Source organism: Biomphalaria glabrata, chromosome 13, assembly GCF_947242115.1.
Source record: "Biomphalaria glabrata chromosome 13, xgBioGlab47.1, whole genome shotgun sequence".
NCBI lineage: Eukaryota > Metazoa > Mollusca > Gastropoda > Planorbidae > Biomphalaria > Biomphalaria glabrata.
In genome coordinates, this window is record NC_074723.1 from 31,271,829 (window position 1) to 31,343,917 (window position 72,089).

At 35.4% G+C, this 72,089-nt stretch overlaps 2 protein-coding genes across 2 annotated transcripts; both read right to left on the reverse strand.

The window, feature by feature from the left end:
* Window positions 1–37,036: 37,036 nt before the first annotated feature.
* Window positions 37,037–52,657, reverse strand: LOC106071720 (fibrinogen C domain-containing protein 1-B). The gene is made up of 6 exons (XM_056009039.1): window positions 52,486–52,657; window positions 50,828–51,298; window positions 50,306–50,385; window positions 46,998–47,055; window positions 43,928–44,419; window positions 37,037–39,080 (listed from the first exon to the last, which is right to left on the reverse strand). Exons 1-6 carry the CDS (start codon window positions 52,541–52,543, stop codon window positions 38,389–38,391), a joined length of 1,851 nt encoding a protein of 616 aa, XP_055865014.1. The 5' UTR covers window positions 52,544–52,657; the 3' UTR covers window positions 37,037–38,388.
* Window positions 52,658–61,239: 8,582 nt separating this feature from the next.
* LOC106068098 (uncharacterized) lies at window positions 61,240–71,755 on the reverse strand. The gene is made up of 6 exons (XM_056009037.1): window positions 71,654–71,755; window positions 69,243–69,704; window positions 67,974–68,053; window positions 66,344–66,401; window positions 63,124–63,795; window positions 61,240–62,134 (listed from the first exon to the last, which is right to left on the reverse strand). Exons 1-6 carry the CDS (start codon window positions 71,712–71,714, stop codon window positions 61,500–61,502), a joined length of 1,968 nt encoding a protein of 655 aa, XP_055865012.1. The 5' UTR covers window positions 71,715–71,755; the 3' UTR covers window positions 61,240–61,499.
* Window positions 71,756–72,089: the final 334 nt, after the last annotated feature.

Below are 72,089 nucleotides of genomic sequence, written 5' to 3' on the forward strand. Positions count from 1 at the left end.
CCATTAATTACACGTTTCCCCTTCAAACCCTGCCTTATATGGGGCAGATGATGTTAAGGTTATCTGATTAATGAGCATGGTGTCATGTGGCCAGATCAACGACCAACCGCCTTTACTTTCCCTAATGTCAAATACCCGTTAGAGTTGGGTGGAATCAGGGGCGTCCAAAAAAAAAAACTTAAATAAAGTAAAAGTAAAATATGATAGCATCCGAGACCTGCTATTAGCAGACGACAACAAAGTGGACCTTCAAAAGAACATGTCTTTCTTCACCCAAACAAGAGGCAGAAGTGTTGCACCAACCTCCTCCAAAACAACCAGTCACAGAACCAGGCATTCTCTTCAATTCTCATACTAGAAAATATTTCAAAGTTTGTAAATTCGGAAAGTGCCGTATCAGCAAATACCAACATAGATGACAAGGTAGACAACTGCACGTTCCATACTTCAAGAACAAGTGCCGTCATGGAGAGGAATCAGCATATCCACAAAACTGAAAGTCCACAGTGCACCCTTCACTCGTATAGGTATCAGAATTCTGAACCTTAAACTCCCCCCAGATTAGAAAGCTAAACTCCTTCCAACTAAGCTGTCTAAGAAAAAATTCATTAGATGTACTGTTTTGACCGCATATCAGACGTTTAAATCCTGCAGTTATCAAATATGAACAGTATCCACACAACAGCAAACATATTATAATTCCGAAGGGTGGGACATGTAGTTCGTATGTTAGAAAATCTCCTTCTTAAACGACTTCTTTAGGGGGAGCTGTGTGCAAGAGGCTCTCTAAGAAGGGTAAACGCACGCGTTACACAGACACTCTTAAGAGTTCTTTCTCTCAAGGAGTTTTTTATTGACATTCACAGCTGGAAAACACAAGCTCTCGATTGCCCCTCAAACATTGCATTCTACCCAGAAGAAATTAAGAAACTTATTGTAAATAAAATAGATGACAAACGGACAAGCTCTCATCCGAATCACAAGAAAGATGATGCCTATTATAAGCTATCCCGACAAGACCAACGTCTAATCTTTCGACTCAGGAAAGGGCACAACAGAATGAGACAACATATGTACCGGAAGCTCAAAATTGGAACCAGTGAAATCTTCCCATGTGGAGTATCACAAGGGAATGCTGACCATGTCCTTCAAAACTGTTCTCTTTAGCAAGAGGCCAGTACAAAACACTGGCCCCAAAACATCCCAATAGAAAGAAAACTATATGGAGAGCTCCCTGATTTGGAAACCACTGCGCAGTTTATCTCATATATTGGTCTAGTCATATGAACACTCCAACATAAACATGATAATGAGGAAGAAGAAAATGATTGCTTCTCATAGCGTGAAGCTGTCATTGCCGGAGTCTCAAGATACGAGGCAAGGAGAGCGACCAGCATGAAAGAAGGTAGACCTAACAGAGGACTGAGACTAAGAAGGCTTATCTGCAGTAGACTCAACAAACCTATGCATTGTACTCAGCCGGCTTTTTAAAGAGATGATTGGACTTTATAGCCATTAACGAGTTCATAGGAATTGAGAAATAGGCTCATCTAGGACCACGAAAGAGGAGATATATACACAACACAATATAGAACATCTGTATCAACAATTTTCAAAGCATAATAAATCTGTTCAAAACAAAAACACACTTCATACAATGTGGGTCCATTTTCTTTTGTTCGCAATTCGAATATTGCTTGGTCTCAAAATTATTGGTGAAAATTAAAATATATTTGATTGATACATTCAACAGAATAGTGAAATTCTATATTATTGTAGCAAAAACCATTTTACTTAGTTGACGATTGAAAGATAAATCCATAAGTTATCGATTGCTCTTTCTTACAACGTAATTTCAACTGGCTTAACTCTTTCTCTCCTAATTAACGATACCAACGTTGATTTTGACCTCATTAAATTAAATTAATGTTTAATTCTATAAACTTTATTTTGTCTTATATAAAAAGAGTATGTACTCCCCTTCATTTCGATACCAATTACAACATTTTTTTATAACAAACAACAAAGCTATTGAAGCTTAATCATAACAGGGGAGTGAAATAGTAATGAGCAAAATGAACAATTCCATAGAAACTTGGACAAATAATTACGGAGAGAAAGAGTTAATTATTTTCCTTGTGAATGCTCACTTACCAGGCTCTTCATTTCTACTCATTCATCTTTCCTTACTTAAAATTATTTGACTAATCGATCTACTAAGTTACAATGTTAAATAAATCAGAGTGTTTTGACTCTAAACATAGACGATACACATAGGCGTTTGTGCTAACAGTAATAACTGTTGATAAAGTACGAGTGTATTTAAAAAGAGCTGATACTAACAAAACTACATATAATTACATACATAAATTTTACCGCAGCGATTCAAAAACCTGGTTCTCGAAAAAGGCTCTAACAATTTTTCTAGAAATTTTACAGTTTATGTGTGTCATTGGTAATAACCTAATTTCCCAAATAGGAAAAAAAAACTCTTTGTTTGACCGTTACAAATTTTAAAGTAGAAAAATTTAACAATGAAATTTGGTCTGGAGGTCTAGACAATCTATATCTTGAACACACCTACATCAGCGGGTATTCCCGTATTTATTCATTAAAGAGTGAACAAATGAAATAGACGTTAATGAATGAGCACCGTTCTTTAAGTCTGGGTGTATAAGCCTGTCATTATAATTGTATATAATTATATTATACCAGGTCCTAATTTGGAAAGGGGGGGGGGTTGAGGCGGGGTAAAAACAATCAATCTCTTACAAATCTATTATTCCTATGATTTTACGAGCAAGTAATCGATTTTACAAAGGATGGTCGGCTGTACATAATGGAATTAATCTTTGAAAACAGAGGACTGCTTTTATATTAGTTATTTCTAGTTAGAAATACGTGTTTATATATAATGTGTTAGAACAACATATGTTGAAAAAGAATTATTGATCTAAATAAATAAATAAAGAAATAATTGTTTACACAAATGAGTTTATATAGACTAAATATAAATGTAAAATAAGTGTTACATAAAAAAAAGGATGTTCTACAAATTAATGCTTTTAAACAGCTACAATCTATCACAGTAGAGAAAGAAAGAGATGATAAATTAACATAAATATTTATATTTTTTTACTCTTTCATGTTGAGGTTCGTTTATCTTTAACTTAATGCTGTTATAGTGTATGTGTAGGTGTTACTATGGTGACGGTTAAAAGAGGTTAGCGTATGATTTCGAATGATGCAACATAGGTGGCATTGTTGTCATTTTGGTCTTAGGAGAGACGACTCCAGAACGTAAGACTGAAAGGTTGTGTTATTGTAGTGAGTTAGATTTTGTTAAGAAATATTTTTATTAAAGTGTAGTACATTTATTTTATTTCATATCAACTTGATTTTGTTCATATTGTAAATAAAGTTATATCTATTAGTTGAGATATAATACGCCTATAGCGGTTTAGTTGTCTACCAGCAGTTTGGTTCTACAGGTCAACGAATGGTAAAAACAAATACTTAAATAAGTGCCAAAAAAAAAAAAAAAGAAATACGAATTCATTGTTCTTTTGTGATAAAGCCAAAAGATATCATAGTCATTGATGTTGATTAATAGTGTTTGTAGTTAACATATTTTATTATTTTAGTTTTATTAGCTGTCATATTCAGATACTTTGACATTGTGTGGGTTTTGTGTTGCATACGTTTAAAATCAAGTTATTGCGTACGTTTAAAATTAAAGTTACTCTAAGTCACATATTCACAGATGTAGATCTTTGAACCCGAGCAGCCGACATCATCCAAACCGAGGTATATCCTTGACAGGGCAATGCAGACTGAGTTGTAAAGGTTGTCCGGCTGACCAGCTAAAAATAACATCTCTGATTTTGTTGCTACAGTGCCGTCTGACCAGACATACGTTCCCTCAGTCTGGCCATCGTCCAAACCCACCCATACCCAGTCTATGCTCATGTCCTGAATTATCCTCAGCAACGAATCATAGGTGGCGTTTGTTTTTGTTATCACCAGACGGCCGTGTCTGCTTCTGCAAGACGAATTAGCTGCCGAGAAGTTCAGTGCTGGCTTAGAAATAGACAAACACAGGCCGTAAGTCCTCATGATGGTCGAGTTATAGCCCAGTGACACGTCGCAGTACTTAGTGCTTTGCGAGTACAGGCGTTGACCGGTCAAAGGTTTAATGCCAGCTGACCCCAGGTCAGATCCCCCTAGACAAAGTTTCTTCACGTTATTATATAAGACATTCTGACAAGACTTAGAATGTGTAAGACACAGAGCGGAGCACTGCAGCCTGGAACGTGATAAAGAGTTATTGTACGTAGGAAGTATCCCCAAAGTATTTAATGTCACTTGGTAAAAACTGACATTGGCTACAGAGAAAGCTTCTATCCAGTGAAGTAAATTAGTCATTGCCAGGAAAGTCCAAAACATTGTTTCAAACAGTAGTGCGAATCAGCACGTAGAATAGATGCATAAAGTAGCAACCAATTTTAAAACCAGATTTAAAATAATTTATTACTGTCCTCCGATCAGTTACATATACTCCAGAGTCGAAGTAGCATATAGTATAACCTTATTGTTAAGAAACCGACCACTTATAATGCACGAATAACTATAAACAACGTTTAAATCAATGGCACAATCTAGGCATTGTCGAGATATATCCAGAGTCATGTCTCTTAAAATATAGATAAAATAAAATGTGGTAACTTACAATACATTGCTAACCCATGCCAACGTTGTCTATGGCGTTCCTTTGAAAATTTCTAGTTGTTCGATGTTGTTGACACACCTTGTTTCATTTTCATAAAGTTCATATTTTAAAACTTAATAAAAAAAAAACTATTAGTAGCCCTTTATCTCATCTTAAATACACACACGCAACAACACGTAAATTGAAAATAAAGAAAACTTTAAAGGAAGGAAGAAGTGGTTTCTTTTTGGTTGGCTAAACAAATGTTTATTGTTTAAAGAACCTCTAATGCAGTTCAATACTTTGTAGCTCGTACTGAAAGAAAATCAAAACATACAATGATATCGTTTGCTTTGTGGAGCAGCTTCCATTCAATTCAGTTCCTGCCTGGGGGGCTGCCTGATCCTGCGGTATGCGCGCTAGACTGACGTTCTGTTGTCTCGTTGGTCCCGGGCTGATATCCGCCGCCATTCCCCCGTCGTCCTGTGGGAGGTTTGGACTAGGAAATAGATTATCCTCAACTCTGAAGAGGTATCCGTACCATGTAAAGCTTTCTTTTACAGAATTTACTATTACCTTTAATATTACTCCACCTGGGTTTCAAAAAAATTACATATATATGTGTGTGTGTACATAATTTATTACATTCTGACCCTTTCGGAAGACGTTTATTGTTTATTGTAGACTCCCCGCCCTTGCCAGCAAGGGGGTCTGGGGGAGCTCGCAGCGCTCCCCCAGCGCGGGGCGAGCGAGCGAGCACTATTTCTGGTATTGAAAGCCAACAAAATGCATATTCTGAGGTATCTACAGTGCATTATCTTGCTATTCAAAAGTTTTATTTCAAAAACCTAATGTGCTATTCTTACTGACTTAGACCCTCTCGCGCCGTTCGGCGCATTTTCCGGCAAGCTGTTTCCGCAACTCTTATTTTACGTAATTCATTTTGTCGGAGAACATGTCCCGCAAAACCTCATGCGACGCTCTGTCACAACCTTACTAAGGATTCGACTCACAGTTCGGCATATGATTTCTTTGATTTAGACCCGATCTCTATAACTGACTTCTAAAATCTGTCTTTGTTGAGCCACATTTAATGTTTTTCAATTTCGGCAGAAGACTATTCACACTTTAGGCCTATTAATGGAGCCCAAGCCACTGGTAGAAATTTGTAACCTTTCTTGACTACGCTCTTGGAATTACATGCCTGTATTTCGCTTTAGATTTTATATCGAAAAGGAAAGTTTTTTTGTCAAATCATCTGTTGAGGGGTTTTAAAATAAAAAATCTTGGAGTTTTTTTGTTGTTTTTTTAAATTCAAAACCCCATTTAGCTACGATCATAGAATTTGGTGACTGTAGTTTGCTTTAAAATAATATTGAAGAGAGAGGTTTTCAACTCTAAACGCTCTGTAGGGGAATTTTAAACTCAAAACCATCTGGAGGGGTTTTAAACTTTAAAGAAAAAACCATCAACTCAAAACCCCTTTGGCTACGCTCATAGATTTTATAGTGTGTAATTTGCTTTTTTTTTTTATATTGAAGAGGTACTTTTTAGCTTCAAACCTCAACTGGAGGGGGGGGGGGTTAAACTCAAAACCCCTTTGGCTACGCTCATAGAATTTTAAATGTGTAATTTGCTATTTTTATATTGAAGAGGGGGTTTATCGTAAATTTTGGAGGGGGTTTTAAAATCAAAATCTTCCTTAACTGTGCTGTTGGAATTTGGGGATTGTTGTTTGCATTTTTTTGGTTTTGTTTTATAGAAGAGGGGGATTTAACTGCAAAAACCTCTGGTAGGGGGTTTAAAACTCAAAACACCCTGTAGGGGGTTTTAAACTCAAAGCCCCTGGTAGGGGGTTTTAAACTCAAAACCCCCTGGTAGAGGGATTTGTATCTCAAAACCCCCTGATAGTTTTTTTTTTAAATTTCAAAACCCCCTGGTAGGGGGGGGGTTTAAACTCAAAACCCCCTGGTAGAGGGTTTTTAACTCAAAACCCCCTCGGCTGTGCTGTGGTAAGTGATGATTTAGTATTAAAATCTCACCTAAAATAAACAAAATGAAAGCAAAAATCAGTCACTTAATTCCGTCCCCCCCTGATTTCATTTCGGGGGGGGGGGGGGGTTGAACCCCAAGAACCCCCCCCTGGCTACGCCCATATATAAATCAGACACTTACTACGCCTCAAGTGCTGATTAGCCAGAATCGTCTAATGATTAGAAGTGATGCATGAGGGTACCCCGGTACATACTAGTACAGAGTAAAGAGATACTTAAATCTTTCTCTCCGTAATTATTTGCCACATTCTACTGGAATCAACGTTGTTATCGTCGGTTAGGAGAGAGAGAGTTAAGTTGAACTCAGAATGGGAACAGAACAGTCATAAGTTATCCTCCCATCAGAGGCGAGCAAAACGTGCGCACGGGGCGAGGCAAGTTATTGGCGCACCCCCCCCCCCCCCACACACACACCAATTTTCCATGAACATCACATAGAAAAATATGCTGTGTTTGGTGCCACCCCACCGAGAGTGGGGCATCATTCCCCCTTACCCCCCTCACTACGCTCCTGCCTCCCATATTTCTCTGGCAAGAAACTGGGCCATCTGGTCTCCATACAATAAATGCATCTGGCTTTTTAAAATCTCTTAAGTCACAGTTCTATATTCTCCTCTCAATATTCCCGCACCCGATTTGTATTATTTATAATGAAAGAGGTCCGTTTAAAGTCTTGCTTGCTTTGGTCTTCTCATCGGGCTGACCACAACCTGATCATTTCGTTTAATCAATATGCAATTGTAAGTTTTCTTTTTCTTAGCAGCCCACGAAAAGAAAAAAAGCGGCTATTACTTTTCTTTAACATGCTGCCCCCCTCCCCCCATCAGATCTTTCGTCAGTCAGTCCGTCTCGCCACTCATATGGGCTTCATAAAAGCTACATTTTGTGAAATTCTCACAAATTGTAAGAAAATAATACAAATTGAAAATAACAAAAACAAAAGAAAAAATAACGTTATATTTTATACTAATCGACCTGCTGCAACCCATGTGACCGCAGTGGGCCCCGCACTTTCGTAGGACCCGCACTTTCATAGAACCCGTGCTAATTCAAGGTGTATAAATTATTAAATTAAACCAGAAATAAGAGATTGATATTTCCTTTACTTCTTCTTCTCGTTCAAACGCTTGAGCAAAGAAGAGAATTATATATATAGATAATAGCAAGTGAATACTCATAAATGTTGCTCATAAAACAATCATAATAGAAAGCTTTATCTAATTTTAAATATGGCAACAACAACAAAAAATGTGCGCATTAAATTATAAATTACTAGCCGGACATTACCCGCGGCATGCGGGTCTTAGTTTGTATTTTTCAAATGGCATAGTTTCTTTACGCTGTCGTATAAGAAACTTTGATAAGAATTTAATTGCGAGAGACACATAATCGAACACTGCAGACTGGAACGTGATAAAGAATTATTGCAAGTAGCAAGTATCCCCAAAGTTTGACTTGTTACTTGGTAATAACTGAAATTAACGACAGAAAATGTTTCTATCCACTGCAATAAGTTTACACTTCTAGTGAGGATGTCAGAACACGAACAACTTTGTTATCCTGCGATAAGTAAAATAAATTCATTTAAAAAAAGGTGGTAGCCTTTAGGAATGCTTTTCAGACTGAAATACTGACTACATCTCTTAGATTTTGAGTATCATTCAAGTAGCAGTGCTTATAAAAATCTCTTTTGTTCCCAGAAGCTTCATGCCAATGCTGCGTCTCTATATTTCCTGAATCTTAATACTGAAGTAGACTCCTTTAAAAACTCTTTTTACAAAACTTATATCAACTCACTATGTTTTTCTGTCTGTGTGTCTGTCGGGTCAAAATTTTGTACACGTTATTTCTCCCAGACCCAATCTCGGATCAAGCTAAAATCTGCACAATCATTTGTTTTACCTGACAACACAAAATCAATTTTAAAAAAAAATATTCAGTAAATTAAAAAACTATTGATAATAAATTATTTTGTATGGTGTGTCAAACAAGAAAGGGAAAGAAATATACTTGACTGAAAAGGTGGTATAGATTGTCGTCTGAGGCTTATTACAAATTTGATTGCGTGAGTGATTCAAATGAATTGATACACTTAATATAAGCTTTTTTTAAAACAAAAGTATTTCTTTGTATTTACTTTAAGCTCTGAAAAGTAAGTTCATGTTTCTGACAAGAAGTGATTCCGACTAAAGGAACATCCTGTTTGTGACAAAAGATCCCGAGTACAACCGTTTGTAAAGAAGAAAATCAATCGTTACTTCCTTCGAAACATTTCATTCAATAATCTCGCTCTTGCTAACTGGATTTCAACGGCAAGAATAGAATGCTTCTTTTTTGCAAATAAGAAAAAAATGTTTTAAAAAAAGTTTCAGAATTTGAAAAGTCTTTTTTTCGGACTACTGTTAACGCAAAAAAATAATTACGATCTCAAAGCTGAATAAGATTACAAAAAGAGTTTATGTTATTACACCAACTCAAAGGCGGCCCCCGTCAAAGTCTGATCCCTGTCGGATCCGCCTATTCGCAAGGAATATTCAAGACGTGATTTAATTTAGATGGTCAAAAGAAATAATGTTTCAAAGAGTCCTTTGCTGTTGTAAAAAAATGTTGTAGTTTTTTTCATCTGTTTTACGTGTTTCGGGTGTTCCCTCTAAGTTAAAAATAATTAACTTCTCCCTGGACAACGGAGGATGGCAGCGAGCAATGTATGAACCCTGCCTGGTCGTGCAGTTTGCTGGACTATCTTTAGGATTTATTGATGGTCCCTGGTTCAAACCCTGTCCGCTCCCATCCCCCGTCGTCCTGCGGGAGGTGTAGATTAGGAAGTAAACTATCTTCAACTCTGTGACCTGTCATTTCATCCCCGGTCACTTTATCCCCGATCACTTCATCCCCGGTCACTTCATCCCCGGTCATTTCATCCCCAGTCATTTCATTCCCGGTCATTTCATCCCCTGGTCACTTCATCCCCCGGTCATTTCATCCCCAATTAAATATTTTATATATAAATATGATTATGTAGAATGCTTTTTGACATTTTATGACTTGTTACTAATGCGTTTATAGTGTTTCCTCTTCCACTTTGTTTTCTTAATGAGAAATCGTATATTATATTGTAAATATGGGTGCGTACTTAGCTATAGCGCACTATTGGATGTGGGGAATGTAATATTATAATATTATCCAGATCGAAGGCCAAGGTTTGGTGGAAATAGTGGAAATCCTTTGAGAGATAGAAATGCGATTAGAATAATAATGATCATGCCGCTGATAACTTATCATCAGAGGCCAAGGTGTGATGATAGTACGACCATGTTTCACTTTATTTTATTTTTCAATCGCTCTTTCTTGACAATGGTCGCGTCATTTTTAGCCTTGAAATAAGGTTTTATTTTTTTCTAATAAAGGCGGAGTTCACCCATCCTCGGGATATCATGTCGCCTGAATAAGTTTTGCTTTAATTCCTTTTAAACATTAACGTGTTACAATTTTGTCATTTAAATAAAAAATGAATACATGAAATATTGCTCATTTCATGTTTTTTTTAAATTACAATTTGTTAGATAAAAATGATCAGATGATGAAAATATCAGCGGATGAAATGACCGGGGATGAAGTGACCAGGAGATGAAGTGACCGGGGATGAAATGACCGGGGATGAAAGGGGAATGAAGTGACCAGGGATGAAGTGACCAGGGGATGCAATGACCGAGGATGAAGTGACCGGGGGATGAAGTGACCAGGGGATGAAGTGACCAGGGGATGAAATGACCGGGGATGAAGTGACCGGGGATGAAGTGACCGGGGATGAAATGACCGGGAACCCTTCAACTCTGTCCGAAAAAATTAAAACAAAAAACAAACAACCCGGGACCGTCGAGATAATCAGTTCAGCACGCTAACCGCACGACCAGGCATTGATCTTAACTTAATAACAAACTGGTTACAAACTAATAGCATATTATTGATAAAGAGATATATAACATATTACGGCATCGCATCTACCGGATATGTGCAATATGTCAGACGAGCGATTTTAGATAATCTTTCAGCATTGATTTGTAAATGAAAAAAAAAAAGAACAGATATATCGTGATTGTACTTCCGTGTCTCACCATAGTTATCAACAGAGGTAGCGGCATTTTCATTTAAACTGAACTAGAATAAGGATGTAGATCTACATAAACTAAATTTCTGATTTAGCACTCTTCAGATCTATATCTACTAGATCTAGTTCTATAATATAAGTTTGGAATAATTAAGATGTTATTTAGATTAGACTTATGCAAAAAAAAAATCCTAGATAATCTATCAATAGACTGAATGCAACATTAAATTTAAAAATAGTAGATAGGTTTTAGTATATTATAACATTTCAAGATTGATCTAGACATTTGGAAATCAAAATCTACACCTTTAAGTCTAGAAGTTGAGATTCTACATCTTTATCTAGTCTATATTAGTCTAAACCAGACCTAGCAACTCTAGAACTAGACTCTACAACGATTTCAATTAGAATATAAATTCAGATCTAGTTTTAAAAAATCTAGATATACTATAAAAAAATCTAGATCTAGTTTTAAAAATCTAGATTAGATCTAAATCTAGCTATTTCGCCTTTTTAACAAATACGAGTCAGATTACGAGGTTTAATACAAATTACTACACCGAGTTGCTTTAGCATTTCAATTAATTAAAGAATTGATTCCATAGGACGTCAAAGGAAAAAAAATCCACTTTGTCATACGTCCTAGTTAGACTACAAAATGGAATCATCATTACGAGCCAAATATCGAGGGTTCATAGAAATTGGTGAACCGATTTATTTTTAGCATTACATTTAAAAAATTCATTCATATAACGTCCAAGGAAAAAAATAGTCCATTACGTCACAATGGGCTAATAGCAAAAAAATGTTTTTATTAACACAAGAGATTTAACCAGGGTTCATAATCTACAGTACATAAAGTTCTAATATAATTCATTTAAAGATTATATATATATATATATATATATATATATATATATATATATATATATATTGTTATGACATGATTAGGAAGTAGTTAGGAAGTAGTTATTTGTTTCGGGAATAGGGTAAAGTTTTAATTAGCGACAAGTGACGTGACAGATCTTTTAAAAAGAAGAACGCTCTAAACGACGCTAGAAGGAGGACGCTTATTGTAAAGTAGTAGACTTGAGTACGACATTATTGACATCGGACGATTCCCTTTTGAGTATTAAACATATTGTTAGAACAACATATCAGCGTCGACTACATATTTGATTGTTTCGGCCTTTCGCCGGTGTTACTGAAGTGTTGAATTCAGCGTTACCTACAGTCAGATCTACACTAGACAGATTGTCAAGAATCAACACCGCGCAGAGGTCTTAACAACGTGGCGACCCCTGACTCGGAGCTCACTGGCATCAACGTTCAGAAGGATAGAAGCCCTCTGTTAGGAGGAGGCAGAAGCTAACGTCATCGGCCTAGTCTGCAGCTAGACCCTGATTATACAGCCACGTCGGCGAAGGAAAGCCAGTGAGACCCTGGACTCGTAGACCTAGGAGGTAACGAAATATAGATCTAGATCTACATTTGTAATTTGTAAACGCCCATACGTTGGGGCAGCGTACTGAAGCCTGTAGTTCGGTATTGAGAGGGCTACAGTTTGTCGAAGGGAAGAAAACCGTCCTGTCGAAGCCGTACTGAATAGATATCGCCTGCCCGGCATCTTGAGAACGAACGTGAAGGTCACCTCTGCAAGGCCAAGATCGACCGTTGAGGTCACGCCAAAGAACTTGTGACGTAGGAACCATCTTACTGCCTACGGCACTTAAGTACAGTAGTGCTAATTTGATCTACGGCTCGGCTGAATCTGTGCTACACGGTAGATAGCCAGATAGCCGGTATTTTAGCACTGGACTTTGACTTTGTCGCTGGGTCAACTGTTGGACCGTTCCAGTTTCACTTTGGACAGACGACCACCCGGAACCACCGTACCTGCCTTGGAACCAGCAACCGGAACCAGACTCTACGTCACCGACGAACCGGAGCCAGACGACAGATCACCGGGAACCAGAACCAGACGCCGTACCACCGAAGAACCGGAGCCGTTGCAGACCAGTACCAAAGGACCTTGGAGAGCCGAAACGTTCGCTGTCTTTATCTCACCGCTAGGGAAGACATCGCCGTGAGCCTTGCCGCCGGGACAGACATTAGCGTAGGAAGAGTGGACCCGAGACTGACTGTGGAGTTATCGCCGCTTCTTAGACAGATAAGTCAAGTGTTATTTAACTACTTTCTCCTTAGAATAATTAGAGTCTGTAGGGAAGTGACCACTCGCTAGATTATCACTACCAGGTTAAATCGTGGTGGATTGGGGATATCCTTAAAATTAGGTGTAATCTAGCAAGAGGTCCAGATATACGTTTAGCTGTTAATTCGTCCTGTGTGTGAATGTGAATCGTTTAGTTAATCATTTTTAGTAACGTCATGTATTAATTGTTTGCAATACTCCTGTCTTAAGTCTTACTGTCAGACGAAAGTCTCATTCATTAGAACTAGATCTATAGTTTGGTGTTTAACGTATTTAGGTTTAATTTCATAGTTTATTTGTATGAGTAAGTTATATACACTCCTGGCTGTGAAAGCAGGTAAGAAGTAACTAAGATCTAGCGTAATCTAGACTAGATCTGGGGAACAATCGAGGTGAAGCCTGATTGCCCATTTGTAATTTTAGTAGTTGTAAATAGACAGGTTGGTCTATTTACCGGCGACTCGTGTGAGTAACACGTAGTCGGTTGAGTGTGCGTGTGTCGCACAGCGTATTCAGTCGGGTCAAAGGGTAGCCTACACACTGGTACCAAGGATACTAAGTGTATCTTGGAAAGTACAGAAGTTATTATAAGTCGGAGTTGGCACTGTAGACGCCAAGGGTAGAGTGACGAATTTAATTTATTTGAATCAAGAGGTATTAGGTAGCCGCGGAGCGAGGTTACGCTCAAAAGGTAATTTGATTTATAGAACATAGGTAATAGACGCTATTAGGCCTGTGTGTAAGATAATTTAAATAAAAAAGCGAGGTAAAGTAACAAAGGTAATATGGCAGCTACTTCAGGTTACGACCTGGAAGAATTTAGGAAAAAGCTAATTCATGAAGCTAAGACAGAACTAGAACTGCGCGGCAAAGAACTAACTGCTTATGTACAGCAGATGGTGGCGGCAGAAGCAGAGCGCTTGGAGAAGGAAAGAATTAGAGAAGCAGAGCGCTTGGAGAAGGAAAGAATTAGAGAAGCGGAACGCTTGGAGAGAGAGAAAGCTAGAGGCAGAGAAAAAGAAAAAGAAGAAGCAGAACGCTTGGAGAGAGAGAAAGCTAGAGGCAGAGAAAAAGAAAAAGAAGAAGCAGATCACATAGAGCGGGAAAAGGTTAGAGAGGCAGAAAAGTTAGAGAGGGAAAAGGTTAGAGAGGCGGAACGCATCGAGAGGGAGAAAAAAGAAGAGGCGGACAGAAAAGTGAGAATTCAAGTAGAACAGATGAGGATAGAGGCTGGTATAAGCGTGCCCACAGAAGGAAACAGCAACAATAGTGCCAACATAGAAAGCCATAGTAGCGCCGCATGGATGAAGAAGAAGATCCAACCTTTTGCGGAAGACAAGGACGACATCGGCGACTATCTGAAACGCTTTGAAATTAAACTTGCAAAGTTTAATGTTCAGGAGAAGGAGTGGTCCGAAATCCTGTTGGACTTCGTACATGGGAAAGCCCTCACGATTTGCCAAAACCATGACCACTCCATGCAAAACAGCTATCAGGTGCTAAAGAAGGAACTGCTAAACGCATACGGGCACAACGCGGAAACATTCCGAAAGAAGTATTATGAAAACACTCCATCCAGCCAAGTTGATCCCCAAACAACTATCAACTCAGAGAAAGACTTCTTCACTAAATGGCTCGCATTCGAGAATGTAGAGAACACCTACGAGGGGTTGAAGAACTTCATTCTGATTGATAACTTTATCAATAAGTGCGACCCTCAGCTACAGTCCTTTGTAAAAGAAAGAAACCCGAAGGTAATTGAAGACTTGGTAGAAATCATTAGGATCTTTAAGAATGCTTACCCAAACAACCCACTTTCAGTTAGCGACCACAAAAAAGTAAATTATGTAAAGAGAAATGATGGTAATGATAGGGATTATGGTAGGAGAAATAGGTCCAGGGAACGTGGGAACAATGGTCGGGATAGTTATGATGGCATAAAGGATAGATCCTGGGAAAATGAAAACAATGGCAGGGAAAGTTATGATAGGAGAATAGATAGACCTAAAGCGGGTGATAGAAACCTTAGGGATGTTACATGTTTTAACTGTCAGGAAAAGGGACACATGGCATACCAGTGTAGGAAACATAGAGGGAATGGAGCTGGCAATAGGAATACACAGGATAATAGTGGCACTAGTGATAGGAGAGGTAATCAAGGAAACCGTAGACAAGAGAGGGATAATCGGCCACCAGATAGGGTTAATTTTGTAAGGAGCATCCAAGACAGGGATCGTGATAGTGGACATAGTGAACCAGATGAAGAAATTAATTACGTTGATTGTGGGAAAGATAGATTTAAATTATATCCAGGCATGATAAATAATAAACAGGTAAATGTGATCCGGGACACAGCTAGCAGTACACTCGCAGTTCGAGGGGGATTAGTGAAATCTAAGGATTATTTAGGATATACCAAATCGGTCAGATTGGCAGACGGCGCAGTTAAGAGGTTCGAAGCCTGCAAAGTGTTTCTTCGATCTCCATTATACACAGGGTATTGCGAAGGGGTAGCCATGCCGAGGTTATCTAGAGATGTTTTACTTGGAAATGTAGCAGGTGTCAGCGCCGCTTCTGACAAACAGGTTAGAAGTTGGAAAAGCAGGTATGGCAACATGAGGCGAAATAAACCTAGAAATGACAGAATTTGTTTTAACTGCCATAAACATGGACACATCGCTAAAGACTGTTGGAGTAGGGCAGAACAGTCTGAGCAGAAGATTGCGAGTTCGGATAGGAGGCGCAGGTCTGTATCCGATAGTGATGATAGAAGAGATGACTGTGGTAGCGGTAATCGCAAGTCATACCGAGGTAGAAGGCCACAAGCGGGCTATAGTGGTGTAAGAAGAGATGTTAACTCCAGTTGGAGAGAACAAATGTACGAGTCGTGTAGATAGCCTGTGAAACATAGCACTATGAGACTGTAGTGTGTAAATAAGTTGGATTTTATTTAAATTGTTTATTCTTAATTAATTGACTTAACTAGTAGTCATAACTAGACGGGTATTAGGTTGTTTAATGTATCTTTGAATAGTATATTTATGTTATAATATACATGTAATTTGGTTATCATTAGATTGACTCATGTTAATTATGTAATTTCGGGTAGTATGTATGCATTGCATGTATGTGTGTATGAAGAGAAAGGGCATTTATAAGGCGACGATGTAGTGATATCAAGGAAAAGTAAGTTTTATAATTTATTCTTTGTATTTGAGCATTATCATACATCAGTCAAGAGTTAGGTCGTGTGGGGACAAGTAAGTGGAGAGAGGAAATAAAATACACTTGTAGATGCCCGAAAGAACGTTAGGTGTATAGTGGGAGAACGAGTATTGATAAATGTCAATTTGTCATATTAGGTAAATTGTCTGTCCTGACGTGTGAGGGAAAGCGGTGTAACCTCCGGAACGTGATGTGATGATGTATAGATAGACACACCTATAGTGTCAGCGCAAACGAACTATGTCGGCGGTCACCTATGGCACATCACATTGGACAGTATCAGTTAGTGACACTTGAGGGAAATAGATGTTCAGAGGAACTTGATTGTGGACACAGAAAGAGAAGTTGAAATCGCAATCAAGACTCAAGTTGTGTTGTCTTTTATGTTTCCCTACATTTTGGCCCTTGCACATTGTAAGACTAAGACAGTAGATTAAAAAATTGACAGGCAATTTTTTTTAGCGGGAGGGGGAGGAGTTGTTATGACATGATTAGGAAGTAGTTAGGAAGTAGTTATTTGTTTCGGGAATAGGGTAAAGTTTTAATTAGCGACAAGTGACGTGACAGATCTTTTAAAAAGAAGAACGCTCTAAACGACGCTAGAAGGAGGACGCTTATTGTAAAGTAGTAGACTTGAGTACGACATTATTGACATCGGACGATTCCCTTTTGAGTATTAAACATATTGTTTGAACAACATATCAGCGTCGACTACATATTTGATTGTTTCGGCCTTTCGCCGGTGTTACTGAAGTGTTGAATTCAGCGTTACCTACAGTCAGATCTACACTAGACAGATTGTCAAGAATCAACACCGCGCAGAGGTCTTAACAATATATATATATATATGTATATATATATATATATATATTAGGATTAAAGCCGTCAGTCTGTCTGTCCGTCAAGTTGATATCGGAAAAAGACAATCAAATAAAAACTAATGAAAATTAGATTAACTTTTAATTTTCATTTCTAAACATCGCAATAGTTTTAAGTATCTATAATAGATTGTTCCGGATGTTTGTATATAAAGTGAGAGAAAAAAAAGAAAATCAAATACCGTTAAATTAATTTTTGGAATGGTCTCGTATGACAATTAGATGTACCACAACATTGTGGAGAGATTTTTATACCATAGTTTTGTGTTAGGAAGTTATTTTCCTTAACAATCTGAACATAATATTAACGATAATTAGATTTTAAAACGTTTACCTAGAAAATTAAATTTAATGTACGACAGAAGTGCGATTTTACATAAATAGAGTTAGAATAGTTTTCATAAAAATCCGCAACAACCGAGATTCTTAAATGAGAAGAAGATTATTTGTTTTATTTATTAGAAGAGGGATTTTAAACAGTCATTTGTGTTAGTGGATTTTTCAAATAAAATTCGGAACAGTTTTTGTGACGATTTCTAAGAAAATTTAAGTAATGTAGGTTGATTTCTTTTTCAAAACCAAAACCGGAACACTCTTTTCAAATAAAAAATAAAACTCTGTAATGTTTCAGCAATAAAAATCAATGTAAAATAAGTCTATTAAGTGTTTTTCAATAATCATCTCTGGTAAATTACTTTCGTATTTAAAATCCTGAACAACATATTGTCGATATTTTTGAAAAAAAAAGGCATTCGATATAAATTTCTTTTAGGTTGTAAATATGGAACAATTGGATATCGATAATTAAACTACAGTGACTTATTGTCCAAGAATATAAGGGTAATGTAAGTCAATGATGCTATTTCAAATAATCGTTTGACACATTTTTTTATAAAACAATATCGGAACAACTTCATAGTTCTTCTTAGTTCATAGCACGGACATTACATGTAATATAAGTTAGAAGAGCAAACAGACATTCGTTGGTATTGATTTGTTTTTCACAAAAAACATCCGGAACAATCTATTATAGATACTTAAAACTATTGCGATGTTTTGGAAAGAACATTAAAGGTTAAATCAAATTTTCAATAGCGTTTAGTGTTGTTGTTTTTTTATACAGACCAACCAACAGACAAAACGCACACAAATAAGCGGCTTTTATCCTGATGGAGGCACTAAACAAAAATAAATAAAATCTCATTATTTTAAACATTTGAAGGGATTACTTTGTCATTGTATCTTGCCGCGGTGTTACTCTACTGCACGAATGAAAAGTTCAATTTAAAAAATGTGCACGATATTTACATACATAGTGCATTCTTAGTCCTTATAAACAAACATAAATGCTTCCTTTTAACTTAAGCGGCTAGTTGACCAGAAAAAAACACCTTTAACTAGTATTTATAATTGTTGTGAACATTTTTTTGTACATTTTATAAATATATTTGACTTAATGATACTGAAAATACACACAAAATTGTCTTTATTTGTTAACATATTGTTACGATTCCCTCCTACTCAGGCCTTCTGTAAACACTTCTAAACGCAACACAACACATCAACACATCAAGAACTTGACAACAAGGCTCCATATAATCTTTTTCTTTAATAATGGTCAAATCAAACAGCCAATACGACATAATTGGCAACACAATCAACTGCTACAACGTTAGACCGTATATCACTGTACTAAACTCATCAACTCTACTGTCTCTTCCTGGACTCGTACGTTTCACTGGAGGACTGCACCAGGACCGACTTCATGGCTGACTAACAATCCCGGTCTCAACGCTCTCCGGTCTTGAACTGCCGCTTTCCTACACACTGTGTCTGGTCTGCGCAGGCTTATCATCAGATGACCGTAACACGGGCGCTATTCACGTGCAAAGTTCATGCCAGTACTGTCCCTTGCCTTTCAATATAGCACGCTAAACTGTATTACTGACCTGTGTCACATGTCAGCTGATCACACACAGTTAACCCTTTTGCGTCGCGAATAGGGTTATAAAATATTGTAACATTGCCTCCCTTACATTTACGTAATTGTTTTAGAATTGGTGTATTTTTATGAAAAAATCGCTTGTATAATTAATTTTATAAATTAAACGGTTTGCTTTTAGAAAACCAAAAGTTCCCGTTGCACCTAAACTTTTTCAAGCCGCATAGCTTGGTGAAATAATATTTTTCATTTCTCTTCTTGTTTACGAGATCTGAGTGTGACAGACTGAGAGACTGACATTTTCCACAAACCTATTAGCGGCTTTTCCACTTACGGGGGCCGCTAAAAAATAAATACACACAAAGTCAAACACACATTGTTTTACGTAGCTCAGACCCACAGCATGACGTTAGGAGTCGATCTTGAGTTTTATATATTGTGATTAATTTGTAGATATAGCCTCAAATGATTTCCAGGTAGTATATTTTAACCCTGATGTTCTGCATCCTGGGATACTCCCGAATGTTACGTATTTTTCTAGCCTTGTCTCTGATGTATTCAAATTTGTTTTGGATGATCAGATAGGCTTCCCCGAACGGATGACTATAAGTGGGTTTCCATGAAGCTTATTTGCTTACCTGAAGCTTATAGTTTATCAAGACATTATTTAGGCTAAAAGTGGCTGTGTTAGCCTGAAGCCTGAGACCCAAGTGTTGCCAAAATTGGTCGTGTGTTGACCTGAGGCCTGTGACTTTCGTTTTTTTTTCTTGTGTCTTACTTATTTCCACAATGTGACGATAGATTGTGTATTTATTTGTAATAAATGACTAAAGCGGTTTGCCATACTATTTTTGAACGTGTAACTTTAGTTTCTATTTTTTGAGACGGCCTGTGAGTTCTTAGCCAGTTATTTATAATCTGATGTAACTCTTCATGTAAATCAGCGGTTCTCAACCTTTTAAACTCGGCGACCCCTTTTTACAATCCCCCACTCTGCCGCGACCCCCACCCCCGCTCACACACAGCAATAGAAGAATAGACAAAACAATCCATTTTTTCGATGGTCTTTGGCGACCCCTGGCAAATCGTCAATCGACCCCCAAGGGGGTCGCGATCCACAGGTTGAGAACCCCTGATGTAAATAAACCATTGGTATACATTTATACTTGAGACTTTGTTAAGTCTTGTTTTGCATTAATTGCTTTAATTGAATACCTTGAGGTTATACTTAATAACCTAGGAAATACAAGTTGATAGAAGCTCTAACTTCGTTCTGATAAGATCTGCAGCCGTTTTAATATGTCTCTTACTTTCCAACAATGCCAAGCAGTGAGATAATTCTGTAATTATTTCAATAAGAGTGGTCACCCTTGTTTGTTTTATGTCATAAATTGGAAAAATGTTTGCATCTTTTAAATCCAGGGGGACCCAACACGGGGCTTGGCAGTTTGTGAAAGTGATTCAGCAAGTCATGCTTTTCCGCATGAATGGTTTCTGCAGGAATTCCTACTTTTCCGGTTGCGTACCAACATGTAAGCTTGTCAATGGCTGCTTTCAATTCCTTTACGGAGGACTTTTCATTTAATTTATATAAAAAAATTGTAAAGTGTAAAGAACTTAGACAAAGTAGCTAGCCAGATAGCATATACGATCTAGAAGAGTTTACATAATCCACCTTATAGCTCCTATGGCAGTGCACGTTCACTGATAATCATGCCATCTTTTGACTCGAGTGGTACACACTTCCTGATCTGAGGTTCAATAGCTTTATTTCATTATTCTGATGTTGCTTGCTTTATCTCTGCAGTCGTTAATTTTTGTACTTTGTTAAAATCAGACTAAATAAAATCTGAAAGGTTTTTTAAATGGCTTTCCACACCAAGCAACTGATAGAATAATAAATAAAATAGAGAATGATCCATGAATGGGAAGTGGTTGAAAAAAACTGTCAAAACGTAATTAGGGGACTAAATCCATATATATATATATATATATGTCTCATTAAGTAGCATTTATTCCCCTTATATCGAAAACAACCAAAATAATTATTCACCAACAATTAATTCGTTTAATGTATGTTTGTATGTTTGTTTTTGATTGATTCATCTCATGTTTGGTTCAATAAATAAATGTGCAAAAGTTTTCACTTGATCCGACAATGGGAAAAAGGGAGAAAAAATTTTCAATCTTTTTACCAAACAGACAGACAGACAGAGTAAGTGGATATAAGCTGTGCAAAAATATTATTAGTTCTTCTTGGTAACATCACTATTAATTTAAACTGATGTAGATTCAGACACAAACTTGAAGCAAAGATACAAACATCAGCCTTGAAGTGATTTGCTGGTCGAGTTCAAATAGCTGATATCATGCCTGATCAAGAAGTTCATTGGTCTTCCAGGATATATTACCATGAAAGTAATTCAACCATATTTATAAAATAAGATAAATAGTATTCCGCAAAATATGCTAAGTGTCCAGTGTGACAAGTCAAAAACTCGCTGTCAGAGTCACTCAAAATTATCACAGCATTAATTATTATTTTTCATTATTTATTTATTTTATTTTGATTATTTCACCATCCTACCCCTAAATTCTCCACCCGCCCCACCTTTTCCTCTCTACCAGGCTAGACTTAGTCCACCACCTTGGAGAAAATTAGGCCAGTCCTTTCATTTATCTGCCCTTGACCGGGGCAAAGATAGACACGTTCTCTTTAGTCTTATCCGCGGATGTCCGCCGCGATTGACCCCCCCCCCCCCTTGGGTGGAATGTAGGTCACTCTTTCCCCCCACGTCTCTCTTTGATCTAAGAGATTACACGGGTCAATACACCGCGTGATACTCCAAGGTGCGGCTCAAGTCTACTTCACCCACGTGTAAGATAATTCTTAGCCTAGGACGTTTCCGGTGCCCGCCCACACTTTTCAGGCATATATATATAGTAAACCAACTCAAATCACCCTCTCTTTCTCATTCGAGCTGAGCTATCGAGTCTGGACTATATCACTTATTCTTTCTCCTAGAGGAATACCTGGTGCCTCCCTCAGGTGTCTGCCTATTTGTTTGATATCAAGAATCACCTACTATTTATGTGCTGAGTGCTATCCAGCACTGCACTGTCCTACTGAGACCTGCCTATTTATCGGATTACTTACCTGCCTATTTGCCTACTGGCCTATCTATGTGCTTAGTGCTATTCAGCACTGCACTTTCCTATTGAGTATCACCTACCGCCCACGGAGATCTACTCAATTCTACTACTTGGCGCTATCGGCATTGCCCGCCTATTCGACAGCCCACCTGTCAAGCTATTAGGCGCGACGTCCCTATAGAGTCAGATCTGTGCGAGACGTCATAGCTACGCCAACCCTCGGCAACTCACTGGACATATCCTGTCAACTACGCTGCCCACGGCAGATCAGCTCTGCCCGCAGTATCCTTGTGCCCACGGTAGACGGCCACCCGCCCTACTGTGCCCACTACAGATATTAGATTTTGGGGACTGAGACTCCACAAGAACTATATCGCCGGCGTCCCTCTATCCGCTAGAGCGCCACCTCCAGCTGCAGAACCTCAAGCCAGGACCCAGCCAGCTGCGACATCAACAGGACAACCAGCTAAGTCAGAGGACAAAGTGACATACTCTCTTATTATGTGCAAGAGTGATGATTAAACATAGAATATACTAGAGATAGATGCAAACCCTCCCCCTTTTTATTATTATATGTATATTTATGTAAATAAATATCCTTTATTTTAACTTTTGTATCTATCTTTCATTGCTTGTCTCGTTGCGTGTCTGCTCCCGATTCATATGCTGATAAGTGGGGGTGTGATAGCTTTAAAAATAATCATCCCCTAGACATAAAACGTGCCAAACACACGTCACATTTCCCCACCTGTCACATCCAGTTATGACAAAAGTTTGGAAAACATTGCAATAGAGCCCATAAAATAATAGAATATTGTATCATAAAACGAAAAACGAAAAAAAAATCACTGGTTCTACTTTAAAATCTTATACAATTATAAAAATAAGTGTTACACTTTCTTTGCTATTTTAATTCGAATTTTAAAAAAAAGAGAATCTATTTTTCAAATGAGCAATACAAAGTATATATAAAGTTTTCGTAAATCGTACATACCCATATCTTTAAACTATAATGCTAGTCCTAATTACATACAAGGAAAACGCGAAATAATATTGATATAAAAGACGGAAGCCAGAGAGATGTCCCAAATTCATCAATGTAATTGTACTTTGTAGAAAAAAAAGTTTCCGCTACGATGTTTTTTTCTTTATTTTATCTAAGCTAATGTTTGCAAGCTCTTTGTAGATTACTTAATGGATTGGACGCTATAAGATTTGGTTTATTTTGCAAAGCTTCTATCAACTCTTGTCTGTCTAGTACATATTCTGTACACCTTATTTCTCCCACTTCCCATTCTCTGATCACATTGAATTTGGCAAAATATATTTTCTTATATTTCTTATGGATCAATCAAACAATGTACTTATTTAATTGATTAGTGGTAATTAATTTAAATTGAAATTAATGAAGGAAAATACATCTAATATTATTCATAGAAGTAAAATAAAATGTACAGTTATTTCCCTTTTATATTGTTATTCTTACAGTGTTTATATTTGTTTAAACGTTTAAATGTGTAAGCGAAAAAATTGCGTGTAATGAAATATAACGTTGCAATGGTATTTAAAGAAAGATTTTCATTTAAAAAATTATTAACAGTAATCTTCTTGTTATTGACAAATCTATTTCACTATCCGTTTATGTTACAAATAACTAATCAAACAATGAGTAATACAATATATGAACTCTTTCTCTCCTAACTGACGATACCAACGTCAATCCAACCCCATTAAATTATATTAATTTTTTGGTTTTATCAACATTAATTTGCATTATGTAAGAAGAGCATGCAATTCTCTTTAATTCTATACCAAATAAAACATTTTCTCAGAACAAACAAACAAGTTATTGAAGTTTAATCAAAACAGGATAGACCGATAGAGAAATACAAATGATCAAAATGAGTAATTCGATTGGAACATTGAAACTAATGATGGCGAGACAGAGGTAAAGGAGAATAACGAAGATAAATAGATTTAAAGTAATTGGCTACTGATATAATAGAAAGAAATGAGAAACAATAAATGAGATAATTAAACAGACAATCTATTTAAAGATTTTTGGTGTGAAATACACACAAAAAAACAAACAACTTTGTGCTACAAGTTTGAAAGTTAAGAATTTCTATTAAAAGTAAACAAATACTTAAGTTATTATGTCCGTCTGGTACAACAACAAAAAATCAACGTATGAAATCGTCTGCCAACCATAGTATCGTCCAAATTTAAGTCACATATTCACAGAAATAAAACTCTTTATTTGAGCACCAGACATCGTCCAGACCGGCATAATTCTGCAAGATGATGACACAGTCCGAATCTCCTGCGTTATCAGGCTGTTTATATATGAACAACTTCATGTCTGTTGGTGAAGCCAATGAACCGTCTGACCAGACGTACGTTCCCTCTGTCAGTCTATCGTTTAAACCCACCCAAGCTCTGACTACGTTAAGCTCTTGCATTATTTTCAGCATCGTAATATTTTTCGCGCTAGTTTTTATCATCACCAGTTGGCCTTGCATGCTAGCACAAGAGCTGTTAGCTGAAGAAAATGTTGTTTTGGATGTTGAGATGAACAGACAGAGGCCGTGAGTTCTCATGATGGTCGAGTTGTATCCCAGGGACACATCGCAGTACTGGGTACTCTGCGAGTACAGTCTATCTCGGGATGAAGGTTTGATCCCAGCCGACCCTAGGTCAGCTCCACCTAGGCAGAATTTCTTTACGCTGTCGTATAAGAAATTCTGATAAGACTTTGAACGTGATACGCACATTATAGAACACTGCAGACTGGAACGTGATAAAGAATTATTGTACGTAGCAAGTATCCCCAAAGTTTGACTTGTTACTTGGTAATAACTGAAATTAACGACAGAAAATGTTTCTATCCATTGAAATAGAGAAGGTAGAACTAGTAAAGTCGAAATCATTGTTTTAAATCATCCACGTCTAATAAGGATTCAGAAATTCTCTGTGAGAAAACAATCCACTTGAGGACAATATATGAAATACCAGTCTAGTATTCTTTAATTTGATACATTTATTAGATTTCTTTAAAAATCAATATTACTTCTGTATTGTACTCAGGCGTTCACATAATTTTGTTCATGTAATAACTATCGGAGTATAAGACACAGAACAGTTATAAACAACCTAACCGAAGAATACGTTCGAAATGCCTGTGGAAGTTTTAAAGAACCCTAGTTCTATGCCTTCTATATTTTTTTACTAAAAAAATAATTTTAAACTTGGGGGACGGGGAGGGGGGAATGTGATCGCTGTCTATTCCATCGAGATTCACGGATGTTTGACATTGTTGACAAACTTTTTAAAAGTTTCATTTAAAAAAAAAAAAAAACAGGTGTAAACATTTGTATAATGCTATTTACGTGCGCTCTCTCTCTCTCTCTCTCTCTCTCTCTATATATATATATATATATATATATATCTTTGTCTCCCAAATAAAGTAGTTTGTTTTTTTTAAACTTCAGATAATAAATAAAAGAAAAGAAACAACATTATTTCAAAGTAATAGAATATCTGTGCGTTTATGTTGTACCTTGGATTTTATTGTTTTGCTATTCACATGTATTTTTATTGTTCTCTTTTCTGGTAAGAATTTCAAATCATTTTCTTTGTATTTTAAGGAGTTTTGAAAAAACTATGATACAAAACAATGAAACTACCTGCTTTGTAAAAGCATTTTGTTTACATTAAAAAAAAATCTTTCTTTCTTGAGGATCTTAAAATCTTATTTCACTTACCTGCACTGATTGAAACCAGTTCTTTATCAAACTCAGACGTGTCTTGGAAATGTAGATAATTGCAAGGTAAACATTTCATTTTAAAAATGTTCACGACACTTATAATGGAATGATACTTTCAATAAACAAACTTTTTTCAACCAATATTTCAACACTAAAAACTTCATTATTTTGCGACACTGTAGCATTACAATTAATGCGCGCATTATAAATTATTTAGAAAAAAAAATTGTTTCATTTAAAAAATAATGATTCCTTTACGAATGCTTTTCAAACTGAAATACCTTTCTAACTAAAATACTGACTACATCTCTTAGATTTTGAGTATCATTCCAGACACAGTGCTAATAGAATCCCCTTTGTTCTTAAAATCTTCATGCTAATGCTCATGCGTCTCTATATTTCCTAAATCTTAAAACTGAAGTAGACTCCTTTGTAAACAGTTTTTTTTCATCTCTGGAAAATTAGTTCATAATTTTTAGCGCCCCCGAAAGGGGAAAATACGCTATTAGTTTTGTGTGGCCTTTCTGTCCGTTCGTTCCGCAGAAACTAGAACAGAAAATGAAAGTCGGACATGATATTTTAGATCATTCAAAGTTCTGTTGCAACGGCTACTTTTTTCTTCTCCCAAAGTGAACCATCTAATTTTTAAAATTATATATGTAAACAGATTTTTCAAAAAATTACATCACTTTTAAAGGAAAACTTCAGGGGTAGTAAGTCTTATTAAAGAGTTTACAAGCTTCTTCACAATACATCAAGCTCCATTCATAGATTCCCACATTGAAGACACAAAAATTACATCTAAGGTCACAATTGAAAAAGTATGAATAGATCATTATAACATAGATTTTCCTTGTTATTAACTAACTCAAGGAATAGAATACTGATTCAAATGTTGTTTTTAAAAAGAAATTTTCAATTGTAAGTTTAAAAAAAAACACTACATTTATACCGCGCAGTTTTCACACATCCTCATTAGGCTATACACTTGACAACAGTCTAAATTACAATAAATAGAGGCCAGACATAGATCTATATTTAGATTTAATTGTATTAAAAAATTTGAACAAATCTTACATTTATAATCCTTTAAGAAAATAGTTTATCTTCTACCAGCTTAGGGGTGTAGATTTATTTATTATGTAAGTAGTAGTATCACTTCAAGAAGTGAATCTGATGCGAACAGCATAAGTGCACTATAACCCAGTAGTAGGCCTACTAATCCTGATCATAATATTGACCTAGACCTGGCTCTAGTAGATCTAGATTCTATTTATAGATTTCTAGATCTAGTCTAGATTAGGATATAGATTAGGATATAGATTTAGTTCTGAATCTTTATCTACAGTCTATTTAGTCTAGACCTAAACCTAGAGTCGTGCGGTTTGTGCGCTGGACTGTCGTTTGCATTTATCGATGGTTCCGGGTTCAAACCCTGCCCGTTTCCATCCACCGTCGTCCTGCGGGAGATTTGGACTCTGAAGGGATATTCGAAACATGTAAAACATAAAATAATAATATGCCTTGACATATTTCGATGGTACTTTAAGTGTAAATGATACAGCACAACGTTATATTATTTAAAATACAACAAAAGAAACCATTTTATATGATGTTAAGTCTATTTATAATTTTAATTAAATATTATTGTAAAATGTGCAATAACATTTGAATATATGTAATTAACATTGAGATTTTACATTTGAGTAAAAATCAATAAAAGTAGGTAATCAGCTCACTGTATTGGTTCAACAAAAGAAATAACAAGCAATAGTGTTCATTGGAACATATTTCAAGAAAGTTTATGTGGATGAATAACACCCTGAGCTAACTCAATAGGTGCCACCGACACTGTATCGGGAGGTTTCCATGCTGATCTTAGATGATCACTTAACGCTACTCTACTAATTCCAGAAGAGTTAGAAGAGTCTTAAGACGAGGTGTTGCACTGTTTGCTTTTATTTGAAACAAAGCCGTTCTAGTAGTACTACTCTTGCTTTTCCAACAATTCTTAGCATTGAGATACCTCTGTAATTATTACAATAAGAGTGGCCACCCTTGTTTTGTTTTATTTCATAAATCGTAGAAATTTTTGCATCTTTTAAATCCAGGGAGGACCCACCAGGCTCAGCAGTTCGCGGAGTGGCTTGTAAGTAGGTCATGCTTTCCAAATGAATGGTTTCAGCAGGAATTTCAACTTTTCCAGCTGCTTTCCAACGTGTAAGCTTGTCAATGGCTGCTGTCAGTTCCTTTACAAAGGACTTTTCATTTAACTTATCAAGAATTTCAAGTGTTGAGCAGTTAGACAAAGTGGTTAGCGAGATAGCACTTACGATCTGGAAGAGTTTGCATAATCCTCTATCATAAACTCGAATTGCATTGCACAATCATTGATGATCTTTTGACTTGAGTGGTACACACTTGCTGGTCTGAGGTTCAATGGCTTTATTTCATTATTCGGATGTTGCTTGCTTTACAGTGAAAATCTCTAATTTCTGTACTTTGTTTAAATAAGATTAACTAATTTAAAGTTTTTTTGTTTTTTTTTTTAAATAGCTATCCACGCCAAAAAACAGATAGAAAGATAAATAAATAGAGAATTTTTTTTTCATTTTAGAGGCCCCCAAAAGATTGAAAAGACGCTGTTAGTTTTGCGTGGTCTGTCTGTCTGTCTGACTGTCCGTCCCGTTTAGATCTCTAAAAGAAAAAGAGATAATAATAATCGGACATCATGATATTTTAGATCATTGAAAGTTCTGATGCAACGGCTACTTTTTTTCTTTTCCGAAAGTGAACCATCTAATGTCGATTTACCAGGAGCTCCTGGAAATCTCCCGAAATCGCAAAATATACGAAAAAGTTCTTAAAATATACAGAAATATGTATATAAAAATTGTCATTTTGTGGTGTCATTCAATAAGGAAAACGCAAATCTTACGCACCGCATTATGCATTAGCCGTAATTTTGTAATCTGGTGAAAGAAGCTTCTCGCGCTTCAAACTAATGAAGAATTATTTAAGTCAACAATTCTTAAAGATAGATTGAAACATTTGGTAATTCTTGCTATTGAGCGTGATCTTTGTAGGAAACAGAACTATTATGATATACTGTATGACTTTGCTACACGCAAGGCTTGTAAAGTAATTCTGTACGTAGTAAAGAATGAATAAAATGCATAGACGAATTTATTTCTAATTCAAATTCTTAAATTTCACTTATTGTCTGCTTCCCTACCCAAACTTGGCCCCTTGAAATCCGTTTCATATAGGGCCCCACAATGGTTAAGTCCGGCCCTGCTATTTACGAATATATATATATATATATATATATATATATATATATATATATATATATATATATATATATATATTATTTATTTATTTATTTATTTATTTATTTATAGTATATTACTTAATCTCATTGCATGACTTCTTGGTCACAATGGTTAAGTCCGGTGCTGCTATTTAGTGTTTGTAAAATGTTTGTTTGTAAAATGTTTTACAATGTTTCGGATGTCCCTTTAGAGTTGAAGATAGTTTACTTCCTAATCCAACCCTCCCGCAGGACAAAGGGTTCTGGGATTGATAAATTTTAACGACAGTCCAGCGAGCAGGCAGCCATCCGTAGTGTGAATACTACTCTTGTCTTTTCATGGAGTGACTATATTCGCAGAAATAAGAGAGTGATCTTTCCTTTACTTCTTCTTCTTCTCGTCCAAACTTTTGAGGGAAGAAGAGAATTATATATATATATAGATAATATAAAATGTCTGCTATTATAAGACTTCATTGATGAATTTTAATATTTGTTGTGCTTTGCTAATTAGAGTAGACATGTGACGCACGCGACACAAAGTAGTACAACAATTCAAGCGAAGCAAGGCGTTCTTAATTATTTTAACATACATAATCAGATGTCACATAATAAGTAGTGACAATACATTAACACATTTTTTTAGCTTTTATATAGCACTACTTTCATGCTCATAACATGCACAGAGCGCTATGATCCAATCTCATTTGTCGACCAGTGGGGGGAGGGGGTAACTGGGTGTAGTTTTCCGTGCTGCCTGTAGGCGCTCAGTAAACACAAGTCTTCTCGAGTAGGGTGTCGAAACTCGAGCCCCCTTCATATGTAGCAAAGACAAGCCAAGTTCATGCGTACTTAACCTCTCGACCACGCTTCCCACGATGTATATAATCTATATATATATCATGGGTAATTGATAAGTTTATAGTTGAATTTAATTTTCTTGGTGGCTTTTAGTAAATAAATGAGGCATACATCTGCAGGGCTTATGTGATATATGGAAGCAAAATTGGGGAGTTAACAGGTGTGGTCAGCCTTCGGCCTCGCTTCCATCGGTAATAGCTATATAAAGATTTATAAGTGCTTAGATATTGCCTCAGACAGGCATATGGAGGCAAGCTTCCAGAAGTCTAGCGTTAAAAAGACTTGGCTTATCTCTTAGGAATATTAAAAAGAAAAACAACATTCAGGTTGAAGAAAAAGTCAGTTCAATGCATATTTTTAAGAAGCTGATATCAACTCACTCTGTCTGGTAAAAAGTGTGTACACGTTTTTTCTCCCACACCCATTCTTGGATCAAGTTGAAACTTTAAAGAATTATTTATTGTACCAAACAATACACGAATCAATTAAAAAAAAACACTATTAGTCAATAAATTATTGGTTATTAATTATTTTGTGTGAAATCGATTTAGGGAAATAACTTTAACAATTGAGGATTTCTTTTCCTTAGATAAGCTTTGTTTTCTAAAAAAAAGGATTTGTTTCTATTTTGCTTGTTTTAGTATGAAAGTAGACAATTAATCTCCTGTTGTATTAGTAGTTCTTTTTACAACTAATACGAAGTTGAAACAAGAAAAACATTTTAAAAAATACTTTTTTAACAAGCAAATCTTTTATTAAGTGCACTTGTATCAATTAGTTAGGATCACTCAGGTATTTAAATTTATAATTGATATAGACTAACAAGAAAAAAATAAAAAGCATTTATAAAATACATTGAAAAAAAAAAAGAGAGAAGGACCTGAATTCGAACATGTCAGCTAAAGCCTTCTCGAGCCAACGCGGTGATCACTCTGCTAGCGTAGAGTCTACCAACATGGAAGACTGTAGAGTTATCTAACGTTTCTATTTCATGTTTGTGTTCACTAAGCCTGGGACGGAAGCCTAACTTAAAGATGGCTAATGCAGCTTATAACACCACTTCAGTCAAGTACTATTTCCTTCCCTTGTATGAGATCCCAAACAAAGTAATTTGTTACCAATAGTTTCAATTAACTCATTGTATTTTGTTTTTACTGATTCTTGTGTTGCTAGGTAAAAGAATTGTGCGAAATGTCAGCTTTTTCCGATATCGTGTGTCGGAGAAATAACGTGTACCAACTTTTGGCGAGACAGACAGACTAACAGGCAGAGAGAGTTGATAAAAGCTTTGTAAAACAATAGTTTTAGGATAATAATAACTTGTAGTGATATTTATAGGTATCTCGTAGCGATAAGCTGATACTAGATTTATGCTGACTGCCTATAAGTATTTCTTAAATAACATTGTACTTTAGAACCACCTTCTAAATTATAAGATTTTAAATCTTCTAAATTATATGATGTTGTCGTCATGGATTTTAATTTTTTTATTTTAATTTTTTTATTTGAGTTCAAGTAATTAGAATTAGCATCATAGTGTGAATCAGATATTGAAAATCATTTAAAAAAAATGGATACTCTGTTCTAAATTAATACAGGATTTAATTAATATATTCACAGATATACATTTCATTGTTCGAGCATACAGTATCATCTAATCCTCTGTTAAATTTTATGATAACAGTGCAGTCTTGGCTGTTGTTCAAATTGTCTGGTTGTTTAGGTATATACAAAATCTTCTCCTCTGGTGTCAATACTGAACCATCTGACCAGACGTATGTTCCCTCTGACTGTATATCGTCTATTCCTACCCAGGCTCTCTCAATGTTCATACCCTGCATTATCGTCAGAAGAGATTCCTTTGTGGCGTTTGATTTGACCATCGCCAGTCAACCTTGTATTTTGCTGCAAGACAGTTTTGCTAAACTGAAGTTTACATTTGCTCTGACAATTTTCAGACAAAGTCCGAACGTCCGCATGATGGTCGAGTTATAGCCTAGAGCCAAGTCGCAGTACTTGGTACTTTGCGAGTACAGGCTTTGACCTGAAGAAGGTTTGATCCCAATAGAACTTAGATCAGTTCCGCAGAGACACATTTTCTTTACACTGTCATAGCGAAAATGTTGGCATGTTAATGATTGTGAAAGACAAAGTGACGAACATTCCAACTTGGACCTAGTGCTAGAGTCGTTGTCATAAGGAAAAATCCCTAATGTCTTTAATTGTACTTGGTGGAATGAGTTCGTCTCCACACAGCACGTTCCTGCCTCTTGATAACAGGACTTCATTGTACTAAAAACAAATATTAACCTTTTAGCAGGCTCACAAACATTATTAGATTTATCGCTCTTCTTTCCAAATAACTCTTTGATTGTCACATTTTGCATTAATCGATTGGCTCAGCACCTGTATAAATAACAAAGAAAAAAATATTATTACATTTAAAATGTTTGTAAAACAAAATAAGAAAAAAAATGTTATTACATTTAAAATGTTTGTAAAACAAAATTGTTTAAATAAGCTTGACATGTTTTGAATTTTCCCTCAGACTGGAAAATATTTTACTTTCTTGTTGTAGTTGGTCCTTCGTTGACTTGTGGTTATCTGGTTTTTACCATTCTTTGGTATTGGTAGTCAGCCAGGTATTGTTTAACACAATTTTCTGCATCCGTGACATGATGCTTATTGCCTGGTTTATTCTATTTTTTGATGTCTTTATCCAGTTGGGGATGATGGAGCTATATTAACCAAAAAGAACAACAGTTCATGGCTATGTAAGGTGCAGTTTGTGTGCTCTGAACTAGTATTTTAATCTTAATCTGACTAAAAACATCTAGCATGCAGCCAGGGTCTGAGTCAGCAACAATAGTTGCATGATTAGAAGAGTACCCTGATTAGTACATCTCTACCTTTGATAGTCGTACTAACGATACAACAGTATCGACAACACTTTCGACATGCACACCTCTCTTCTTTGTGTATCGACGGAGATAGGGCTGTATTTGTTGATAGTTTTTTGTTAATTGTTTCTGAAATCCTTGCTGAAAATTGTGAAACCTGCCTTTCTACCTGCGTGGATCACTTTGGGGGCCGATTTTGAGTTTGTATTTTTACACAAACTGACTTTGTAACTATGTTGCTTATACTTTTTTGGTGATGTTTAGCTTCGTCTGTTGCACTGTTTTCAAATCTTGGTATTCTCAGACTGTCTATCTGACCTCTTTCTTACAGTAGAAAAGAATGCCAGATTTTGAAACATTCCTTTAATGTATGCCATATTTTTTTTAAAATAAAGGACCTAATTATATTCAGCTACTGATCTTAATTAATGTTTTCATACTTACATCTGCAAGATTTTCGGAATTGCTTTTATGTCTTTTATGTTATTGATGTTGTGAAATTAGCATTTTAATTTTTGATCATAAATTCTTCGTTATATCCAATCCATTCATAACTAGATCTGATCCAACATTTTTGAGAGGTAATGTTAATGAAATGCAGTTTAATTTGAAACAAAAAGAAAAAAGAAGTCAGTGTGCGCTCAGAGCGAATGTTCCCAATCAATTCGAGAGGCGTTTGTTTCACAACGTGAAGATCTAGGTAAAAATAATTAGACCTCCATCTTTGAAAACTAACTTTCACGAAACAAAACAGTCTGTCTCTGGCGTTTTACGTCTCGAGAGACAATCGTTTCCCATTTGCAAACAATACTGAAAAAAATATCTCACTGACCTATATGGAGCTAATGCACTTCAAGGCAACTAAAGGGCGGAACACGTAAGCCCCATCATGCGACTCAAAACCCATTAACTATAACGATGGCTGAGAAAACTTTTACCACACTACATACACATTCCTGTACTCTCTTTGCTTAGTATATTTTAAGCAAACTGACTTAAAATTAATGACAATTGTTAAACTACAATAGCGATACTGGCAAAGTGGATAGTCTTACTGAATGCGCCTTGGATAAAATTGCCCTATACGTAACGACATACTATGTAGACTGTTTCGTTAAGCCTTTTATTCTCTTTTATAGCATTAAGACTGCCAATAAATTGTTTACGTCGCCTAGATATTTCGTTCAGCCTTAAACATAGTCTTGTGTTACTAGTCACGTCATTGTATCTAAGTCGAAACTTTTCCTATTTCCGAAACAAATAACTAATTCCTAATCTAGTGCCATAACACGATGCTGCTTTTTGTTTCATTGACTGTGCTGAGGTAGAGGCTAGTGATACTGTACACGAGTCGAATTGTTGTTTTACATCCATATAAACAATTTTCCTAAACGTTCCTTTTTACACTACACAAGTTTATTCTGTACAGGGAATACATAGAGGTTAAATAGAAAGTGAGTATTTATTGGTGTAATATACTAAATCAACTCATAACCTTAGAAACAAGGCTTTATTTCAATAAAACACGACTGATACACACAATAACACAGTACAGGCTGGTCACGATTCACAGACTACGATAATGCGAACACGATTACTAGTTCATTTAACGATCACTCCAATTGGTAGATTTAGAGAGATATCATTAATGTTAGTCTTGTAGAATGATGCAAGATAAGCTGTAATAAGCTGTAATAAGATTGTCAGAAGAGTCATGGTTATCAGGGTGTAAAGACGTGTTTTTGTAGTGCTTTAGATTTAATTCCAGATACCGTTTTATATTAGTACTAGAGTCTACTACATTTAAATCACTTCATGTGAAGTTAAAATGTTCTATATGATAGTAAAACTCTTTTTATTCTCATTCAAAAAGAAGTTATTCAAGTTATAATAAGTTTTATAATTTAAAACATAATACGCTTACAGTGGTTTAGTTGTCTACCAACAGTTTAGTGCTAAAAATCTCCGACCGTCCACAACAATCAAGTTATGACTTCTTAGTTTTAGATTAAATGAAACTGTAGTTAAAATGTTTTACATCTTTCGGATGTTCTTTCAGAGTTGAAGATAATATACTTCCTTGTTCAAACCTACCGCAGGACGACGTGGGGCTGGCAGCGGGAAGGGTTTGAATCCGGGATAATAGAAAAGCTCGAATAACAGTCCAGCGTATATGCCGCTCGACCAGGCAGCCACCCAAAAATATCCATTGAACTATAACATAGTTGTACTGAGAAATGACCAACACAATGTTTCAATGTCATATATTCCAGTTGCCCTTCTATCTAGGGGGCTGAACAAAACTTTTTTTTTTTCTTATTTTGTCTAGAGTGTGAAGACTGCAAAAAAAAAAAAGTTCCAGCGCTCTGAGCTTCAAGCTATGATACCAGAGCGCTTTACTTACACGAAAAAGAAAAAAAAAGTGCAGGTGAAATAAATAAAACGTAAGAACAAACAAAATATAATATTTTTAAAAAGTTTATATGAGGATAAGAACCGCGCAATTACTCTCATTTATCTCCCTTTTACCATATTCAACAAAATTAATCAATTATCACTAATTAATAAATTAATTGGCTAATTTTCAGATTAATTCATGAATTGTCATCGTTTAAAAGAATGGGAAGTAGAACAAATGTAGTCCATTGTACAAGATCAGACATACGTGCAACAGACAGACAGACAGACAGACAGAGTTGATAGAATAAGGAAGTGGGAGAAATGTAACGCTAAGTCCAAACACTCTTGTGTCCAATTTGTAGGCCAGTTACTATTATTTACTAAATATACTTGAATACTAGTGATTATGAAAGACATCGGTAATGAAGCGATGAATCAATGCATTCTTAGGAATGAAATAATTCTGAATTACGATAAATATAAAATACTATCTGCTACGTCAAACGGCTTAGACTAAAAATGTCTTTGTCAGTACGTTACAGTTAACGGGGGTTAATAAATGTTAGCCCACGAGTTCTTAGTGCATTCATAAGCTCTTTAAACAAAAATTTTACAGTCATTTTAGCAACTGGTGTACATGAAAAAAAATCTTAGCTAATGAATGTTTCTAATTGTTGTTTGTACATTTTTGAAAGGTGTTTTTTTTTAGGAATTTTAATTTATAAGTGCAGTTTTTCTGGTTAGGGTCACCTTCACCATTACCTTCATCTCTTCATTAGTCAGTTGGACCGTTGGGGCACCATGTTCAATATGTTAACCATCTTTCTTCATTCCTCTTTGTCCTTTTCCTTTGGTAGAGTTCTATTCACTGACAGGCCTGACAGTATTCTTTGATTTTGTCTTCACATAGCTTTTTCTGTCTTCCTCTTCATACGCTTCCTAGTACTGTTCCCCGAAGGAAGGTCTTTGCGAGCTGTAAGGACCTAGTTGTGGCCATAGAGTTTGAGCTTACGTTTTTACCAGTGGTCAGCAGGTCATCGTGGGGTCCAATTGAAGTATTAATCCTGTTTCTAATCTCTTCCTTTGTTATACGTTCTTTGTAAATGACACCTAGGATTTAACTGTATCATAACTATCAGTCCATCGAATACATATAAATATTAACAATTTAAGAAAAATAACATAAAAAAATCTCCGTATCATGTGGTATGAAGTCGTTAGTCAAACTAACAATACAACAGAATCGGCTAAACTTTCGACACGAGCGCGTCTCTTCTATTTGTATCGACGGAGATAGGCTTGTAGTTGTAGTACATAGTTTCTGATATTCTTTCTGAAAATATTGAAAGTCTTTTTAACACCTGCTATTTTTACCTGCCATAGCGGACCACAGTGAAAAAACCTGACATTCAGGATACTTCCTATTGCCCAAGACAAGTGATAGGATCATAGCGAATTGAGAAAACTAAAAGCATATAATAGCGAAAAAAAACAACAAACAAACAAAAAAATTGGTAAAAATATTTCTAATTGCAAAGATTTATTATTTTTACTCTAAATCTGTTACAATTGTTATTAAATGACTGACCCAAATTAATTGATCCAATCACACTTAGAAAGAGTTTCTGTTTTAAAGCATGCTTTTGTTTTCTTGTTAAAAAATTAAGTAGGTTAGATCTAGGTGTGAGTCTATATCTCTCTGTGAGTTTTATAATCTGTTCATTAAAATATCTTTTTTTAAGTCAACAAAAAATATTTTGTTTGGAACAAAAGGATTAGAATTACAGACATTCAGGTCATTGACATTGTATTTATCATCCATGATGAGAACTATTGCATAGTTTAAGAAACATCACAGGGAAAATGAAGAGCCAGGCTTAGAAAGTAATTGAAGGAGTCTACATCCAGGGCAGAGAGGAATGGAGAAACATGGTCAACAGATCTTTTGTGGTCCAACAGAGTAAAGGATAGGTGAAAGTGAATGTGAACGATTAAATAACCCAGTGTGAAATCAAACAGCACTTAGTTTATTTTCATATTCCATTATTAATAAGTACTCAATTCTAATAGAAAAATATCTAATAGAATTTCCACGAGGTTAAATAGGTTTAAGATAACGTTCGGTAACTCAGGAAACATAAAAGCAAAATATATTTATTTATAATGTCCCTTGCCACGCAAAGGTTAGAATATTGACTCATAATGAGACTATTACAACAATGTCCCTTATTAAGGGTGGGATTCTAAGAATGGCTGATAAATGGGAGGACGTCAATTAATCATTAAGACCGTATCCACCCAGTCTACAAGAAAAAGCTCATAGAACATGAAAGAACTGGGAAGCCATTTTAAAAATTAGCAAGAGACCGTAAAATTTTATGAGTCACTATGTTTCTACAAGAACGCAAAGTAAAGATGATGATGATAATATATGTAATATTCTTAACAGTATTCCAATGATTAGCGCTTAGATCGAAGCGCCAAATTTTCCTAAATATTAATCTATTAAGTTCTTAAATAAATGTTGAAATACACGAAGACATATAATCCGTTCAAGATAAATATTTTCTAGTTCTGTAGAGGAGTTTAACTGTATTATTTTTCTTCATTATGAACAATTGTAATGGTCAAACTAAAGTTTCCTCAGTGTGGCCAACTATCGAGTAATTCTTTCCCCAACGATATACATCAATGGTTCAAATTCTATGAAAATATATTTTCAAGTTCCGTGTCCACTCAGGTTTTAACCTAACCAGAATGTTTTACTAACCACGAAGGCACAATTTGAATTTGAAGCTATTGTGAAAAAAATAAATAAATATAGGTTGTTGTTTTTCTTCAGAATATTGTAATCATACGAAATTGTACTATTTATTCAAAAGTGTTAAGTAGTCATCTGTTTCTATTTCTCGTATTTTCATCTCTGTAAAGGAAACACTCGCACTATAGCCAGTTAGCGAATGCCAATTTAATCCCTTTGCATGCTCAGTAGATCCCCATTTACCGTTAAGATTGGATCTATGGCATCCACTGGTGTACCACCAGGCACCGATGTACGCTGCTGCACAGTTAGAGCTTGAACCATCGTTATCTCTATCAACAGTGCTAAAAGGTGCACCATTATGATATGATAAACTATCACTTGCATTCCCTGAATAGCTTTTTATATTTAATTTGTAATTCTCACTAACACTAGATATTTGAAAATCTGTGTATTGCGAATAATAACTCTGGTTGTTAAATTTCAAATCAATTCTTAGATCATATTGCCCACAAGATGTTAACTTAAATATATTCTCATTTCCCAGATAAAATTCACCAATGTTGTAATCTCCAAAGCCGTTTCGATAGTCAGACCAGTCTCTGAAGAAATGAACCTTTCCATTGACTCTTCTCTGAATGACGATCCATCCACCGCCGTCTGTGTTGGTATCACACATGACCTTTAACCCGGAAGCTAACGTTACGACCACTCGATTGTATGTGCTGTTGACGTCACGACAAGACTTGGGACTTATTCTGTTTTCTGAGTATGTTATTTCTTTATCTTCTGTGTTTCCTGAAATATAAAGAAATTTATTAGAGAAAAACAGTTATTCAAAAATAACCTAGTCATCTGGAATGAATGTATGTATTTTCTATATCTTAATATAAAATCTCATAGAACACACGAAATTAAACAGTCTTTTCTCACATAGTCCAAAAGACTACATCTTCTGTTTTTTTATTTGGTCTGCAAATTATTGTAAAATGCCCTATGTCCTTTTTGTCCTCCTCTGTTTTATTTTAACCTGCTAAGTGATTATCCTTAGACTAGACTTCAAGGATTTAAGGCACTGCTCTGGACGAGCAAAGACAATTAGCCTTATTATAAGCTTTTTTTTTTTTTAATTGTTTTTTTTTATGTTTTCCTTGTGTAATATTAGGGCTGGACTGGTGTTTGAGAAAAAAGATTTGTTGATATTCATACTAGAAATGGGATACGAACCCGTTTTTTTAAAGTTCGAGTTCGGGTTTGGTTCGGTTATATCTAAATTTCGGTTTGTTTTGATGTTAAAAAAATTTATAAAAATAAGACTATGTACAAATTATAATGTTCAGTTCAGTTTATTAGATATTGTCGCTGCGGGATGTTCTAATTTCTTACACTCGTGTCGCTGGCCACATCTCAGAAAAAATACGAAAAAACATTCAATCCCAAAACAACTTCTGAAAATCCCGTTTTATTGTTGAGACACTTAGTCGAAGCACTAAATCTAGATGTTCGTCTGTGAGGTGATTACGCAACATTGGTTTCGTCTGCTAATTAAAGAGTTGCAACTTCGTTTAGAAAGCACTTATAAGACATGCGACACCTACTTGTTTTTCTTGTACTTTGACATTTAGTTCATCTAGATATGATTTGATGTCACATTAAAAAGCTAAATCACACAACATGAGGGGTCATACAAAATTTCCGTTTCATGTCTCATGTTAAAAACGTTTTTAGAACCTTTCCCATGCTGAAACACCGCATATCACAGTAAAAAAAAAATCGTCTTCATTATTGGGCAATATTTCTGTCAGAAAATTCTTAGAATGTTTATGGATCAACGCTAAAAATGTTATCAAATTTACAGTGCTGAACACACCATCACATGGTCATAATTGCCACAGCGGTTCATTTTAACTTGTCACTTTTTTTTATAACTCATTCTGCCACTTCGCTTTGAGATCCAACCATACTTCTGCCAGCAACCTATTTTTTACGCATTCGCCGTGGAAAAAAACAAAACAAAAAAGGCTTCATTTCACTACTTAAAATATTAGCTAATTGGCAGCACTGGGAAAACTCTAATTTGATTGTTATTATTTTTCAAATAATAAGGACAAAATAAACTTCAATTTAGCAAGAGGTTTAGACAATCTCCTAAACAGATATATGACACTGGGTGTTCCCGCTTGTCGATCTTATGTTCCAATAACATAAACAGACGTTGAGGACCAGGGATACTTTGGGCAGCATCTTTGAAGTCTGGATATTTAAGTCTGTTATAAGCATTTCATTCAATCTGAGTAGACTGTATATTAGTTTCACTAGAAATATTTTCTATGAAGTGGGAATTGGGGGTTGGGGGGGTAATATAAAAGATTGCTCAATTTTTGTTTGAATGTATCATTCATTACTTGTTCAGAGTAAAATAATCGCTATTACGAAACTGTTATTAGCTTCTTACGGGAGGAGTGTTGTTTTTTTTCTAAGTATTGTTGTAACCCCACTCCCGCGCTACACTAATGGTGCGCATCTGAGCACTACTGAACACGACTAGTGAAAGACATATGGAGACAGGAAGATGGACTGTTGTGAGCCGGCTAAAAGTCATGGGAGTCTAAACAGTCTGGTGCTGAGTGCTGTCCTGTGTGATACTAGGAAACTGTGTGGGAGACCTGGAACGACACTGGGAAGTGTGTCGGTGGTCTGTTCTGTGTTCTGGTATGAAGTAGGACTCTTAGAACTTAGACATATTTCTCCCTGTGACTTTATAGTAGACGTCCAAGTCTAACTAGTAACTATTGCTATTTCTTGATGCTTATACTAGTTATAATTAATAAATACATCGTTTACTGCATGGGCGTAGCCAGGATTTTTTTTCGGGGGGGTTTTGGGGGGGGGGGGATTTTTTGTCTCCCCCCCCCCCTGCGAAAAAAAAGATTTTAATGTATTTATGTGTGTGTGTGTACATAATTTTTATTACATTCTTACCCTTCATTCTTTCGGAAGACGTTTATTGTGACCTAGAATAGGTTCTTCCATGAGTTAGTGGGAAAATTGTAGATTCCCCGCCATTACTAGCAATGGGGTCTGGGGGAGCGCTAGGATCTCCCGTCTGGGGGAGCGCTAGGAGCTCCCCCAGCGCGGGGCGAAGCCCCGCCGCCAAGCACTATTTCTGATATTGAAAACCAACAAAATGCATATTCTGAGGTATCTACAGTGCATTTTCCTGCTATTAAAAAGTTTTATTTCAAAAACTTAATGTGATATTCTTACTGACTTAGACCCTCCCGCGCCGTTCGGCGCATTTGCTGTTAAGCTGTTTCCATAAAATTGTAGATTCCCCGCCATTAATAGCAAGGGGATCTGGGGTGAGCGCTAGGAGCTCCTCCAGCGCGGGGCGAAGCCCTGCCGCCAAGCACTATTTCTGGTATTGAAAGCCAACAAAATGCATATTCTGAGGTATCTACACTGCATTTTCCTGCTATTAAAAAGTTTTATTTCAAAAACCTAATGTGCTATTCTTACTGCGCCGTTCGGAGTATTTGACGTCAAGCTGTTTCCATAAAAATCTGTCACTGGTAATGTCCCACCTGCCATGAGGACCTCCATGAATGAGTGGCGTCAAGTTGTACTAGGATAACATTGCAACTCTTCTTATGCGTAATTTATTTTGAAGAACATATCCAGCAAACCTCATGCATCGCTCTCTCACAATCTTACTAAGGGGTCGACTCCCAGTTCGGCATAGGATTTCCTTGATTTAGACCCGATCTCTATAACTGACTCCTAAAATCTGTCTTAGCCATCTTTGTTGAGCCACATTTTGTGTTTTTCAATTTCGGCAGATGACTATTCACTGCAGTTTATTAATGGAGCCCTGCCACTGGTAAAAATGTGTAACCTCTCTTGAATACGCTCTTGGAATTAAGTGACTGTAGTTTGCTTTAGATTTTATATCGAAAAGAGAAGTTTTATCGTCAAAATCATCTGTTGGGGGTTTTCCACCTCAAAATGCTCTGTAGGGGGATCTTAAACTCAAAACCATCTGGAGGGGTTTTAAGCCATCTGTAGAGGAGGGGTTTAAACTCAAAACCCCCGATAGGATTGGCTACGCTCAAATAATTTTAGTGTGTAATTTGCTTTTTTTTTTTATATTGAAGAGGTATTTTTAGCATCAAACCCCTCTGAATGGGGGTTTAAACTCAAAACCCCTTTTGGCAACGCTCATAGCATTTTGAGTCCGTAATTTGCTTTTTTTCTTACACTGAAGATGTATTTTTATCCTCAAACCCCCCTGGCGGGGGGTTTAACCTCAAAACCCCTTTGGCTACGCTCGTAGATTTTAGAGTGAGTAATTTGCTTTTATTTATATTGAAGAGGTACTTTTTAGCTTCAAACTCCACTGGAGGGGATTTCAAACTCAAAACCCCTTTGACTACACTCATAACATTTTGAATGCATAATTTGCTTTCTTTTTATTATTAAAGAGGTATTTTTTACCTTCAAACCCCGCTGAAGTGGGGTTTAAACTCAAATCTGAGTCAAAACCCATTTAGCTACGCTCATAACATTTTGAGTGTGTAATTAGCTTTTTTTTATATTGAAGAGGGGGTTTATCGTAAATTTTAGAGGGGGTTTTAAAATCAAAATCTTCCTTAACTGTGCTCTTGGAATTAGTGGATTTTCGTTTGCATTTTTTGTTTTGTTTTGTTTTATAGAAGAGGGGGATTTACCCCAGGTAGAGGGTTTAAAACTCAAAACCTCTGGTAGGGGGTTTTAAACTCGAACCCCTCTGGTAGGGGTTATAAACTCGAACCCCCTGGTAGGGGGTTTTAAACTCGACCCCCCCTGGTAGGGGGTTTTAAACTCAAAACCCCTTTGGTTGTGCTGGGGCAAGTGATGGTTTAGTATTAAAAACTCACCTAAAATAAACAAAATCAAAGAAAAAAATCAGTCATTTAATTCCGACTCCCCCCTTTGGGGGGGGGGATTTCATTTCGGGGGGGGTTTGAACCCCAAAAACCCCCCCCTGGCTACGCCCATGGTTTACTGTTGCCGACCTGTCTTTCGTTGAGTGCCTGCCTTAGAGAGTTACAACAGTATTTTAAAAAATATTTTACATGTTACTTGTTTTAAATAGTTTTTAATACACAAAAAAATAATACTAGATACATATCTCTTGGGAGGTGGGGGGGGCGATGGCTGAATGGTTAAGCGCTTCGCTTTCTAACCTTTGTCCTGGGTTCAAATCTCGGTAAGACTTGAATTTTTTGGCGCATTTGAGTTCACCCAACACTAATGGGTGCATGACTTTAGTTGGAGAAAGTAAAGGCGGTTGGTCATTATGCTGGCCACATGACACCCGGCTCGTTAGCCGTTGGCCAAAGAAACAGATGACCTTAACACCAACTGCCCTATAAATCGCAAGGTCTGAAAGAGGAACTTTACTTTACTAGTATTCGAATCAAGACTACAGTCTTTAACTATTTCTAGCTCTGAACCTAGATCATGAAAGGAGAATTTTATATACTCAGAGTACATTTATGTCTAGAGACATATTTGAATTGTTATTTTAGAACGATAGAGAATTAAGAGCTGTATTTTTGTATTTTGTTTTATTTATTTTTGACATAAAAGAGAGAAAACTATACCTTCATCTCTATCTTTGCTTATGTCTGTTGTATTCGTTGAAAGATTTGCAACAATTATCTTCATTTCCTCTTTATAGTTTTTCATGTTTTCTTTAGTATCATTTAAATCTTCAGTAACGCTCTCTATATGCTGCTTGTTAGCATTCAAGTCATCTTTAATGCTCTGTATATTTCCCAGTATTAATTCCTTGTCTTCTTCTGACTTTGCTAATATTTTCTGTATTACTTTGACCAAATCGTCAAACGTTGGCCTTGTTATTGTAATTGTTAACATTTTATTGAAATTCTCATTCTTGTTTTCTGAATACTTCACACTGGCTCCACAGAAATATTTTCCAGCCTCTGATAATTTGAGATGGCTCCATGTGACTTGAATGTAGGAGTCTCTTGACTCGTTGCTGGAGAGCTCGGCTTTAACATTCTTAGAGTTAATTTCCTGGTTGGTTGCAACAGTTTCACCTTTGTTTATAGTAGCAATAATACCATTTGTCTCTGAAAAATATATTTAATTAAGAAATGGTAAGATAAATGTAAATAAAAAGTTCACTTAGCGCACAGAACTTTTAATCCATCCGATAGCCGTGTGCGACTATTGCGACAATACATTTTAATGTATCAAGCTATATTAGCTGGGTGTTTGGTAATCCTGGGATTCTTGGAATAATAAATCTATGTACAGGATTCTAAAAAAACACTTTTTGATTTCTTTTGATATGAAATATGTAACAAGCAAAATATTTTTAAAAAATCATTTTTTAAGTGAAAAAAAAAAAACCATGGCATAACTAAATGGGAAGAACTTTGTCCTTAAAACTATATATACCAAAAATGTATAAGTTATTTCCCATATTTGGTTTCAAACAAAATAGTTAATTACCAATAATTAACGGATTAATTGAATATTTTGTTTATTGATTCATGTTTTGTTAGGTAAAATAAATAATTGTTTAAAGTATCAACTTGAACAGAATACGTAAGGGAGACATAGCGCCAACAATTATTTAAGGGGACTAAACACAAAAAATTTAGCCATTTCTGTAAATATTGAAGTTTTAGTTTCTATTGTGCTATTGAAAAAATAATGAATTACCAGTAATTAATTGTCTAATTAGTTACTTTTGTTTTATTGATTCATGTCTTGTCTTTGTCGAGAAATAACTGTGTGAAGTTTTAGCTTGAACCGAGAATGGGTGTGGGAGAAATAACGTGTACACACCTTTTACCATACACTCAGACAGACAGACAGAGTTGATGTTAACTTTGCAGAAACGAAACGATTCTCTTTCTCTTACTGAGTACGTAAATTTAACTAGAATGAGAAAATGTAGATATACATCGAACTAGTCGAACAAAGGGGGTGTCACGCAGCGTAGTGTGAATGTGGAATGGTGTGAAAGCGTGTTGAAAGGGTTAAAGAGAGACAGAGAGAAGAATCCAAGATGGAATCATGTAAACTAGGTTATTATTAATATGTTACAAAACGTTTCTCAACATTAAAGTATTCATCATCTACTATATATATGAGATTGTTTGTACATAATTAAGAGTCTCATCAGCTCGTGACAGATACATAAATCCCTTTCAAGACAACAAAACGCTAAGACTATATGGCTGTTGAGATTAATTCTTTTTCTCATACGTATTTGTTCTTCTACTTCTCTATGCTTACTTTAATGTTTGTCTCAACACTTGTGGATGTCAGTTGTTATTATTATTATGACCTTTAAAAATTATTAAATATTAAAAATCCCAGTCTTCCCCAGGATTCGAACCATCGACCCCAGTTCGAAAGACAAGCGCTTTACCGCTTAACCACCGCACCTCTAATTAACACACTATTTGTTTCATTTAGTTAAGTCTAATGATCCCAAATTAGCCTACATTTTAAAAGTTGACATATCTACCTTTCAGAAAGCAATAATCCTCTACTATAAAGTTATTCAGTCTGCCAATGGTAATTCTGGGAAAAGTTGCGTTTTATTCCATAGTAAAAAAAATAATTAAAAAATCCCCTTTCAGACCTTTCGATCTATAAGTCAGATGATGTTAAGCTCATCTATTTATTTATCCAGACGGTTAACAAGCAGCGTGTCACGTGACCAGCACAACGACCAACCACCTTCACCTTCCCAGCAAGCCATTAGAGTTGGGTGGACTCAGTGGTGCCGTAAATATCTCAATATTCAAAATCTAGGTCGAACACGACCAATTAGTTGTTTTTTTTTTTTTTGTTTTGTTTTTTTTTTTAGTTGTTTTTTTTTTTCTTTTTAATTTCTTGGACACAGGTTGATAATAAAGTCAAAAAGAAGGTTAGGACAAATCTTTATTTTAAAGGACTGCCTGGTTAACACGACCTATCGGATCGGACTCCCTTCCCAATAACCACGTTCTTTCTGCTTGAGGTCGTTGTGATTACAGAGTACATTGCTAAGTTTAAAGAAAGCGTACATGAAGAGCAACTGGCATCGAGAAATAACAGCTGGCATCAAACGACTTCTCAAAGAGACAGCTGAAGAATCCTTTACAAAGTTCGGGTAGCAGGCTTTAGACCAAAATAAAGACCTTTACCAAAAGGCGCAGACGGCGTAGTCTACTCAAAATTTGACAAGAGGAGCTAGTCATAACTGAGTTGCTTGAATAATCATCCATTGACTCTGCCATTGACTGCATTCATTTATATTTCTAATTTAGCGTGTTTATGTGTTGTGTTATTTAAATAAACTTAATTGAATCCCCAAATATTTGACAAACTCAAACGTAACAAAACAAAAAATACAACTATAGTGTTGTTGTTTTTTTTTTTTTTGGTGTAGTCCAGAGACAAAATGTAACAAACCTAATCAGTGAATGTTTGTGAAGTTCACAGGTATTGCATGCTACTTTTAATATAGATATATAGATTCTGTTTTACATCTTTTCTAAGGATATACTTATTTGAATATTTTGTCTCTGTATCAACTTTCTAATTGAGGAAAAAAAATAGGAATTTTTGTTTGTATTTGACGTACATCTATAAGGTATAGCAGATGTCATAGTGCTCTAATATATATATTTTAGATCAATACATTACCGTGAAATATATACAAAGATTGAATTGTAGAGTTTTCATTATGATCATTATTCATAACCTGTAAGATATCAAGAATAGTTTATATATTAGCAATTTAGGATGCGTAAAAAAATACAGTAGCACGAAATGCTAAATATTTTATTATTTTATTCTTTATTAACTTTTGAAGGAAAGGAATATATTTATTACTATTAAAATTTAGTTTGTTATTACTCTGTGGAATAAAGATCATCATTTAAAATATATTCTCCTAATTCAAAGTACTTGATAACTCAGGGCTCCAAAACAACGTAACGTCCAATGAATCACAGCCAGTACTGTCCATTTGACAACACACACAAAATACTGTACAAAAGTTTCTCCATTAAAACCAGTACCACCCTAGGACTCGTATACCGCTGTATTACTGGCCTTTCTGCTTCGTCCCGGGCTTGCACTGGCTTCAACTGTTCTGGACTTCGTACACTGGTCTCGTTGCATCGGACTTGATCGCTGACCAAGATGAAGTCGTCGTCTCGTACTCGAATAGTGTCTTGACGCAACTCCGCACCAGTCTTTCGTACAGAACCACACCGCTGAACCGCACTGAACCCAACCTAGCCAAGCCTGTAGTAAATCGTCTTGACTGCGACTCCTTCTGCAAACCGATGGAACGTCGCTCGACCATTCTGGTTGATCACATGACCGTATCTGATGTGACTGGCCTTAGTAGTGTTCACTTAAGATGCTTCTTGAAACTTGAAACTAACCTTCGCCACTCGCCCAGTCTTAAAGGTTGACCGTACGTCTAGCACTGGCGTGGGGAGATTTGTCTTTGCTGACTACAGACACTCTACTCCGCATCACCATCAGAGTTATAACAATATTAATCAAAGCGTCAGTGCAATTCATTTTTGTTTGTCTGAAACAGTGACACATATTTTGCCATTGCAAAAATGTTCTTACGCCCTATTATTATAAACTCCTCTTAAAAATGAACTTAATCTTAATCTTAATCTTATATAATACAGACGTTACTTCAAAAAAGAAGATGATTACGTCCTACGCGTCATGCATTTAGTCATGCATATTAACCAATGACTTAAATTCTGCCAAGTCACTGGTTTTCCTAGCTAGCTCAGGCAACCCATTCCATGCTCTAATAGCACTAGGGAAGAAGGAGTATTTGTACAAATTTGTCCTAGCATATGGGACGAGGAATGTGCCTTTATCTTTGTGTCTTTCAGAGTATTTTATTAAATTTTGTTTTTGTATTTGAAGATTATGGTTCAGTGTTTTATGTATTATTGCTACTTTACTTTTGAGCCTTCTGTCCTGAAGGCTTTCTAAATTTAGTGATTTTACTAAAGGTGTTACTCTAGTCAAATGTGAATATTCGTTTGTTATGAATCGCACTGCTCTATTTTGTGTCTGTTCTAGTTTCTTAATGTTTTCTTGAGTTGAGGGGTCCCAAACAGAGGATGCATATTCTATTATTGGCCTAACCAAGGTTAAATAACATTTTAGTTTTATTTTCTTATTTGATTTATAGAAATTTCTTTTAATAAATCCTAATGCTTTGTTTGATTTTTTTGTAGTTTCATCAATATGTGGATTCCATGACAGTTTTTCATTTATTATAACACCTAGGTATTTTGCGTTTTTAGTCTGTGTTACTGGTTTGCCATGAATAAGATAAGTGGAATTAATTTGTTTTAGTTTTTTTGTTACTCTTAACAACTGACATTTTTCTGGGTGGAAAGACATGCTCCAATTTGATTCCCATTTCTGTAATTCATCTAATTCTCTTTGTAAAATATCTGTGTCTTGTGTTGTTTTTATTGTTCTCTATATTATGCAATCGTCTGCAAATAATCTGACTTTTGTTCCTGAAGTAATGCAATTTGGTAAATCATTTATGTAAATTAAAAATAGTAGTGGACCCAAGACTGTTCCTTGAGGTACACCTGAGTTTACTGTTATCGGTGTTGATTTAGAACCATTTATTATTACAGTTTGTTCTCTCCCTATCAGAAAGTCTTTAATCCACTGATGCAGTGGACCATTAAAGCCGAAATATTTTAATTTTTTAAGCAAGCTATGGTGGTGAACTTTGTCAAAAGCCTTAGAAAAATCTAGTAAGATAGCATCTATTTGTTCACTATTATCTAAACCTTTTGAAAAATCATCAATTAGTCCTATTAGTTGTGTTTCACATGATCTATATTTCCTAAAGCCATGTTGGTATGGTGTGAGGACATTATGTTTGTCTAAGTGGTTTATGATGTTGCTACATATTATGTGTTCTAGGATTTTACATGTGATGCTGGTAAGTGATACTGGTCTGTAGTTTCCTGGGTCAGATTTTTCTCCTTTTTTAAATAGGGGGGTGACATTAGCTTCTTTCCAGTCCTTTGGTACTCTGCCCTGGTTAAGTGAAGCCTGAAAGAGTATTTTGAACACTGGGGCTAGCTCATTACTTAGTTCTTTGAGTAATCTAGCTGGAATACCATCAGGTCCAGAAGCTTTATTTGGTTTGAGTTTGGTGTTGGCTAATAGTTTTTGAATTCCATTTTCTTGTACTACTATATCTTCTATGTTGTCTACTTGGTTCAAATTCAGTAATATGTCTTTGTCTCCTGGGGCTGAGAATGCTGATGCAAAGTATTTGTTTAGAATGTTTGCTTTAGTTTCATTATCATTATGTATTATGTTATGTTCATCTTTTAATGGCGCTACGCCTGTTGTTTCCATTTTCTTAGACTTAATGTATGACCATAGGTTTTTGTTGTTATCTTTAGATATTACATTGTTTATGTATTCACTCTGCAGCTGTCTGCTTACTTTTTGGGTTAAGTGTTTAATTTTTATATACTTTTTGTAAACTCTTTCTGCATTAGTTTCTTTAAATTTTCTATATAGGTTTTCCTTTTGTTTACAAAGCTTCTTTAGTCTATTATTAAACCAGCATTTATTTATTTTGTTTGATGTGTATTTAGTTGGTATATGATTTTCTATAATCTATCTGTGGGCTACTTTACATAAAAGAAAAATGATGTTTAAAAAAAATTATAATTAGATATTTTCTAATTTATATTCTTGTTTAACAATTGAAATAGCAATAAGTTTTAGATTATAAAAGCATGGATATATAGTACTATATACGAAGGTATCTTTAGTCTCAATAAATCCTGTTATTTATTAGTAATCATATCGTACTTTGCCTAAAAAACGCCACTCATTCGCACCTACTGTTTTTGCCTTAAACACATGCATATGCAAATGTAACTTTTCTGGTTAATTATTCAAATAAAATAAGTGCAACTTACCTTATATGTACACGCTAACGTTAGGGGCTCAATTAGTTCCTTAATAACTTCAGAACTTCCAACGAAATCAAGTTTTGATTCTGAACAAAACAAATAATATTATTGTTATATTATTTTACTTATGTACCATAAAGAAATAATAATATAAAAAAAACTATTTATATATAAATTTATTATACAGGCAAATTACAATTGCTCCTTACGCTAGAACAAATCAGCGGAAGTTTTCTGCAGCTGCAAGTGCCTCTTCTATCACAGGTTAACCCCTCTCCCCTCCCCCTGCTGCTACCCAGGGCTAGAAGACTGTAGCTAGAGTCAGTGAGTAGAACGATTGATATCGCGACGTCTATTTATTGAGCATTCTGCCTCTAATAGCCTCAAATGTCTGAGATATCCCTGGCAGATCAGAGTCCATTAAGCTTGCAGCGATTCCAAAAAGTCTTGAACGCTTTTCATAAATGTAGAACATTTTAACTAAACGTGTTATATAATACAAGAAAATTATGTATTACCAGAACCTACTTTGTTTTTGATGGACTTCAAGTTCCTCCTTTTTACATAGACTTTTATCTTTCTCAGTGTCTTTCTTTAAACGTCGCACCTGTTCCAGTAATGTTGTAGAGATGGTTTCATGTTTGACTTCCTTCTTACTAACAAACGAAATATTCGTAGCATTAGACCCGTCTCCGGTGACAATACATCTGTATACCTTGGCATCAAATTGTGTCGGATCTTGTAAAGTTAAAGTTATAAACAGATTTCCAGAATCAATTTGTGAATGTTTAAATATTTGAATTCTTTGAAGATTGAAAGTTTTAGCTTCTAAAGTGAAAAGATCTTCAAATGATTTAATACTTTCATTATAAATTGAAAGTGTAAGATGTTTAATGACATCGAGCTCTGCAACATGGCTGTTGGTTATCGAACAGTTGACCACTAGCTGCGTTGTCAACTCTGCTGAAATAACATCGGGCTGAACATCAATTACAAGTTCTGAAAACAAAGTGAATTATATTATTGTTTCTTTCGCAGCAATGTTTCTATTAAAAGCTCGGAATTATTCATTGACATACATATATACAAAAATGATACATATATATATGTGTGTGTGTGTGTGTGTGTGTGTGTGTGTGTGTATAAAAGAATTAACTCTTTCTCTCCTAAGTGATGACGCCAACGTTGATTTGACTCTCATTAAACTAAATTGAATATCCTATTTATAAACTTTAATTTGTGTTGAGTCTCCTATATTTCAATACCAGTTATCAACATTTTCTGATAAAAAAAGAAAAAATTTATTGAAGTTTAACCCTAACAGGATAGTGAGATACAATTAAGCAAAACGAATAGGTTAATACTGTCGGAACTAATAACTGATGATAAGAATAGCGTGCCTCTACAATGACTACATTTTAATGTGATACGATTTGGAAGTCCAGTGATTAGGTATAAAAGCTATGTCCGTGATCCAATTAACTTTTCTATACAATTAAATGCCTAGTACTTCCAAATATATAAACTAAAGATACTTTCAGACATAGTAACAATTTAGATAACCCGTCTAAATGTGGTTACAAGGAGAAGATATTAATACTGTTGTAACCCTGCCTTGCACCAGTGCTCTAGATGCGCACTAGCGCACTGTTGAACGTAAACAGGAAGACACTAGGAGAGAGAGAATAACAGTGCATCAGGGATTGTGAAGAGTCTGAATGTTTGGAAACTAAGAAGCCAACTTTTGTGCTGCCTGAAGGTTGTAGAAGGGACCTGGAGCGAAGTCGGGAAGGCTGTCGTTGGTCCACATTCGGGTTGCTGTCTAAAGGACTGGTAAATTAGTAGCAAGACTCTGAGGAAGTTGAAGGATGTTATGTGTTTGTCCTAGTGAATAAACACCTGTCTTTATTTCCAGTTAAACTGTGTTGAGTTGCCTGCCTTTAAGTTGAGTGCCTACCCAAGAGTTACAACAATACATTACTTGAAAAAAAAAACAATAACAGGCTCTCTCTCTCTCTTTCTCTCTCTCTCTCTCTCTCTGAATTTCTCTCTAACTATCAATGACACTCTCACTCTGTTTGCACTAGTGACTGAGGACTTACGACCAAGGTACAGGAAGCTCATGATAAATAAATGAATTTAAATATATACAAAGTTAATTTAAACACAAAAAAACAACTAGTTACCTGACGTAGACAAAGAAATTAAAGACACGCAGACTAAGAGATGTAGAACTAAGGCCATTGTGGTACTAGTGAAAACAAGGGAGAGAATACCGGTTTATATGGTGAAAAGTTGAGTGATAACTCTAGTGTCTTATACAACTAATTACCCTCTTATCATCATAGTTATATCACCTTCTAGTCAAAATCCTGTACAATATAGTGACATCCCTGTCTGGTAAGGCTTGACAAAGGATGTCAGTGTGATAATGGGCAACGATAATGTTAAAACATGAGACGAGTTTACAAAACAATATAGCAGCGTTTCTCAAACATTTCTATTTGGACTCTTTCTAAGCCCGTGGAATTTCGAACACATTGAGCCTTTGTCAGCAGTTAGGAGATCGATGCAAGCAACCATATTACATTCTGGAGGGTTCTCAAAATGTAAAGAAAAAATTAAAATTAAGATCCCCATTCAAACCTATGGGGCAGATGATGTAAAGGTCAGCTGTTTCTGTGACCTACGGTTAACGAGGGTGTCATGTGGCCACCACAACGACAAACCGCCTTTACTTTTCCACAACTAATATTAGGTACACAATAGAGCTTGGTGGACTCTGGGGTGCCCAACGTTCCAGAAATTATAAATCTCAGCTTCGGTTCTATTGAATGGTCCCATGGGAAAAAAAGTAAAGAAATGTTTATAACACAAAATTTCCTTTTATTAATTTGTTTTTGCATATATGCATATTAATATTATTGTAATAGCTTTACCCCTCCACGGTCGCTTATGGCGCGCACCTGTGCACTATTCCATATGGACATGGACGAACTTTTAAAATCATAAAAGAGTAGATGTCCTGGCTAAGTGAAAAGAATCACGTCTTAAGTTACAACCTGGATCCGCCTAAAGTTATGAAACGATACCTCGCCACTGGACAGGCCAGCTAATTGAGCAACTATGTAGGTACTTTGTATGGATTATCTGGTCATGATATTATCTAGGAAACAGTTGAATTGTCATTCCTGGCGCTGGAAGAGATTCCTTTTGTTTGTGAAGGCGACCGCTCTTGAGACAACCATTTGAACTAGACCTGTAGAGTTGTGCATCGCACTTGGAACCCCGAGGCCAGTAAAAGCGAACAATAGCTCTCTCTCACCAGCCGGAATGAACCGTTCACATTTACATACACCATTCTGTCTGGCGACTTGGAACAACCAGACGACCTTGTGGTTTTGGTGAAAAAGGCGACATAAGTGACGTCATCTAATCTTGTCGAGACTTTAGACGAGATTTAGATTACCTGAAATCCAAGACTAATATTTGTGTTTGTGTTGTACTCATATCACTAGAGGTTATATGTACAAACAAACCAATAAGCTTGGAAAACACAAGTCGCCTCCTAAATATAATCATCGTCCAAATGGCCACATACGCTTGCGAGGCGTTGAAGTCATCCATAAAGGTTGAAAAGAGACTAAATGTGGCTGAGTAGGGATGGTAGATTGATCCTAGGAATAACATATCGAAAACATTTGATCAATAGAGAAGTCCTTTCTCGGATATGCACTCGTCCCCTGAGTAAAATGGGTGACAATTTTAAGAAGACCTAAAGTCTGTGAGCATCAGTTGAGAAGAGGCTGTGGAAGACGCCTATGACGATTACTGTGGACAGGCTTGCCGACTTATGTATCGAACGGCGCAGAAAGACGTATGTCTAAGCTTAAAACCTGTGGTCTAGCAAAACTCTGAAATCTCGCCAAGATATGAGTATGACGGCTCAAGGAGCTTAGCATTTTCCTAATTTTGAGCTTCAGAAATTAATTCACCTGGTGTCTCCAAAACATTTCGTGTTGTTTTTTCTCTTTGACAGAAGAACGAAAGTGATTTACGTTAAGTAAAAAGAAGCTAGACTGAGCAAAAACACTCGACCTGAATAAATTACGCAGAAATTATTATTTTTATTTTTGACACGTTTAGCGCCGTGTAAATGTACGCTTTACATATTCCTTACTCCGTTGGACCGTTGGGGCGCCATGCAAGATCTGTCGACCGTCTTACTCCATTCCTCATTGTCTTTTGCCTTAGTTATAGCCTCTGTCAATGGCAGGCCTGTACATTCTTTTATGTTGTCTTCCCATTGTTTTCTCTGTCTGCCTCTTCTTATTTTTCCTGGTACTGTTCCTTGAATGATGGTCATTGTCAGCCCCGAAGACCTTGAAATATGGCCACATATTTTTAGCTTGCTTTTTTTTTTTTACAATAGTTAATTAACTAGTAATTAATTGATTCTTGATTGTCTATGCCATGTTGCCAATGCATAATTGTGCAAAGTTTTAACTTATTCCTGGCTTAAGTATGGGAGAAATGACGTTTACAAACTCTTACCAGAAAGACAGAATTACTTTATATAAGTTCTGTAAAAAGAAAAAGAAAGTCACATTAGGACACACAAGGATTAGGGTAGCATGGGCCAATAGAATAATACGACGGACATTAGAAATTATTTCCACTTTACTTGGCTAATGCTCACAAAATATAACACAGAAATAAAATTTAAAAAAATGAATCCCTTGAAAAAAAAAAACATCTTGTCATCCGCTTCACTTCTCTGCCCCTGTCACGCTCTTCTATTTTGAGAAACGCTGCATTACTGCCTGAACATGTGTCTCGGCACTAAGATACTAGAGCTTGACTATCAAATAATAAGATATTAGAGCTAGACTATCAAGTTTAACTGAATACATAGGAGGATTCAGGATACAGGAAAGAAATAGAACTTTGAAGGTATCATGAAAAGTAATCTGGCGTTAGAGAGTGAAACGAAATTATTGCTTTGTTTATATTAAACATTTTTGTAATAATTAGTCTGTTGAAATAAACTTTGTCCCTGAAATTGTTTTTATTTAAGATTTGTAAGCCTCATTCATTTTCCTACTTTCTTGTGTTTTATATTCCCAAACATGTGATTCAATGCTAGAAAAGAAGCCACTATTTGCTTTAGATACGAATTTGATTTACAAGTACACAAAAAAAGTAATAATTGGGGAATTCTTTAAAAAAAATATTTAAAATGGAACTAGAAAAGAAAAGTAAGATCTCCTTTTCAGACCTTGCGATCTATAGGGGCCATGATGTTAAGATAATCTGTTCCTTTGGCCAACGGTTTACGAGCAGGGTGTCATGTGGCCAGCACAACGACCAACTGCCTTTACATTTTTCAACTGGTCAGGCTCCCATTAGAGTTGGGTGGACTCCAGGGCTTATACAAATCCAAAATATAAAAAATCCCTATCTTTAATGAGATTGGAACCAAATACTCCAGGTTCAGAAGTAAAGCAAGTAACCACCTAGCCACCACGTCCCAAAAAAAAAGGAACTAGAAAGATAAGAAAATTTAATAAAATAAGTTCTATATTTGTTTTTATTTTACAACGAAAAACATACAATATAAATATTATTATTAATATAGCTTTTTTATAGCTCTACTTTCATACTTATAGCATGCTCAGAGCGCTTTTGGTCCAATCTCATTTGTGGACCTGTGGGAGGGTGGGGGTATCTAGGAGTTGGTTTTCCATGCTGCCTTTAGGCGGTCAGTAAACTGCTCGAACCTCGAGCCCCCTTATAGTTAGCCAAGCCAAGTTCAATCGCATTTGGCCTCTCGACCACGCTTCCCACAATATTTCCAAATATTTAGTCATTTCACTCATGTACATAATATAATTCTAAAAAAGAAAAGATAGATTCTTCCCAACTAAATACCCGTTATACAAAATAAACAAATGCTGGTTTCGTAATAAATTAAAGAAACTGGATTCAGGATTTTCTGAACAGGGAGAGAACAAACTGTAATAATAAATTACTTGAAATCAACATCACTAACAGTAAATGCAGGTGTACTTCAATGAACAGTCTTAGTTCCACTACTTTTTAAATTATATTCTTAATCGCATTAGTTCTGGAACAAAATCAGATTATCTGCAGTCGATAGCATAATAATATATAGCATATAATGTTTAGAACAATAAAAACAACACAATAGAGAGACATTTTACAAAGACAATTAGTGGAATTACAGAAATGGAAATAAAACTGAAGCATGTCTTCACATTGAGAACAAATGCCTGTTATTTATGGTAACAATAAAAATTAGAACAAATAAATTTTACGTATCTTTTTCATTGTAAACCAGTAACACAGATTAAAAGAGCAAAATACCTAGGTGTATATTAAATGAAAAACTCTCATGGAATCCACATATTGATGAAACTAGCAAAAAATCAAACAAAGCATTAGGATTTATTAGAGGAAATTTCTATAAATCAAATAAGAAAATAAAACTAAAATGTTATTTAACCTTGGTTAGGCCAATTATAGAATATGCATCCTCTGTTTGGGACCCCTCAACTCAAGAAAACATTAAGAAACCGGAACAGACACAAAGTAGTGCAGTGAGACTCCTAACAAATGAATATACACCTTTAGTTGAATCACTAAATTTAGAAAGCCTTCAGGAGAGAAGACTCAAAAGTAAAGTAGTAATTATACATAAAACACTGAATCATAATCTAATAAAATACTCAGAAAGACAAAAAGATAAATGCGCAATCCTCGTCCCATATGCTAGGACAAATTTGTAAAAATGTTCCCACTTTCTTAGTGCTACATGAGAATGGAATGGGTTGCCTGAGCCAGTAAGGAATTCCAATGACTTGGTAGAATTTATGATTGACCTATAGACACGAGTAGCACCATATCATCTTCAGTTTCAAAGTAACGTCTGTATTTTATAAGATAAGATAGGAAAACAACACAAAAAAAGGCCTAAGTTAACGTATCTATCCGGTGTTGTGCTCTATTAAAGCAGAAAAGCTGCGCTGGTGTAAAAGCGAGGAAAATCTCATGGGGAGGAGATCCCCACAAAGAAAAATGGAAAAAGGGTGGAGTGTTAGTCCCACATCTCATTTTAAATAAAAGTGTGTTGGTTGTTGATCCCGTGAGGTTGGAGGGGTGCCGGACATGTAAATATTTGTTTCTTCAATCTACAGAAGGGTGTCTTTGTCATTGCATTGTTGTATAGCAGTAACGAGGAGGTCGGTGTGTGTATGATGTGTGTTATTGAAATGAATAGAGACGGGCTATGTTGCAAAATGTGTTCTTGTAGTCATGTTTTTAAGGTCCTGTCAGCATTTCTAATATAGATCAATTGACACCTTGAGCATATTATAGCAATAATGACTCTTCTAAGATTACAGTTAAATATACCAATAATCTTGATGGCATGGGCGTAGCCAGGATTTTTTTTCGTGTGTGGAGGGGGGTTTGGGGGGATTTTTCTCCCCCCCCCCCCAACGCCAAGCACTGTTTCCGGTATTGAAAGCCAACAAAAATGCATATTATGAGTTATCTTTAGTGCATTACCCTGTTATTAAAAAGTTTTATTTTATAAACCTATTGTGCTACTCTTACTGACCTAGACCCCACCCCCCGGCCGTTCAGCGCAATGAGCGGTAAGCTGCTTTTCACAAAAAAGTTGGCACTTACTGATTAGTTCATATAAAGATTATTCAAAATCGTTGGATGTATTATGTATAATAGAATGTACGGTGACACTTATTGTAACATATTTGCAATAAACACATTTGTTTTTAATTTTTAGCGCCCCGCTATTTTAATTAATACCTACTGTCGAGTATCAATGTCAAATATTTATTCTATTAAAAATATTAAATATTAAAGTCTGGTCAAGGTAGCTGGGTTTTTTTTTCCATCACGTAAGTGACATTTGCCAATCAGCCGATTAACGACGCGATTGTCACGTGACAAGAAACTTTAATTTGATTGGTTTAGCCTCTACTGTCGAAATGGGGAACAAAGACGGGGATCTAGAAACTTCAGTCAAGATGTAAAACTTAGAGTTAGGACTCTTGAGTTAGAACAGTTTTGTACTTATACTAAATCTAGTAGTTACTTATACTAAATCTAGTAGTTTCTTATACTAAATCTAGTAGTTACTTATACTAAATCTAGCAGTTACTTATACTAAATCTAGCAGTTACTTATACTAAATCTAGTAGTTACTTATACTAGATCTAGTAATTACTTATACTAAATCTAGCAGTTACTTATACTAAAAAATCTAGTAGTTAATTTGAATGTTTTATATTTGATACTGTTCACCATTGTAAATGCTCCATTATACGTTTTAAGATTTCAAGCTCTGAATTAAAGTTCTGTATTTGACTTAAAGGATCTTCACTTATTCAATCAACTAGATAGCATTTAGATCTAGAGATATACTTCATATAGAATCCTGTGCACCACGGTTATAAGATCTCAGCACCCTAGACAATTTGGCAAAGTTGGAACTAACAAGAGATTGTGAGAGTCAAGCTCTTTATCTTGAAGATCATCGTCAATTTTATTACAGATCCTCAAGAACATTTGACCGTGATATTTTGGCATCACCCACAAAGATCATTAAAGATCTTATTTTACCGTGATACTTATTTTCCAACACCCATTCTCGAATTAAGTTGAAACTGTACACAACTATTTATTTACCTGACAAAACAATAATCAAAAAGTGCAATAAACCAATTAAATTAAGTTTAGTAAATATTGTTAGCTAATTATTTTGTTAAGTATCGCATAATGGGAATGAATACTTCTTTTTGTAGAAATGTGGATAAAGATAAAGTTATTCCCCTTATTACATTTTACACTTTTTTCTCTCCCATTTAAAGTCTTGGATAAAAGTAAAATGTTACATAATTATTCATATAATTGATTTGCATAATTATTCATAGTGTTATGACATGTTTAGGAATTAGTTATTTGTTTCGGGAATAGGGTAAAGTTTTACTTAGCGACGATGACGTAAAGTGGGTTAAAAAACAAGAACGCTCTAAGTGACGCAAAAAGGAAGACGCTTCTTGTAGAGTAGTAGACTTGAGTACGACATAATTGACATCGGACGATTCCCTTCTTGAGTATTAAACATCTTTATAGAACAACATATCAGCGTCGACTACATATTTGATTGTTTCGGCCATTCGCCGGTGTTACTGAAGTAGTTGAGTTCAGCGTTACTTCCAGTCAGATCTACACTAGACAGATTGTCAAGCATCAAGCCTTAACAATAGTCATAACAATACATGAATCAAACAAAAGTCAACTAAACAATTAAAAATAAAACAATTAGTGGTAATTAATATAGCAAAAAAAAGGAGTTTTTGTGATATGCTTATCTGTCTTGTAGTTAGTGATGCCTGTCTGACTTCGACAGATTACTCTGGAGATTTCTGGGTTTTATGTGCGGGTGTATTTCAATGTTACTAACTGACAAGAATATAGACTCACACAAAAGTAACAAGTGCAGAAACTAAGTCCAAACTACTAGACAATTTAGATTTTGTTTAATACTCAAAAGGCTACAGTCGAGTCTATGTTGATAAAATAGGTATAATTCTTATGAAATCCTTTCACCAACTACTTTTATGTCTCTAGGTAGCCTCCAACCCAACGAAATCATAACGTCACTAGTCGCATTCAAAGTCTGTCAGTTATGGTGCGCCTTTAATAAACTAAAATTTCTAACTAAATGTGTAACAAATTATTCCTTCAGTCTTAGGATATATGTTCCATATTTAAACTGTTTTTTCCATTAAGGTTTATGTTTTTTTAATCCCATTTATATTTGTGTAATGTTGGTTACGCCTGTCAATAAATATTTTAAACAATTGTGTTTACATTTCTAAAGGACATAAAGAAAATGATGTATATGTTAGGTTTAAGTATTCTCCCTTACAAAATGTCAAATGTGCTAGTATAGATATTTCGTTATGCTATGCTGGTTTTAGAGTTTAGACCAAACTCTCGTTATCCAAAAGCTGTTTTATAACAATGAATTCAAATTAGTTCACAGAAATCAACAGATTGTGCTATTATAGATGCTATTCTTTTTATGCTATGCTGGGTTTAGAGTTTAGATCAAACTCTCTTTATCCGAAAGCTGTTTTATCAAAATGAATTCAAATTAGTTCACTGAAATCAACAGATTGTGCTAGTATAGATATTACACTTTGTATGCTATGCTGGGTTTAGAGTTTAGATCAAATTCTCTTTATCCGAAAGTTGTTTTATCAAAATGAATTCAAATTAGTTCACAGAAATCAACAGATTGTGCTAGTATAGATATTACACTTTGTATGCTATGCTGGGTTTAGAGTTTAGATCAAACTCTCTTTATCCGAAAGCTGTTTTATCAAAATGAATTCAAATTAGTTCACAGAAATCAATAGATTGTGCTAGTTAAGACATTACACTTTGTATGCTATGCTGGTTTTAGAGTTTAGATCAAACTCTCTTTATCCGAAAGCTGTTTTATAACAATGATTTCAAATTAGTTCACAGAAACCAACAGATTAAGAGAAAGTAAAACACCAGACGTGTAGGGGATTCGTTTAATATCACTTCAATATTTAATGTCAAACTTATTTATTTTTTTTAAATTGGCTTTGAACAAAAAAAAAGTCAAAATTTGGACTAGCCTACTATGTGTCCTCGAGCATAGAGAAGAAAATATAAAATATAACTTATGAGACATATTAAGTACGCTTCTAATCTTATAATATTTCTCTTATTTTCATCTCGGTAAAGGAAAGACTTGAATAAAACTTACTTAAGTTATACCAGTTAACACCTTTGCCATAATCGGAACTTCCCCATTTACCGTTTAAGTTACAGCTATGGCATAAACTGTTGTACCACCAGGCTCCCGTGTAGTCTACTGCACAGTTACCGCTATACCCGTCGTTATCTCTATCAAAAGTGGTAAATTAAGAGTTATTGTGCCTTGAAAAACTATTACCAGCATTTCCTGAATAGACTCCTATGTTTAATTTATATTTCTATTTTTATTTTATTTATAATTGTTGTTTTCACTCAATTCGAATATTTAGCAAAATAATTATAGTTATTGTAATTCAAATCAATTCTTAAATCATATAGTCCAGCAGAAGTTATCTTGTTATATTTCTCTTATTTTCATCTCGGTAAAGGAAACACTTGAATTAAACTTACTTAACGCATACCAGTTGACACCTTTGCCATGATCGGTACTTCCCCATTTACAGTTTAAGTTACAGCTATGGCAATAATCGTGGTACCACCAGGCTCCTGGGAATTTCACTGCACAGTTATCACTACTCTCGTCGTTATCTCTATCGAAAGTGCTAAAGAATGCGTTATTGTGACGTGAAAAACTATCACCAGCATCTCCTGAATAGTTTCCTATGTTTAATTTATAATTCTCTTTTTCACTCAATATTTTAAAACTTGAATATTGCGCGAAAAATGCATTGTTCTTATATTTCAAATCAATTCTTAAATCATACTGCCCAGTAGATGTTAACATATAAATATTTTCATTCCCCAGATAAAATTCGCCAATGTTGTAATCTCCAAAGCCGTCACGATACTCCTTCCAGCCTCTATAGAAATCTACACTTCCGCTGATTCTTCTCTGAAAGATGATCCATCCACCGCCGTCTGTCTTGGTGTCACACATGACCTTTAACCCGGAAGTTAATGTTACCACCACACTCTCGTCTGTACTGTTGACGTCACGACAAGTTTTACGGGGTGGATAGCTCAGTGTGCTTCCTAAAGAGAAAAAAAATTTGGAGAGTGAGGGGATTTAAACGTCTTTAAAAACATTGAAATTTATTGGTCTTCTTTTTATAAATTTTTAGTCTGACAGAAAGATAGCTACACATATAAAATAAAAATTTAAAAAAATAATAATAAAAACAACAACAATAATAGTAATAATAATAATAAGGCTTGTCGCCAAATCTAAAGATTAATGAGGAATGCAGTATTTCCCGTGGATACGCAGCCCCAGCTGCGACCTACATATTTCGCCACTACCAGGGCAAACTACGTAACACCAATATGTCATCAAAGCAAAAAATCAGTCACAAAATTTTGAACCCCCAAGAATTCCCCCTGGCTAAGCCCGTGATGTATATATATATATATATTGTTGTGGCACAATTAGATATTATTTATTTGTTTTGGAAATAGGGAAAGTTTTGACTTAAAGATAATGACGTGAATAGTAGAGAGAAGACTAGGTTTTTGTTTGGCAGAGCGAAATATCAGCCGATGTAAACAGACTACTTTAGGACGCCTTAGAGATAGGAACGTTAACAGGTAGTTGACATTCGACTGTTCCCTTCATTGTTATTAAACTTCTCGTTCTGTAACAACGTCGAATAACTTATCTTATCTTATCATATATAATACAGACGTTAGTTCAAAAAAGAAGATGATTACGTTCTACGCGTCATGCATTTAGTCATGCATATTAACCAATGACTTAAATTCTGCCAAGTCACTGGTTTTCCTGGCTAGCTCAGGCAACCCATTCCATGCTCTAATAGCACTAGGGAAGAAGGAGTATTTGTACAAATTTGTCCTAGCATATGGGACAAGGAATGTGCCTTTATCTTTGTGTCTTATATTGATTGCTCGGTCTTTCGCCGGTGGTATTGGATTTTATTGATTTTTACCTCCATTTGGTTATTTGATTTGACACCTCGGAAGCGCCTAACAGTGTGTAAACCACAAAAATACGTAAATATGCATACCTTCATCGGTCTGATTTTTCACTTTTATCGAGGCAGTTGAAAGATTGGCTAAGATTACTTCCAGATGCTCTTCAATGTTGCTCATATTATGTCGATAAGTGTTTAAGTCTTGTTTAATTTTGTCTATATTTTGTTGATTTAAAATCACGTCTTCTTTGATGTTTAAAAAAGTTTGCTGTTTAGTGCTCAAGTCTTCTCTAATGCTTGTCAAATTTTGTTCCTTAATGTTCGAGTCTTCACTAAGGATCTGTATATTATTTTGATTTCTAATCACCTCTTCTCTTATGCTTGTGATATTTTGTTCTTTAAAAACCAAGTCTTTGTTGATGTTCTTTATATTTTGATTAATAGCTTTTAGGCTTTCTTTGGCTCCATCGACCTGTGTAAACAATTTGTGAATTGCTTCCACCAAGTCATCAAACGTTGGTCTTTCAACTGTAATGGTTAACATGTTACTTGACTTGTCAATTCTTCCTTCTGAATATTGATTATGGGCTTCGCAAAAATATTTTCCTGACTCAGTGTGTTTCAGATTACTCCATGTGACTTGAAGATAGGAATCTTTAATTGCGTTGTCATAGATTTCTCCTTCAACATTTTGTATATTACTTCCTTGGAGACTTGTAACAACGGGTTGATCTTTGTTTACATATGCAATAACACCTTTGGACTCTGTCAAAAAATAAAATATTTTTATTATAAAGAATATAAAGAAAACAACATAGACAAAGTATCGCTCATTTTTTATGTCAATTCATTGATATCTATATTTTACTCATTATGTTGTAATTTAAAGTTGCCCAAACTTTTACCCATGGTGGCCATTTCATAACAAATTTACGTTGCCCTTTTTGCTATATATGGAGTCTTGGGAAGCGCTGTAAGCACATCCAGTTGAGTCGGGGGAGGGGAATTTAGGATTTATTTGAAAAGAAACTTAGAGTAATATAATTGTAGCGCAAATTTTGTTTCCATATTTACTTGCAATATGCCTGGACTCCAAATTTACTTAATAAGATTTCATTAATTCCAATTCAAATTGTCTTTTTTCTTAGAAATATTGTTTCCTAGATATTTTTTAAAGTCTTTTTTTTTTCACCGGAAAAATTTCTTTAAAAATGGAGTGACATTATGATTCTTCCGAGGATTTTCCTGCGTTAAAAAATTCAGAATGTCATTTTTTTCCTGAGAAGATAACGAACGTTTTTCTCATCGAAAAATATGTGGGAGGGGGGGGGAGGAGCTGGACGATATTGGAGAATTGTTCAAACATTCCGAACATCAGAAACGCATTCTCTTTTTGTTTAGAGCACAAGAATTAATCTAGTAAAACAAAATAGAAGGTCAAATACTAATCGAATAATGAAAGAAAAAAAAAACATTTTTTCTCTAATTCAAGTTTCAGAAATTTATTTTCATAGCGTCTGTAGAGTAAAATATTTCCGGTAGAACACAGGCCATTTCATGCGAAACTATTCTTGTCATCTAATTTTTTAAATGTATAAAAAAAACGCCTTTGCGCCCATATGAGAGATTGTTTTATGTCTCCTTGGTGTAGATCATTTCAAACTATTAGAACTAGTCGACTCACGGCGTAGCATACGCCGCTTTTTTGAAGGGCCGGCCTTGGGCCACTGCAGCCTATGCGACCGCAGTGGGCCCCGCACTTTCATAGGACCTGCGCTAACAAAGATAAACTTTGTTTACATCAAGCTAAATTTAAATGAATTTTATTATACTTTTTAACATAAAAACGGTCTAACTAGAGTTTTCTCCCATGTGGCCAAATATTAGTGCTTTTTTTTTTTTCATATGGTAACTATAGTCCGACTCGTAGAAATAAAAGAGTGATCTTTCCTTTACTCATTTGTGTCCAAACTCCTGAGCCATGAAGAGAATTATATATACACTAGCCTGGCATTACCCGCGGCCTGCGGGTCTAAGTTTGTGTTTACTAATGTAGTCGATTGGATTTAGATGTATGTTAAACTTAACTAATGATCCTTTCACGTTATTTCTCTTTCGCTACGAAAATAAAATTAGGTTTGCGAAAATGGGTTTACCCGAAGTCGATACATTCATATCTATTTAAAACGAAAAGAGCGATAGCTTTGTTAAATGAATGGAATTATAAAGTGAACAATCAAACGAAATAATTTTAAGTACGCGATTCATGAATGAATATAGATCTAGGCCTATCTCAACTCGGCTTCGCAGCTTTTGTAAACGAATGTAGTCTCTTAAAAATAATACTTTAGAAAACCAAATTTGAATGTTTATTTGATCAATATATGAAGTTAATGGACTATAATTAGTATGTTTATGTGTTAAAGTATAAAACTATCTGTGCGAACAGAAGTTTTATCATCTTAGAGTTGAATTAGAGTTTTAGATCTAGGGATGGGATTATAAAGTAAACAATTAAACGAATTAGTTTTTAGTACGCGACTCATTACGTATTGTCTAATGTAAGAATGTTCGTCAGGAAATCTGTAGTTACATATATAAGGAACTAATTAATGTAAAAATGCTTTTGAAACACAAAATTGAAGGTTAATTTTATTATATAATGAAATCAAAGGATCTTCTTTTGTATTTTCATGTGTCAAAGTAAAAAACTATATGCACAAAGTGTATTTCTTAAAATTAGATCTAGGTCTAAATCCTTTCGAACTTTTCTCATGTCAACATTGTAGACATGGCCTAGATCCATAAAATACTATAGCTTTAATAGAGTCGGACAACTTTTTTTTTTTTTTAGGGTCTTAAGTAATTTTCAGGGCTACGATACATACACTAAGGTCTAAGTTGGTACCCAAGAAACATTCCTGCCAAGTTTTATCAAGATTGGTCTAGCGGTTTTGATGTCTATAAGTAACATACATACACCTCACATTCTACTTTATAGTATAGATATATATAGAGATAGATAGATAGATAGATAGATAGATAGATAGATAGATAGATAGATAGATAGATAGATAGATAGATAGATAGATGGATTAATGGATAGATGGATAGATGGATAGACAGACAGATAGATAGATAGATAGATAGATAGATAGATAGATAGATAGACAGTAAAATATAAGTTACAAAAATAGGTTGTATATATGTTAGTAGAGACAACTCTTGTTTGTGTATTCTCCGTGAGTGTGAGCTTTAAGTGTACATAATCATGTGTATGTAAAGACAGAACCATTTCAAAATGAAGCATTACCATGAAGTATATACAAAGACTGAAGTCTGGAAGTTTCATTTTGATCTGTTTTTAAAACCTGTAAAATAATATATATATTATTATTAAGTAATATATATATATTTTAATAACAAAATTTTTGGGTGAAAACAAATTAATTACATCCCTTACTTCATATAGCCTACCCTTGTTACTATTAATAGTAAATATTTTTTAAATGTTGTTATTCTATAAAAGGACGGTTTTGCAATTTAATGATAATATAAATAATAATATTGTTGTAACCCTAACGCTGCCCCAGTACTTGTGGTACGCGCCGCGGCACTATTGAACCATAACAGGAAGACGCTGGGATAGAGGAAAGAACAGTGTATCACGTGATTCTGAAGAGTCTAAGTTGTTGGTGACTAAGGAGCCGTCATTCGTGCTGCCTGAAGATTGTAGAAGGGACCTGGAGCGAGCGAAGCGGGGAAGGCTGTTGTTGGTCCGTATTCAGGTTGCTGGTGAAAGGACTGGTAGAATTAGCAACGAGACTCTTTGAATACAGAAAGCTGTTATGTGTTTGTCCTGGTAAATAAACACACTTATTTATTTACTGCAGAACTTCGTTTGAGTTGTCTGCCTTAGATTTACAACAATATACTAAAACTATTTTACCTAAGCTTTGCAAGCTACAAAATATAACAAACTCGGATATTCAATATCTTGTCTAGCTTACGAGATCTTTTATAACGGAAGAACAGATAACTCTGAGACAAACCACACACAACTTAAACCTGTAAAGACTGAGCGGATTGTTCCCTTTTAGGAGGACTCAAAAAAAAAAAAACAGTGTTTGTGATATTGACATTGAAAATGTCAGAGAATAAGTTAATCAATTATAATCCAAACTTGAATTAGTTATAATTCTTCCGAGAATAGCATTATTTATTTCTAAATTCTCTACGAGAGACTCTAAAATGATGACATCATCGTTCGTTGGACATAGATAAATCCTTAGAACCATTCATGCCTAACACAAATAGAATATTAACCAGTTCAACGTAGCAAAACACGAGAGCTTGGATTTAAGGGCGCATGTTCAGAACCTTCAGAGAATTGGTTATAGTCACATAAAATATGCACATATACATATAATGCAAATATAATCATGTTTTATAGCGCAACATGTACGTTCTTTCTTCTGCGATTGTTTGAGCGTAACTCGCCATTGTAGACAGTATATAAGAATAACAAGATTTTGATTCTAAAATAGGTTATAGCTGTGTGAATTGGTGTGTTGCACTACATAATTTCTGCAAAACCTAAAGGAAGGTATGTATTACTGTACAATGTTTGGTACAGGTGTAAGGGATACTGGAATTCACGGGTCAAATATCAATGTAGGAGTTGGTTAGGATGTTCAAAATGAAACAAAAAATGCTATAAAACATTGTAGAACTTTTCCAGGTTCATTGAGAAGGCGAAGAATGACCAGAAATTGTAGGTAGGAATTTGTGCGGGGATGAATGGGTGGGGGTGGAGGTAAATAGGCCCTACACGACTTTATATTCTGTACTGCAAAGAATTAAGTACTAATAAGTGACGCATATAGTATTTTCATTAACCTCTGTAATAGAAAGGTAATTTTAAAAAAAAACAGTTATTTTACCTGAAATGTACACTTTAATGTCAAAGGTTCAATCCGTTCTTTAATAATATCAGAACTTCCAGAGAAATAAACTCTCGATCCTGAAAAAAACAATTTAAAATAAAACATTATTTCAATGTCTTGGAGTTTGAAGATTTACATTTTTCCATTGTCTTGATGAGAGTACTTTTTTCTGTCGAAACACTTTTATAGTTAATTAACTAATTGATGAATTTTTATTATTATTCTGTTGTCAGGTAAAAGAAATAACTGTGCCAAATTTTAGCTTAGGTGTGGGTGTGTATAATCTTAAATTTGGTTCTCTCGACACTTTAAGAATTCTACTTCTGGATGCATCGATTAAAGTCGACAATGACATAAAAAACTGAATAGTGACATTTGTTTAACTTGACATTTACAAAGACATTTTTTTAAGTATGACATTTATGGGTTCGTTCTATTAGCTGCTAGCTAAAGGCTAAAAAGTAAATTCAATTTTCCCTTTCCGACCTTGCGATCCATGGGGCTGATGTCATCTGTTACTATGACTAACGGTTAACGATCAGGGTGTCATGTGGTCAGCACAACGACCAACCGACTTAACTTTCCCACAACTAAAGTCAGGTACCCTTTACAGTTGGGTGGACTCAGGGACGCCCTAAATATTCCGAAATTCAAAATCCTAGCCTTCATCGAGATTCGAACCAAGGGCTCCAGGTTTGGAAACCGAGCTCTTAACAGCTTAGCCACATTGTAAAACACTATGTAAGAAATATTCTTTTGATTAGTCGCCAATTTATGACATTTTTACCTTCTGTCAGGCTTAAAATCTATGCTTGCCAATTAAAAGATAAAGCCAAACCTGTTGAATGTTACTTGTGTATACGTCAATAGGCATTATAAAACATGTTTTGGGCTAAGGATTGAAAAGGTTTTCTTCAATAATAGAATTGGTCTTAAGGACAATCTATTTCAATGCTTGCTGTGATTCTGACTCATCACAAGGGTCATTTTTTCTTAAATTATCTTTATGAAAAAAGTAATCCACTCAAATTAGAGTTTAACAGATACATTTCAATCTTTTTCTACAAAGTAGGATTCTAAATAGCTACTAGAAGAACCTAGCTTTAGTCGTTCTACTAATAGCCAATACTAATGAAGAGAAGGAAATAAATATTTAAAGAAAATAGTATAAAAAGAAATTGTGTTGCCAAAGTAGATCTTGTAAAGGTACTTACCCTCTCCTAGATCAAATGTATAAATAAACTGCTGCCCATATTTCTAACTTACTTTGCTTGATGTCTGCGAGATCATCTTTCTTGAAAGAGCAATAGTTTTCGTCTTTCTTGATACGTCGAATCTCTTCAATTAAAGCGGTCGAGTTTGTCTCATATTCTACTGCCTTCTTAGCATACAAAGAAATATTTGTCCCATCTGCATTAGCTCCAGTGGCATTACATTTGTATATTCTGGCATCAAACTGAGTTGGATTATGTAGGATTAAAGTTATATACCGATTTCCAAAACTGATTTGTGAATATTTAAATCTCACAAATTGCTTTAGATTTAGTGTCAAGGAATCCAAAGCTATGAGTTCATCAAAGTCTCTGATTGTTTCATTATAACGAGAAAGAGTTAGAGATTTGATCAGGTCTAGTTGTTGGACTTCGTTATTGGTTATAGAACAGTTGATCACAAGTTGGGGTGTTATCTCTGTCGTTATGACGTTTGGTTGGACATCGATGACAAGCTCTAGAAAAAAAAAGAAAAAAAATAATAATAAGAAGAGGAATAAAAATATGTCTACAGAGTATTTGATTACCAGAATGACGATAATGTCACCTGTTTCTATAACCGAAAATCAGCTGGTGTGTCTCATGGCTAAACCTCAGGCTTTAACAATCTTTAACTTTTAAAGGGAACCTAATTTATAGAAGAAACAAAATTTTACTACACAATTTTGGATTGTGTTGTCATTTTTATGACTTGCTTGAACCATGAACCTTCCAACAAGTTGATGTGCCTCGATATTATAATACCTGCCGATTTCTAAGCTATTGTTATTTAAATATATTTCTCAAATTTTAATTAGTGACTCCACCAATCAGAACATTTTCGAACAAAAGCTTTGGGGGAAGTCACACATACAAGTTTGAGACACAAATTTAAATCATAAAACCTTAGAAATCGGCAGGTGTTATAATCCCGAGGCACATCCTCTAGTAGACACGACACAGGTCTGTAAGACGTGTAACGAGCTGCCCACGTGTTGCGACGTTGCAGGTCAGAATTGAGGCCTTCTTTAATGAATGGTCTCGGTTCAACCCAACTTCCACACCAAAATAAAAATTCACATATAGATATTGTATTTTACCAATCGGCAGGCTTCGTTAATAAAGTGCAGTGAATAGCAGATTTGATATTTGACCTCCAAACACATGAAATAACGCTTTGCCTGAGTATGCACATTCCTTTTTGAATGCCCCTTCCTAGTCCATCTTAGGCAGACCCTACTACCACTCCATCCCAACATAACCAACACCATGTACGGCAGTGCTGAACAACTGAAGAAAACAGCACACTTTTTTTTTCCTTGGCACAGTCTGCAAAAGAGCTCACAGCTCAGCAGCAATAAAGCTGGCTAGAAGAAGAAGAAGAGTACGCCAATGAACCACCGAACAACAGTTGCCTGACCACAAACCACAGTTCAACACTTGTAAGGCTTTTTTTTTTGGGGTGAGGGGGGGGGGGCTTTAAATAACTTCCCATTCGTTTGACTTTTCCAATATGCAGCCAAATAATTTTCTTTATGAGAGGTGAGGCCAAAAAGCACCTGAGTTGATCTTAACAATGCTTTTGAGATGAAAGAAGAGCTTCTGTTAAACCTTCATCCCTTGAACTCGCTAAGAAATATGGCCATAAGCTTGCGACCTTCCCAACACGTGATAGTTGTCAAATCAAAGGAGACTAACACTTAACAGCCTAGTACCAGTACACTGCCTTCATCGGCTCACTACAGCGGGGCTTTATTGTGTGTGTGAAATGGTCTTATCGTATACCAACACAAAGTCAAATACCTATATATGATAAAAGGAGTGAGTTAATCGTGAAAAGTATAAAGTTGGAGTGTAGAGAATATATTTAAATGTACAAATACGCCTTCTTCCCTAGTGCTATTAGAGCATGGAATGGGTTGCCTGAGCTAGCCAGGAAAACAAGTGACTTGGCAGAGTTTAAGTCATTGGTTAATATGCATGACTAAATGCATGACGCGTAGGACGTAATCATCTTCTTTTTTGAAGTAACGTCTGTATTATATAAGAAGATAATTACAGCTAATGAGTCAAAGTTAATGACATAAACAATCTAATATAGTCAAATCTTTCATATCATAGACAAATCATTCTAACATAATCAATTCTTTCTAGCAAAGTAAAATCTTTCTAACACAGTCAAATCTTTCTTATTATAGTCAAATCTTACAAACATAGTCAAATATTTTTAACATAATCAAATCTTTCTAACATAGTCAAATCTTTCTAACATAGTCAAATCTTTCTAACATAGTCAAATCTTTCTAACATAGTCAAATCTTTCTAAAATATTAAAGTCCTTAAATGCATTTAACGCACGAGGTATTAGGTAAAAATACAAACATTTACTTAAGTAAAATGATTTAGACTCAGTTTGATATATTTTACCTGAACCTGCCAATGAGACAACAAACACACAGAGAACCAAGAGTAGAAATAATCTCGCCATTTCGTTTCTACACTAATGTCTGGTGAACCAATGACTTTATATAAGGACTTGATCCACAGAAGAGTATCCTACTGTTTTCAAGGGGCCACTTAAAGCAAAGACAGAGATGCATGTGTTCCGTTTTCTGCCTGCACCCTCAGTGTTTTCTTCCGTTGGACATAACAGTCACAATTATAAAATAATGTTTACTTTTTAACCATACATCCATATCTCAGCATTTTATATTCATAGAGCTGATGTGTGAAATAGAAATCTTTGGCATACAATGCTTGCCAACATAAAAGGAAGTAAAAAGATTGTCCGTACAGATATCAGTCTACTGAGATTTTGATGTGACCTGCAGATTTGCAAACCATATTTTGCAGTCTGCGATTC

Bases quoted from the DNA above. Each gene is read 5' to 3' on its own strand.
- LOC106071720 (XM_056009039.1), bottom strand. From the start codon at position 52,543: ATGGCCTTAGTTCTACATCTCTTAGTCTGCGTGTCTTTAATTTCTTTG. The intron at 51,299-52,485 runs GTAACTAGTTGT...CTTTGTTTTCAG, and splicing joins AATTTCTTTGTCTACGTCAG to AACTTGTAATTGATGTTCAG. The intron at 50,386-50,827 runs GTAGGTTCTGGT...TGTTTTGTTCAG, and splicing joins TGAAGTCCATCAAAAACAAA to AATCAAAACTTGATTTCGTT.
- LOC106068098 (XM_056009037.1), bottom strand. From the start codon at position 71,714: ATGGCGAGATTATTTCTACTCTTGGTTCTCTGTGTGTTTGTTGTCTCA. The intron at 69,705-71,653 runs GTAAAATATATC...TTTTTTTTCTAG, and splicing joins TGTCTCATTGGCAGGTTCAG to AGCTTGTCATCGATGTCCAA. The intron at 66,402-67,973 runs GTAAAATAACTG...ATTATTTTACAG, and splicing joins CATTAAAGTGTACATTTCAG to GTTTTAAAAACAGATCAAAA.